The sequence below is a fragment of the Musa acuminata genome, chromosome BXJ3-2, assembly GCF_036884655.1.
Source record: "Musa acuminata AAA Group cultivar baxijiao chromosome BXJ3-2, Cavendish_Baxijiao_AAA, whole genome shotgun sequence".
Taxonomy (NCBI): domain Eukaryota; kingdom Viridiplantae; phylum Streptophyta; class Magnoliopsida; order Zingiberales; family Musaceae; genus Musa; species Musa acuminata.
This window is the reverse complement of record NC_088350.1, coordinates 15,881,952-15,954,040: the sequence shown is the minus strand read 5'-3', so window position 1 is coordinate 15,954,040 and position 72,089 is coordinate 15,881,952. Positions and strand designations below refer to the sequence as shown.

The following is a 72,089-nucleotide window of genomic DNA, read 5'->3' as shown; positions in this document are numbered from 1 at the left end:
AACCTTACTGTTTAGAAAGTTATTAGTACTGCCCGTGTCGATGAGAACAGTGATCGGTTGTTGTTTGAGAAGGCCTCCAACTTTCATCGTTTGCGGGTTTGAGTAGCCGACTAATGCATGTACCGTAACTTCGGTCGGTTGGGGCTCTTCTTCTGCATCTTCTTCTTCATGTTCAAGGCTCTCTTCTGGATATTCAATGACATCTTCTTCAATTGATTCAATCATAAGAAGTCTCCCTTTACTACAGTGATGCTCACGGCTCCACGGCTCATCGCAATGCCAACATAACCCCTTCACATATCGCTCCCGAAGCTCTTCTCTTGTTAACCTCTTTGGTGTAGGGACTCGGTTAACAGTAGGGGGGGCTGAGGGCTTCAATATTGCTGGTTGAGGAGTGACCCTAGTCCTACGAGCTTCATGGTTCAATTGCTCCTCTTGATATCGTGCGAAAGAGATGGCTGCCATAAGCGTGTATGGTTGTCTCGCTTTAACTTCTCCTCGGATCTCTAGCTTCAAGCCCTCAATGAAGGTCCTCAATAGGTGTTTTTGAGACCAATCACGAGTTTGAATAGATAACCTTTCAAACCTGGTTTGGTACTCCTGAATGGTAGAGGTTTATCGGATCTTTGCTAGTTGTCCATCAATATTCTCGTAATCGGTTGGTTTGAAGCGGATCAGCAGTCCTTCTTTGAATTGTCGCCATAAAAGGACTCCATAAGTATGTTCAAACTAGTCAAACCACTGTATAGCATCCCCTTCAAGATGTATAGCTGCAATTTTCACCATAGATGCATCCGTAGTTTTATAGTACCGAAAATATCACTCCGCGCGCGAGATCCAACCAATCGGGTCTCCTTCTTCCCATCTAGGGAAGTCCACTCTCATGCATGGATAGTTGGGGTTGGTCAAAGAGCTTCCCCTCTCTTGGAAGTCATATCTTTGGGCTTGGTGCGATGGGGCAAAGCTCTCTCCTTGATGTGATTTCTTCGGGCTTAGTGGTCGGCCCAATCTGAGTTCGGTAAAGAGTGTCTGAATCTTATCCTCCATTCGCACCTCGAAGGCTTCGATTTAGCATTGATTACCTCCTCAGATGCCATAGTATATGCTGCCAAATCTATGATGTTTCGATTTAGCTTCTACTTATTTCTCAGAGAGGTGATCGTCAAAAGGGTTGGTAGATCGGTAGATGTAGGCTACGATTTAGGCTTGTTTTGTGGCTATTTTGGGTATAGTTTGAGGGTGTGATTTAGTGGAGTTTTAGGGCTGTAGATTAAAGTTTTGGATCTGTGGTAGATGGTAGCAAAGGTTTGATAGAAATAAGTAGAAGTTGCAGTAAGTATGTGCTGTGTTGTAAAAGTAGAATTGTCGTCGAAGAAACAATGGTATTTCAACGTAATTTCCACCAAAAACTTGAGAGAATTGAGGAGATAATTGATAGAAAAATCACAGTTTATATGACAGCAAGGATATCTAATTTAATCAAGAGAATTTCGGTAGTATAACAGCAAGAAAATTGGTGCAAGTTGCGATTGCAGAATTCTCATCGAGAAATTTCAGCGGGTTACGACGAAAATTTGCAGCAACACAAAATCATTTTTAGAGATGAATTTCTTAATAGATCAATCTTAGATGGAAGCCAAGATGATCTATGAAGTGTATAAGAAATTTCATTCAAAAAAGATTGCAAATAGATGGGTTAAGGCAACAATATGCGGTTGAAATTTTCTGCAGCACAGATTTTTAAGTATAGTAGATTGGACGTAAAAGATCAGTGGTTTATATTGAGAATTTTTTTATGAAACTAAAGGGAATTCTACTCTTAGGAAGTGTCAAAGCTATCATAAAAATTTTATATAGATTTGGATAGAAACAACATAGTATCAAGATCAAACAAGTAGTGCTATGCGGTTGAAATTTTACAGTGCAGATTTCCAAGTATAGCAGATTAGACGTAAAATATCAATGGTTTATATTGAGAAATTTTTGACAAAACCAAAGAAAATCTGCTGTTAGGAAATGTCAAAGATGTCATAAAAATTTTATAGAGATTTGGATAGAAAAAATACAGTAGCAAGATCAAATAGACGGTGCTATACGGTTGGAATTCTGCAATGTATCTTTCATCATAGAGATGAAAACTTTATGACGAAAAGTTTATGCAGCAATATAGGAATAATTTTTTTTGGGATTTTTAAATAAGGATAACTAAATTGCAGCAGCAGTAAGGTAGAAAACCAGAACCTATTGTAATTCACGGGGAGATCAAAGGATGATCCATGGTGGTGGAGATGACGGCGGAATTTGGCAACGATCTCTTAAGCAATTGTGGGAATTGCTTTGGGCGATTGTGGAGGGTTGATAGATGGCTGTGGAAGGGCAGCGAGATGCCAAGAACGCTGCTCTGATACCAGGTGTTAGAACCCTTGTAGATTCTAAACTTGGGGTTGATCTCTTTAGGGGATCAGCCTCCTTGGAACTCTATAGGGGTTCCTCCCTCCAAGTTGCTGCTAAAAGGCTGCAGAAAAGATTCATCTATTGCTTATCAAAAGAGGAGGAATACATGGCTATTTATAAGGTTTCTAAACCCTAACTCCTAATATGACTCCTACTTCTAACCAACTCCTAATAGGACTTCTACTCAAGACTTCTATTCCTTTACAACTCCTAATTCATCTCTAAGAAACAACCTCCTAACCCTAGCCGACCTCTTCACCTCTTTAATAGGGGTCGGCTTAGGTAGGCTTTACATGAATGTCCCTCTCAATTAGGACTCTCCTAGCTAGAGTCCTAACAACATCTCATTTACCGTCAATAAATTATCATAATTTATGCAGCGGCCATCTACTATGCATTGGTTTACAATCAAACGAATCCTACGATATCTTAAAGGAACCCTCAATCATGGTCTCTTTCTTCATAAATACTCTCCACTTTATCTCCATGCCTTTGCCGATGCTGATTGGGCAAATAATTTTGATGATAGAACATCCACATCGGGCTATATTATTTTTTTTGGAGCTAATCCAATCAGTTGATGTTCTAAGAAGCAAAAGACAATCGCACGATCTACAACTAAAGTTGAATACCGTGCCATCGCCACTATTGCTGCAGAACTCAATTGAGTTATAAATCTGCTCAAAGAACTCAATATCAATTCCACTCCTATTTCTATAATATATTATGATAATGTCAGAGCTAGCTATCTATGCGTCAATCCGATGTTCCGAAACATATTGCTATCGACTTCCATTTCGTGCGAGATTAAGTTGTCCGACGTCAACTACGTGTTTCTCATGTACATACGGCTGATCAATTAGCAGACTCACTCACGAAGCTTCTCTCTCGTAAACTTTTTACAATGCATTGGTCCAAGATTGACATCCTTGATAGGAGCACCATCTTACGGGGGCATGATAGCAGATAATATTTCCCCAATTGTATAAGGAAATCTCGCTGCTCTATTGAGGGAAATCCTTTCTCCTAACCTGTATAAATAAGGAGAACATCTCATAGTGAAACATAACTTCTAACTTCTATATTCTATATTCTATCTTCTATCTTCTATCACACCCTGCCCTTCCTTGCCACTAGCACTAGCACTGTCACTACCTCGTCCATGACCTTCGGCTCTCCCCGCCACCTTCCAATGATTACCACCACCTTGTCCTCCACCAGCCACCCCCTTTGCCTTCTAGCACCATTAATGCCTCATTCTGCCCTGCCCATCCTCGCCATTGTTGTCCTCCAGGTTACGCGTGGCACCCTCAACCCCACTCGTAGGGTCCCCATCGTTCCAACGCTGATTGCAACCTTAGTATTATCCACCCCACCATTCACCACTCCCCCTTCCAATCCCCTATGCACGTCGCCCTCTGCCACTCTATGATCCTTATAAATCACAAGGAAGAATAATGGTTACATTTGCTCCATTGATTGTTCCTATGGTCCTCTTGCTGTTTGTATGTAGCTCGCCCTTCGCTGCTCCTTGATCCTTGCAAAGAGATCTCTTCGATCGTGAGGAAGATGTAATCGTTCTCATTAAACTTAATAATTCATGATAATGAATTTCTTCATTTATAATAGTTTAATTTTTTTAGTTTTTTATTTATTATAAATAAAACCATTATTTATTTAATATCATTAAAATTCTTCATTATGGTCCAAACGTTATAAATTTGAATTAATTCTTGAACATTATGAGTTAGTGATAATAAATGTTCTTGATGGGAGAACATCTATATAAACGAGGATTTTGGTCCTTGGGCTCAACATCTCTTTGAAGTCAAAAGGATTTCTTATACCATCTAAAGCGAGAGTTCTGAGCCGAGAAGTGCCAAAGTTTAAGAAGAAACCGCTATAGAAATTCTTGATAACAATGGCTGGAGGTATGCTATTTCGTTTCCACATCAGTTTTTATTGTGTTTCTATTATAATGATTTAGAAACACATTTTGGTATAAAAAATTCTTACATTTGGTATTAGAGCCGATTGACCTCTACCTTGATATGAAAGAGTTTTTTTTTTTTAAGACCATGAATATGGCTTTATTTTGGTTTCTTTTTTAAACTTCTTGATATATTTCATATTGAAAATTATGAGGATATATTTTTATTAATTTTTTGTTGGTAAAATGCTCATATTTTGTATGCATATTTGGTTATATTGATGTATGCTTATAAGTCAATTTTATATGTCTAAAATGTCTAGTGATCCATATAATCTTAATTAATTAAGAATTAGCCACAGCATCCTTAATTAATTAAAATTATATATAAAGTTAAAATAAGGATCACATATGAAATAATATTGTTACCTTGGGAATACAACCCTAAACTAAGGATATCAAAAATAGTATTATCCTACCCTATCACATAATTATTCAAAATAGATTCTCCTTTGGGATTATCTAAATCTCCTAATCATGTATGATATTTTGAATATTATTTTTTAATATTATTTACGACTAATTCTTTAATATAATTTTATAGGTTATTGGTCCAAATCACTTTGGTGGCTACATAACCAAATTTAAAATATCATATAAATGATAAGACTTTTACTGTAATTCATATTTCATAAGCCTAATATCCCAGGTTATGAAAGGACATTTGTACCCTCAATGATGTAGTGATTATGCAGTGTCAATGTGTACAACGATTGCAATAGCATTGCTACTACTGATTGTAGTAGCTATGATAGCATCGCTGCTAGAAGCCAACATCAACTGGATGCCGGCAACCGCACAGGTGGCGATTGCACCACGCGCAATGGTTGTGACTGGCAGCTACGACACCTTGCATAGTGGTTGTGGGTGATAGTCATGTCGCGTGCAAACGATGATTCTTGCAATTTACATTGCAACAACGACGCATTACGTAGTGGCTGTAGTGCCTCACCCAGGTGGCGATCGGGTACTACAACGATTATGACCCTCTCAAGTGGCGACCACCCTCAATGACACTATCACCAATAACAAACTATCGATAGTGATCCATCAATCAAACATAAGAAACCTTACATCATCTGCAAGCAGGTGATAAGATAAATTGAATAGAAAAACATATCGACAATACTAACGAATCCTTTATGCATCATAAATAAAAACATCTAACACTGTTTTGCAAGTGAAAGATGTTAACAAATAGATCAAAAGTATCTAATTTTAAAACCATAACTTTGATACCAATTGTAAGCATTAAAACATAATATGCTATTATTAAGTGAAAGAATTTTAATGTCAAAAATCTGAAATCAAATAACAATATATACGATGTGTATCTTTCAATGTTGTTCAAAAAATTAGTTATCGGATCTATAAGCTCACCATCGTTGAATCTGAGATCTATGTGATGTCGATCTGCAAGAAGAACTAAACTCACTTTCTCCTCTCTTCCTATCATTCATAGGACCAATATGATCAATGAATTTAGGGAGAAAAAGAATATTAGAGAAGATCTATAATCCCTTAAATGTCACGTGACTAGGGAAGATAAGAGAAGATATATAATCTCTCAATCATGTCATGTATCTACACATTCTCGTACCTATGTATTTGTATATCCATATATTCAATTAGGCATGTTTTATTATTATGTTAAGTTTCCAAGAGATCTTGTCTATTTATATGCGAGAGTAGAGGATCTAAGATAAGTAATTAGAAGAGTTCCTCCTATCAAAAATATCTCATAAGGAATCCTATCATAATTAGACTTCTTTTCTATTGATTAATAACCGTTATCAAAATTTAATTATATCTAATATATATTACCTAATTAGATAAAGACATAATCTAATAGATATATCACTTAATAAGTCCTCCTTACATAAATCATCAGTATAAGATGATCCACGTTTCAATTACCCGTTGCATAGATACGTGTCATTTGTACAATATCGACTCAGAGTGAAAATACAATCTACGTTCGTCACCAGGTTCCATGACTCACTAGTATATAAAAATAATACTATCTAGCTAATCTTAAGTGCCTAATGATGACAGATGGTTCTAGACCGTTAGCCCTTCTTGAAGCACTTCAGCAAGTAGTGTCAATATTTGTTTCAATAGAGGACTGAGCCCGAGGAAAAATAACTAGTCAGGCTACAAGATGATTTAGCAACTTGAAATGGCTCCTAAAGTAAATTGAAAGTTTCTTTGCCACCGTTTCCCAATCTCTTTATGACTTATGAACATTCTTCACTACCAAGTTGATCATTGTTTCCTTTGTAATATGGATTCTGAAGCTTTCGATCATATCTTTCATGCTTTATTGTTTTGGGACCTACTCCATTTTATGCTCTCTTACCACTTCAAATGGTTTGATACATAACACCAAGGAGCTTGGTTGGAAGAAGGTTCTGATCTTGATAAATCTTCCACCGCCATGCGACATCATTGCTACAGGTTTTTAATTCCATTGAAATAATAGAAATAATACCAAACATTACAATCGTTCGACCAAACCTTCCTCTTTGGTTTTTTGTGTTCTATTCTTTGCTAATGATAGTTGGTAGGTTGCTTCCCTTCCTCATGATTGTTAGAGACAAGATAGCTACCAATCCTTCTAAAGAAAGTTGTGATCAATTGAAACAGATGACTTTGAACTTACCTCTTCTTCCTATTAGATTTTGTGGTCCTTTTATAATTGAATAAGATATACAATATAATAACTAATTGAGTTCGGAAAAGAGGAGAAAGGATCTTCTCCGTGTACTCCTTGCAGATGGTGACGGTGCGTGTAGTAATCTTGGATCGATGACTGCAGCAATCTTGGATCAAAGACAATGCTTAGCAGATCAAACGAGATCTCTGAAGAGATGACATCAAAAGGTACGCATCATAATAATTAGATCGATACACTTGATTTCAATCCTGGCATATAAGTTATTTTCGCATTTCAGATATAGCATAATTATAGATTTTATGCTTACAATTGGTATCAAAGCTCAGTTTTTGAGATCAAATGCATTAGATCTGTAAATTTATTTATGACGCATAAAATTACTTTTATCTTCCAAGAATTGCTAAGCAGCAATGGTCACTGTCGACCTCGTTGTGAATCTGCGACTACGCCGGGTAGCGTGCGCATCACAGAACCCGTCCCGTATGCAGGCATCACAAAACCCGTCCTATACGCGGGCATCACAAAACCCGTCCATGCGACGGCCGGCCACACACGGCTAGAACCCGTGCATGCGACGGTCGGCCACACGTAGGCAGACAACCCAGGTGGCGGCCGTGCGTGAGTAGGCCGTGCACAGGCGGCTGCCGCGCACTGGCAGCAGCCACGTGCGGGCAGGAACCGTCGTAGCGGCAGCGATCGCGCGTGAGTAGTAGCAGCCCCACGGTGGCGGCGTCGTGGTGGCAGCGGCCGCGCGCTAGTTAGAATTGCCGTTGACAACCGCATACAAGCGACAGCCCACAGCCGCATACAGGCGGCAGCCACGCATAGGCGGTCACACCGCAGGCAGCAACGGCAGCGCCACTCGCGCAGGCGACGGCGGCGAAGGCATATTAGGGTTTTTGGCATAATTACGATTTTGTCCTCGAGACTAGGGTTTTGTAAAAATTATAGTTTTACCCTTTAAATTTCGTAATTTCAAATTATGTTCTGTCAACATATTTACAATTTTACCCTCGGGTTTAATTTATGCCAAAATTATAGTTCTGTCATTTGTATATTTCTGATTTATAACATTTTAAATATTTACGGTTTTATCAAAATTGAGAAATTTAGTTTATATTCTCAATTATAAATTGATAAATATGATTTATTATAATTATGATTAATTTTAATCATAATTATATTTTTGATTATTTGATTGGATTTAATTTTTAATTTAAAAAAACTATAAATTATGGTTTACTTTATAGTTTTCTCATATGAATTATTGATTATACATGTGGTAAATAAAATTAAAATCCAATTATTGTTTTTAGAATTTTATTTACTTATTCACATGTATATATATGAAATTGTGAAATAATGTATACCTTTCACATGAATGTATGATTTATATAAATTATTGATTTTACATGTGATAAATAAAATTAAAGTCTAATTATTATTTTTTGGACTTTTATTTATTTATTCATATGTATATATATGAAATTGTGAAATAATATTTACTTTTGACATGAAGGCATGATTTATATGTTATCATAATTATCATATGAGTTTTCTTACTGATTAATGTTCAATAATTATTATTGTTATTTATTATTGAACTGCTTAGCATTAATGTTCAATAATTATTATTGTTATTTATTATTGAACTGCTTAGCATCAATGTTCAATAATTATTATTGTTATTTATTATTGAATTGCTTAGCATTGATGTTCAATAATTATTATTGTTATTTATTATTGAATTGCTTAGCATTAATGTTCAATAATTATTATTGTTATTTATTATTGAACTACTTAGCATTAATATTCAATAATTATTATGATTATTTTATTATTAAACTGTTTAGCAAAAATTAAAGAAATTGATGAATATTATTTGTAATTCATCTCCCTAAGTTTTATTTGACTATAGCTATCAAATTGGCCTGGGATGATAGACTTTTGTGATATTAATTACAATAAAAGTTTTGTTATTTATAGGATATTTTTTTATTTTATATTATTGCATTAGTCTTATAGCCACCAAAGTGACCTGGACTAATGACTTATAAAATAATATTAAGGAATTAGTCCTAAATGATATTAAGGAAATAATATTCATAATGACACATATAATTAGGAGATTTAGATAATCCCAAAGGAGAATATAATTCAAATAATTATATGATGGGATAGGATGATATTGGTTTTGTATATCCTTGCAGTTTAGAGTTGTATACCCAAAGGTAATAATACTATTCCACAAGGATGGTATCAGTCCTCCATAAATATTCTTGAGTGAAAACTAGATATGTAAATATTTCACCCAAAGGTGTAATATAGATGATATCAATAATTCATCAATTTTTGACAAACTCAAAGCATTAATGTTATTCTATATTTTTTTACAGTGGTACTTCCGCATATACATTCTTATACATCTAGTGTCCTTGTACTATCTGGATCAAATTATTCAGAATGGTTAGAGCATGTGCAATTCACATTGAGTGTATTAGATCTTGATTTAGCATTACTTGTTGAAAAGCCTGCAAACTTGATTGATGAAAGTACTGTTGAACAAGTAAATGAAATAAAGGCTTGGAAAAGATATGATAGACTTAGTTTAATGTTCATAAGAATGACAATTGCAAATAACATAAAGACTTCATTACCGATTGCAACTAGCGCAAAGGAATATTTAAAGGTTATTGAAGACATATTTAAATCTGCTGATAAGTCATTGGCTGACACATTAATGAAAGAACTGACTACGGCTCAGTATGATGGCACTCGAGGAATTCAGAATCATATCTTCAATATGGCTGACAAAGCTGCAAAACTTAAAACATTAGGCATGAATGTTGATAAATCTTTCCTCATACAATTTATTCTCAATTCTCTTCCTTCTCAGTTTGGCCCATTCAAGATTCACTACAACACAAATAAGGATAAGTGAGACTTGAATGAGTTGACTAGCATGTGTGTTCAGGAAGAATTGAGATTAAGGCAGGAAAGTTCATATAATGTCATGGCTACTATTCAAGGAGCTGGTAATAAGAAAAGAAAGTTGAAGCATTATTAATCAAAGAAACTTGCTGGGTCTGGAAATATTAAATGGACTAATAAAAAGAAAGCATTTATTGTAAAGTGCTTCTTTTGTGGCAAGAAAGGACACGTGAAGAAGGATTGCATTAAACGCAAGACTTGGTTTGAAAAGAAAGGTATTAACTCGACCTTTGTGTGTTTTGAATCAAACATTACGGAAGTTCCTTCTAACAATTGGTGCTTCAACTCATGTTACAAATAACATGTAGGGATTTCTTTCAATTCGGAAACCAAAAGAACATAAAAGATCCATCATTATGGGAAATCGTCTTAAAGCGAAAGTGATATCAATGGGAACTTATCGTCTACGCTTAGAGATGGGTCACTTGATGGATCTTGTTGACACATGTTATGTCCCTACAATTTCTAGAAATTTAGTTTCTCTTTCTAGAATTGATGAGTTAGGATATTGTCTTTGTTTTTATAGTGGCAAACTCAATATATTTTATGATTCAATAAAAGTTGGTTCTAGAATTCTTTGTGATGGTTTGTACAGAATTAATTTGGATCTTGAGTTTGCAAAGACATTAATGACCCTACAATCAAATGTTGGACTGAAACATAGTTTCAATAATGAAATATCTTATATATTGTGGCATAGACGATTGGGGCATATCTCCAAGGAAAGAATTGAAAGATTAGTGAAGGATAATATTTTGGAACATTTAGACTTCACTGATTTTGATGTTTGTATATATTGCATTAAGGGAAAGCAAACTAAACATATAAAGAAAAATGCCATAAGAAGTAAAGAACTCCTTGAGATTATTCATACTGATATCTACGGACCACTCCATATTCCTTGTTTTAGTAGAGAAAAATATTTCATCACATTTATAAATGATATGTCTAGATATGACTATGTTTATCTAATACATAAAAAGTCTCAAGCCATTAATACTCTTGAAGTATACATAAATGAGGTTGAGAGACAATTAGATAGAAAAGTTAAAATTGTCAGATCTGACAGAGGTGGTGAATTTTATGGTAGATATGATGGATCTAGTCAGAATATTGACCCTTTTGCTAGATTCTTAGAACAACGGGGTATTTGTGCTCAATATGCATTACCAGGTGTGCCACAGCAGAACGGTGTTGCTGAAAAGTGAAATCGTACTCTAATGGATATGGTTAGGAGCATGATGAGTTATTCCTCTATACTTGAGTCGATGTGGGGTGAAGCTCTCAGGACAGCTATGTACATATTGAACAGGGTTCCTAGTAAGTCAGTTTCATCGACTCCATTTGAGTTATGGACTGGTAGGAAGCTCAGTTTAAGACATTTACATATTTGGGGGTGTCCTATAGAGATAAGAGTATTCAATCCACATGAAAAGAAATTAGATCCAAGAACTATTTCATGATATTTTATTCGTTATCTAGAAAAATCCAAGAGATACAGATTTTATTGCCCTAATCATAGTATGAGAATAGTAGAATATGGTAATGCAAAATTCCTAGAAAACGACGAAATTAATGGGAGTGAAAAATCTCGAAAGTTTAATTTTGATATCGAGGAGATTCAAGTTAATTCTCCTATATCATCTCTTATTCGAGAGATTGTTGTTCCTCAAATCAATGAGAGTATTGATGAGGGTGAACAACAAAATAACATCGAAGAACTCTCACATGATGTTGATATCGCCGCTAATGATCTTGTAGAATAATCACAATTGGCAGATTTGAGAATATCTCAAAGGAAAAGAAAACATGTCATTTCTGATGATTATGTGGTATATATACAAGAATCAGATTATGATATAGGAATAAAAAGAGACCCCTTATCATTTTCACAAGCCATAAAAAGTAATGGTTCTGAAAAATGGTATGATGCAATGAAAAAATAGTTAAAATCAATAGTTTAGAATAGTGTTTGGGATCTCGTTGAACTGCCCAATGATTGTAAAAGAGTCGGTTGTAAATGGGTCTTTAAGACAAAACGTGATTCAACGGGCAATATCGAACGATATAAAGCTAGACTTGTAGCCAAAGGTTTTTCTTAGAAGGAAGGCCTATAATGAGACTTTTTCTCCAGTTTCAAGAAAGGACTCATTAAGAATCGTCATGGCATTGGTAGCTCATTATGATCTTGAGTTGCATCAAATGGACGTGAAAATAGCATTTTTGAATGGGGATCTGGATGAGAAAATCTATATGGAACAACTTGAAGGATTCATTAAAAAGGGAAAAGAAAATTGGGCTTGTAAACTTAAGAAATCCATTTATGGCCTTAAACAAGCTTCTAGACAATGGTATATAAAATTTCATAATACCATTACTTCCTTCGGATTTAAGAAAAACACTATTGATCAGTGTATATATATCTAAAGGTAAGTGGGAGCAAGTTTATTATATTGATCTTATATATGGATGATATTTTACTTGCTAGTAGTGATCTTGGTTTATTGCACGAAACTAAGATATTTCTCAATAAGAACTTTAAGATGGTTGATATGAATGAGGCAGCCTATGTTATTGGCATTGAGATATTCAGGGATATATCTCAAGGATTATTAGGATTGTCTCAGAAAGGATATGTTGATCGTATCTTGGAAAGATTTAATATGCAGCTTTACTCAGCCAATGATATACCTATTACTAGAGGTGAAAAATTCAGTCAAAACTAGTGCCCAAGAAATGACTTAGAAAATAATCAAATGAAGAATATTCCTTATGGGTGCGTCGTTAGAAGTCTGTTATATGCTCAAACCAGTACATGACCAGATATCAGTTTTGCAGTTGTAATGTTGGGAATATACCAAAGTAACCCAGGAATGGAGCATTGGAAAGCTGCAAAGAAAGTAATGAGATATCTGTAAGGGACGAAAGATTATATGCTCACATACAGGAGATCAGATCAGCTTAAAGTGATAGGATATTCAGATGCTGATTTTGCAAATTGCCTCAATAGTAGGAAGTCCACTTCAGGATTTGTATTTATGTTAGCTGGTGGGGTAATTTCTTGAAAAAGTGCAAAGCAATCGCTTATTGCATCATCAACAATGGAAGCTGAATTTGTGGCATGCTTTGAGGCCACAAATCAAGCTTTATGGCTGTAAAATTTTATCTCGGGACTTAGTGTGGTCGATTCAATTGCCAGGCCGCTGAAGATATTTTGTGATAACACTGTAGCAATTTTCTTCTCTAAGAATGGCAAGTACTCTAGTGGTTCCAAGCACATTGAGATAAAGTACTTTGTGGTTAGAGAAAGAGTCCAGAAACAGCAAGTGTCAATTGAGAACTTGAGCACCACTATGATGATTGCTGATCCACTGACAAAAACCTTACAGTGTAAAATATTCAAAGAACATGTTCTTAGAATGGGGCTTGTGAGCAAGTCATAAAGGATATGGTGATGCATGTTTATGTGGATGCTATTATTGACATTCTTCTTGCTTAATTAAAGTTATATGTTTCTGCTATCATGTTTACATTTATGTTTATGCATATTATGGTTGAATGTAATAACAGGATTATCTTGACAAGACAAATTACAGGGGTCATTATGGACTATATTAGGAAAGATTAACAATGTTGTGATACATAGAAGGGAGTATGACATTAATGAAATACAATCGCTATAACTCGCATTGATAGTTGGACTTAGTATAGTATTATTGTATTTATTAGACTTATTAGCTTATTTTAAAACATGGTCATGTATAAAATGCTTTTCAAAAAAAATTTCTTGGAATCCAATTAGGTAAAATTATTTTTAAACAAATTTTGTTTTGTTTATTTTGGATCTACTCCTTGCGGTGCCGGCAGCAATCTTGGATCAAAGACGTTGCTTAGCAGATCAAACAAGATCTCTGAAGAGATGACATCAAAAGGTACGCATCGTAATAATTAGATCTATATACTTGATTTTAATCCTAACATATAAGTTATTTTCGTATTTAAGATATAACATAATTATAGATTTTATGCTTACACTTCCTGCATATAATCTTCGTCTTTAAGGTTGGAGGGTCGTTATTCTAGCAAAGGCCCACATGATACTTCGAAAACTCTTGATGATGATAAAACCGACTCTATCCAATATTTATATCAAATTTAATTTTTTTCATCTTACATATTTTGTATATTTTGTTAAAGACTCCCTGAAATAACTTTGGTTCTTAAGCGCTCTTCTTTACGATCATATATATATATATATATATATATATTTATAAATAAGTGTAATTAATTTTTATTTACATTCTTAATTTATCGAACGGTATATATAATACACTGGTTATAACATAAGTTTCTTTTTACCAACGAACAGTTTGTAACCCAATTTAGATTCAGCACATTTTCCTTTTTAGAACAAATAACGCTCGCCAATGATCATGATAGGCTTCTAGTATTTATTTATTTTAAATTTTATAAAATTTGTCTATTAATTAAACACTATTGATCTCTTTGTCTACCATTTCCGGTTGGTGGTCAGCTTGGGTTCCGATTGTATCCTCTTTTTTATTTTTTATTTTTAGTTTTTTAAGACGGAGTTCGCAAAGTTCTGATGAAACTTGACCACCTTGTCCGGAGGTCAAAGTTTGGAGCTACGTTTCCGGTCAACATAACACACCGCACCACGTGACGAACGGTAGCTTTATCCACCGCTATCTCGTTTCCACAGAAGAATTCTGATATTTATTTATTTATTTATTATATTATTATTGTTATTATTTCTTATGGCAAGCAGCGTTTCGCGTCACGAAATCGAAATCAACGGAGTGCCTCGAGGATGCGTCGGGGACTCGGGAACCTTCGTCCACCTTCGGCGTAGGCAATTGTCGGCCACAACTAAGAAGGATCCATCTCAGCCGTTGCTTCTTTCTTTTATTCTCTGATCTAGATCGTTGGCTGCCTCACCGCAACCCTATAAATGACGGGCTCCCTGCCCTCTTGCATTGTTGTTTTGGTTGTTGCCGGTCGTGGTTGCGCGTCTGCGGTGTCCTTAAAGTGGATCCTCAGCCATCCGTAATCGATGATTTCGTTTTCGGATTGGACGATCGATCGATCGTTGATTTCGTTTTCGGATTGGATGATCTGTTTCCGATAGGTGGTGCATCCAAATCCCCAGCCATCCCTTAATCGTTGATTTCGTTTACGAATTGGATGTTCTGTTCTCGGCACTTGAAACTGATCTACTTTATGCGGGGTGTATCAAAAGCCTTTTGTTCATGTGGCTTTCGTTTTCGGGGACTTGGACATTGGTCTTGAACGAATCGGGTGATCTATTTTCAATCGCTGCGGATCGGAAGCGTTTGATATCTGTTGTTTTCGTTTTCTGAACGAATTGGATGATCTATTTTTTTCCCATAGGAATATTGAGAGACTAGGAGTTCCGATTATTGGAATCCGACTAGTGGATTATTTTTTAACCGCTCTTTTTTTTTTTTTCTTGCGATCTATCAGAGGGCTTCACAATTTTGCCGGATTAAGGCTATTTGCGACAGATTTTATATGTACTTTCGAAGCGGTAGGTGAGGCTGTGGTGTTTGTGTGGGTATTATCTTAATGGAACCCTCGCGGAGTCTGTGAGGCAATTTGTGAAGGTTGCTCTGGTATGCGTTGCACGATTAAATATTTTTTCCATTAGATAGTGTTCTATTTAAGGGGTTTCCTTACTGTAATGAACGCTGCTTATTATCATGGATGCAGGTTTTCCGAAATGATCTAAACAAGGGATGTGTCCTTTTTGATCTGGTTTAGTTGGCCTTCGTTACTTTCAACTTTTATTTGTTGCATTTATGTCCACCAGTTGGTTATGTTTGTTTGTTTTTATTTTTTGTGTGCAAGGGAAAGCTTCTGGATATGATATTTGAAAGAGAGATGTGTGTGTTTTGCTACCATGCTATGATATTTGGTTTGAGATATACGCTAACGGTATCAGCATCAATGCTGTGTCTTTTGGATACTCTAGTTGGATTTAGACGGGTATCAGGGAAGAGTTCCATCATCTTCTCATTTTTTGAGGTTGCCTGTTAAATTGTTGATTATTTTTCCTGTCCTCCTTCTGTCAGCATTTTATATATATTGAAGTTAAGTCTATCTCTTTGTTTTCTGAATGTTTTATTCCTAGTGTTTTTGTGGGTAGTTGCCGAAGCATCATCGTTAGGCATGATTCTATTAAATAGAGATGGTAACTCACCTTTATTGGATTGTTTTTGGTATGAGACCTAGGATTTTACATTTTTGATAAGGTTAGTTTCTGTGGCAGATTCTATATGTGTCATCGACCCCGTTGGTGGGGCTCTGGTGTTTTTGTGGTTATTATCTGTATGGAGCCACACGTAGCTGTGATGCAGTTTGTAAAGGATGCTCCAATTAAGGATGCTCTGGTTTTTGTTGAATGATTTAAATAGGTTTTCCATTAGATAGTGTTATATTTAAGGGGTTTCATTGTTGTGACATACTGTCACGACCTTAGCTGGAATTGCCTAAGGCGTGAGGCACCTTTGCGGCCAACGACGCGAACTTAGCTTGCGTTGCCTAAGTCGCGAGTCACCCTTGTGGCAAAGACGCGAACTTAGCTTGCGTTGCCTAAGTCGCGCTCCGCCCTTGCGATCTTGCTCCGCAAGGATCAGCCCACTTTGTAACCTCTCGCAGGTCCCGAAGGACTTGTAAAAGAGAAAGAAGTAACGGACAAGTCCCGAAGTCTCGCCAAAAGGGAAGCTTTACAAGCAATTCGTCGAACACCTTGTGTACACAAGAGAAAAGAGGGAGAGGGAGAAAAACAAGGCTTTCAAGGATGAACGAACAGCTGCAAGCCCACAAACAGCCGCTCACCTGGTCCCGGGCGCAAAACCAAGTTCCCGTAAAGGTCACGTGCGAACTTGCGAAAGAGTGTTCAACGCCCGGTATATAACCGAAGCCCCATCTAGCCATGTGCCACCCGGGGGGTTCCTGGGGTCTGAGATGGCTGACATTTTGGTGAGCGGAGGCAGCGCTGCCTCCGCTCACCTCCCGCGGCACGAGAAAACAGAGCTGTTTTGGGCTGTTTTGGGGCTGTTTTGCTCGGTTCGGTGAACGGTCGCTTTGCAACGCTGCAGCTTGTTTGAACTTACATATTTACAAGCAAAATGACCCAAAACCATGAGAAAACATGTTGTCAAGCAGCTGTACATTCGGGTGTGAGCGACGAACTGTCACGACCTTAGCTGGAATTGCCTAAGGCGTGAGGCACCCTTGCGGCCAAAGACGCGAACTTAGCTTGCCTTGCCTAAGTCGCGGGTCGCCCTCGTTGCAAAGACGCGAACTTAGCTTGCGTTGCCTAAGTCGCGCTTTGCCCTTGCGATCTTGCTCCGCAAGGATCAGCCACTTTGTAACCTCTCGCAGGTCCCGAAGGACCTGTAAAAGAGAAAGAAAGTTAGATCGAAAGAACGAGCAACGGACAAGTCCCGAAGTCTCGCGAAAAGGGAAGCTTTACAAGCAAATCGTCGAACACCTTGTGTGCACAAGAGAAAAGAGGGAGAGGGAGAAAAACAAGGCTTTCAAGGATGAACGAACAGCTGCAAGCCCACAAACAGCCGCTCACCTGGTCCCGGACGCAACACCAAGTTCCCGTAAAGGTCACGTGCGAACTTGCGAAAGAGTGTTCAACGCCCGGTATATAACCGAAGCCCCATCCAGCCATGTGCCACCCGGGGGGTTCCTGGGGTCTGAGCTGGCTGACATTTTGGTGAGCGGAGGCAGCACTCCGCTCACCTCCCGCGGCACGCGAAAACGGCTCCGTTTTGGGCTGTTTTGGGGCTGTTTTGCTCGGTTTGGTGAACGGTCGCTTTGCAACGCTGCAGCTTGTTCGAACTTACATATTTACAAGCAAAATGACCCAAAACCATAAGAAAACATGCTGTCAAGCAGCTGTACATGCGGGTGTGAGCGACGAACGGTTCGTTGAACGGAGTTGTTGCGGGTGCGCGACGACCGTTCGTGACATTCTCCCCCACTTAAACTGTCGACGCCCTCGTCGACGCTTGTTGGTAGTTGTTGATGACTTCTTCTTCATGTCGCAGGGCGTCTTCAGGCTCCCAACTGGCTTCAGTTCGGGGAAGCTTTCGCCACTTCACCAAGTACTCTGTCTGCTCCGCTCCGTTGGGTAGCTTTATCTTGCGATCCGCCAGAATGGTTTCCACTCGCTTCTCGTAGGAGGCTGTGATGGGAGGTAGCCGAGTTGGAATACTTCGAGAAGCATCTTGCGGATCCGAATGGTAGGCCTTCAGGTTGCTGGCGTGAAGAACGTTGTGAATTTTGAACCACGCCGGCAGCTGCAACTTGTAAGAAACATTGCCTACTCTGCTGATAATTGGGAAGGGCCCTTCATACTTACGCACCAATCCTTTGTGGACTCTTTTCCTGAAGAATTGGAGTGATGCTGGTTGGAGCTTTACCAACACCAAATCGCCAACTTTGAACTCTTGTGGTCGCCTTCCCAAGTCTGCCCACTTCTTCATCCGTTTTGCCGCCTTCTCCAAGTAAGCCCGCGCAATATCGGCATTTCGATGCCACTCCTTTGCGAAATGGTAGGCTGATGGACTACTCCCAGTATAACCAATTGCCATAGTGTGCGGAGTCGACGGTTGTTGTCCTGTGATAATTTCGAAGGGGCTCTTGTTGGAGGCAGAGCTCCGCTGCAAGTTGTAGGAGAATTGGGCGATGTCCAACAGCTTCACCCAATCTCGTTGATTGGCACTCACGTAGTGCCGGAGATACTGCTCTAAGAGCGAATTTATTCTTTCAGTTTGACCATCCGTCTGGGGGTGGAGGCTTGTAGAGAAGTATAACTTTGACCCCAACAATTTGAATAGCTCGGTCCAGAATCGTCCCAGGAACCGAGCGTCTCGATCACTAACAATATTGTGTGGGACTTCCCAATACTTCACTACACCCTTCATCATCAGTCTGGCCGCCTCTTCAGCTGAACAGTGTAGGGGAGCAGCAATGAAAGTTGCATACTTTGAAAACCGATCGACCACCACAAGTATCGATCCAAGTCCCCCTACAGGCGGCAAGCTAGATATGAAGTCTAAGGAAATGCTCTCCCATGGCCTTTCTGGTACAGGCAACGGCTCCAAAAGTCCCACCGGCTTCCGTTGCTCCACCTTGTCTTGTTGGCAAGTAAGGCATGTTCGAACATACTCCTCCACATCAATCCCCATCTTTGGCCAGTAGAAGGCCCTCTCCACGAGAGCCAATGTTCTGTGAATGCCGGGATGTCCAGCCCAAAGGGAATCGTGACACTCTTTCAAGAGTTCACGCCTTAAATTGTCCACTCGTGGAACATAAACTCTATTCCCTTTTGTGTAAACAAGTCCCTCCTGGACCCAAAATCGTCGTGCCTTGCCTTCTTTGATGAGCTGCATCAGGATAACTGCCTGGGGATCACTATACAGTCCATCTCTGATTCGAGAAAGGAAGTTGGAATGTAACTGACTTGTTTGGCCTCTGCCCTCCAGTTGTGCAGCATTCACGCACTCCACCTTCCGACTCAGCGCATCGGCCACGACATTCGCCTTCCCGGGCTTGTATTCCATTGCCATATCAAATTCAGCCAGGAAGTCCTGCCACCGTGCTTGCTTTGGGGAGAGCTTCTTCTGAGTTTGGAAATAGCTCAGGGCAATGTTGTCTGTCCTCAGCAAAAATCGCGACCCGAGGAGGTAGTGTCGCCAAACTCGTAGGCAGTGGATCACCGCTGTCATCTCCTTCTCATGCACTGGATACCGCCTCTCGGTCTCGTTGAGTTTGCGGCTCTCGTAGGCCACCGGATGACCTTCTTGCATGAGTACTCCACCAATAGCAAAGTCCGAAGCATCGGTATGGACTTCAAAGGGCTCTCCATAGTTTGGCAATTTGAGCACTGGTTCTTCCAGAACAGCAGCCTTCAGATCTTGGAATGCTATCTCACATTTGTCAGACCACTTCCAAGGCTGCTCCTTCTTCAGCAACTCCGTCAGTGGGGTTGCCCGCTTCGAATATCCTGAAATGAAGCGTCGATAGTAGTTGACGAATCCAAGGAAGGATCTCAACTCTGGCACCTTCTTTGGTGTTCGCCATTCCGCAACTGCTTGCACCTTCGACTTGTCCATCCGAATGGAGCCACCACCGATTCGATGCCCTAAGAATAGGATCTCAGTTTGAGCAAAGTAGCATTTCTCCCTTTTTACGAACAAAGTGTTCTCCCTGAGAACCTTGAAAATCGTCCGAAGGTGCTTGACGTGCTCCTCGAGCGTTTGGCTGTAGACGACGATATCGTCCAAGTAGACGACCACGAACTTATCCAAATACTCCTTGAATAGTTGGTTCATGAGAGTACAGAATGTGGCCGGAGCGTTGGTTAAGCCGAAAGGCATCACCAAGAACTCAAACGCTCCATACCTGGTCACACAGGTAGTCTTCGCCTCGTCGCCTTCAGCAATGCGCACCTGCCAATACCCCGACCGAAGGTCGAGTTTTGAGAAATACTTGGCCTTGCCCAGTTGGTCGAACAAGTCCGCGATGAGCGGGATGGGATACTTGTTCTTCACTGTTACTTTGTTGAGGGCTCGATAGTCGACGCATAATCGGAGGCTCCCATCTTGTTTCTTCTGGAAGAGAACTGGAGCTCCGAAAGGTGCTTTTGAGCTGCGGATGAGACCACCGCTTAGCAGTTCACCTAACTGCTTCCTGAGTTCGGCCAACTCTGGTGGAGGCATGCGGTAGGGTGGTCTTGCTGGAGGCTTCACTCCTGGCTCCAGCTCGATACTGTGATCCACGCCTCTGCGTGGAGGGAGAGTCTTCGGCAACTCGGGTGGCATAACATCTTTGAACTCTTTTAGGACATTCGCCACCACGGCAGGTTCTTGAATGGCCTCCTCGTTGAGTGGCTCTAGCTTCATAGCAGCCACGAATGTCAACTCGCCTTTTCGCACCCCTTTCTTCAATTGTAATGCCGAGATGTGTTGGGGTTCCTTGGTTCCTCTCCGAGAGACGGGAACCACGCAGGGATCATCGCCTCCCATCATACATAGGGAATTCAAGAATGGCATCGGCACCAACTTCGCCGCGTGCATAAACTCCATTCCAAGAATCACTTGGAAGTCGTCTAGTGGCACGGCCATCATGTTGGTGTTTCCGCTCCAAGTCCCGATTCTGATGGGAACTCCCTTCGCCAACCCGGAGATTCGCCTGGCCTCCGAGTTCACTGCTTTCATTCGGCTTGGGCTCTTCTCCAAGGTCAACCCAAGTCGCTGTGCTTCACGATCGGCTATGAAGTTGTGGGTAGCGCCCGTGTCCACCATTGCACGGGTTGTTTGGCCATTCAGCTTAATGTCCACATACATTAGCTCGCTGCTTCCTGCTTTTTGTGCCTTCGTCTTCATGTTCTCCCCCACTTGACCCCGCATAGCGTTCAACAGACGCATTGCTCCCATTCGGGGTCCTTGCGACTCCTCATCGTCGCTGCTGGATTCTGAACTGCTCGAACTAAGAGCAACAGCTTTGCCCTTGTCCGATCGGGGAGGGTGGATGGAAGCTGTCAAAGCGTTGAGTGCCTGCTTCTGTGGGCACTCCCTTACCATGTGCGGTCCTCCGCACAAGAAGCATCCTCCAGGTTTTGAGGCCTTGCCTTTCGGGTTCGGCCCTTTGTGGGAGCTCTTCTTCTTTTGTTCGCCCCCGAGCTCCTTCCCTCGAGAATGTTTTGGAGGGCGATTGCTTGAAGATTGTTTCCTTCTCGCTGGGTCTTCAGAGGAAACGAAGTCGGTGAGCCTTTCTGCAGCTGCAATTGCCCCGACCACGTCGGTAACATTCCTTCGATTCAGCTCCTGCTGAGCCCATGGTTTCAAACCATCAAGGAAGCTGAACAACTTGTCCTTCTCGGACATGTCCTGTATGTCCAGCATCAGTGCAGAAAACTGCTTTACATAGTCTCGGATGGTGGTACTTTGGCGGAGTTGTCTCAACTTCCTTCTTGCGACGAACTCTGTGTTCTCCGGTAGGAACTGAGTTCTCAACTCCCGCTTCAAGTCTTCCCATGTGTCGACTCGACACCGACCTTGTTGGATCTCCTCCCAACGAGTTCGCCACCAAAGTTTCGCATCTCCGTTCAGATACATTGTTGCTATTGAAACTTTGGTATCTTCAGAATCGGGCCTCGTAGCTCGGAAGTATTGCTCCATGTCGAACAGAAAGTTCTCGAGCTCCTTGGCATCTCTGGCCCCTCCGTATCCATGGGGCTCAGGTGCCCTCAAGTTTTGTGGCGGTGCAACGCGGGTGTTGCCTCCTCCCGCATTTAGCGTTCTTGTGAGCATAGCCACCTTCGCCGTGAGTTCCGCCACAACATCTTGTAAGTGCTGCACGGAGTCCTTGGTGTCATCGGACAGTCGGTCGACTAGGGCCTCGACCTTGTCGATCCTGGACTCCGCTTCCTCTTGCGAGCTCTCTACCCCAACAAGTCTTTGTTGGCCATGGTAGAGTTCCTCCATGCTCGCTTCCAGAACATCCAGGCGGGTTTCCGCCGTCGTGAGTCTCTCCTTATGACTCTTTTTCCCAGTTAGCGCACCAGATTGCGCTTCTTCCGCTCGCGGAGAGTTGCCAACTTCTCGCTCATCCTGTTCGCTGCCGCGATCCTCGTGAGCGGCTCCAACAGCATGAGAGCGAGTGTGCACATGCAGCCCACCTGCGGCTGCTTGGGGCAAGGTTCCGGCTTGCCCCGTCTTGCTTGATTCGCCACGATGCTTTGCCATGGCGAAGTTGCGAAGTTCGTTCGCTGTTCGATCGAAGAGCTTGCCCGCTCTGATACCACAATGTCACGACCTTAGCTGGAATTGCCTAAGGCGTGAGGCACCCTTGCGGCCAAAGACGCGAACTTAGCTTGCCTTGCCTAAGTCGCGGGTCGCCCTCGTTGCAAAGACGCGAACTTAGCTTGCGTTGCCTAAGTCGCGCTTTGCCCTTGCGATCTTGCTCCGCAAGGATCAGCCACTTTGTAACCTCTCGCAGGTCCCGAAGGACCTGTAAAAGAGAAAGAAAGTTAGATCGAAAGAACGAGCAACGGACAAGTCCCGAAGTCTCGCGAAAAGGGAAGCTTTACAAGCAAATCGTCGAACACCTTGTGTGCACAAGAGAAAAGAGGGAGAGGGAGAAAAACAAGGCTTTCAAGGATGAACGAACAGCTGCAAGCCCACAAACAGCCGCTCACCTGGTCCCGGACGCAACACCAAGTTCCCGTAAAGGTCACGTGCGAACTTGCGAAAGAGTGTTCAACGCCCGGTATATAACCGAAGCCCCATCCAGCCATGTGCCACCCGGGGGGTTCCTGGGGTCTGAGCTGGCTGACATTTTGGTGAGCGGAGGCAGCACTCCGCTCACCTCCCGCGGCACGCGAAAACGGCTCCGTTTTGGGCTGTTTTGGGGCTGTTTTGCTCGGTTTGGTGAACGGTCGCTTTGCAACGCTGCAGCTTGTTCGAACTTACATATTTACAAGCAAAATGACCCAAAACCATAAGAAAACATGCTGTCAAGCAGCTGTACATGCGGGTGTGAGCGACGAACGGTTCGTTGAACGGAGTTGTTGCGGGTGCGCGACGACCGTTCGTGACAGAACGGTTCGTTGAACGGAGTTGTTGCGGGAGCGCGACGACCGTTCTTGACATTCTCCCCCACTTAAACTGTCGACGCCCTCGTCGACGCTTGTTGGTAGTTGTTGATGACTTCTTCTTCATGTCGTAGGGCGTCTTCAGGCTCCCAACTGGCTTCAGTTCGGGGAAGTTTTCGCCACTTCACCAAGTACTCTGTCTGCTCCGCTCCGTTGGGTAGCTTTATCTTGCGATCCGCCAGAATGGTTTCCACTCGCTTCTCGTAGGAGGCTGTGATGGGAGGTAGCCGAGTTGGAACACTTCGAGAAGCATCTTGCGGATCCGAATGGTAGGCCTTCAGGTTGCTGGCGTGAAGAACGTTGTGAATTTTGAACCACGCCAGCAGCTGCAACTTGTAAGAAACATTGCCTACCTTACTGATAATTGGGAAGGGCCCTTCATACTTACGCACCAATCCTCTATGGACTCTTTTCCTGAAGAATTGGAGTGATGCTGGTTGGAGCTTTACCAACACCAAATCGCCAACTTTGAACTCTTGTGGTCGCCTTCCCAAGTCTGCCTACTTCTTCATCCGTTTTGCCGCCTTCTCCAAGTAAGCCCGCGCAATATCTGCATTTTGATGCCACTCCTTTGCGAAATGATAGGCTGATGGACTACTCCCAGTATACCCAATTGCCATAGTGTGCGGAGTCGACGGTTGTTGTCCTGTGATAATTTCGAAGGGGCTTTTGTTGGATGCAGAGCTCTGCTGCAAGTTGTAGGAGAATTGGGCGATGTCCAACAGCTTCACCCAATCTCGTTGATTGGCACTCACGTAGTGCCGGAGATACTGCTCTAAGAGCGAATTTATTCTTTCAGTCTGGCCATCCGTCTGGGGGTGGAGGCTTGTAGAGAAGTATAACTTTGACCCCAACAATTTGAATAGCTCGGTCCAGAATCGTCCCAGGAACCGAGCGTCTCGATCACTAACGATATTGTGTGGGACTCCCCAATACTTCACTACACCCTTCATCATCAGTCTGGCCGCCTCTTCAGCTGAACAGTGTAGGGGAGCAGCAATGAAAGTTGCATACTTTGAAAACCGATCGACCACCACGAGTATCGATCCAAGTCCCCCTACAGGCGGCAAGCTTGATATGAAGTCTAAGGAAATGCTCTCCCATGGCCTTTCTGGTACGGGCAACGGCTCCAAAAGTCCCACCGGCTTCCGCTGCTCCACCTTGTCTTGTTGGCAAGTAAGGCATGTTCGAACATACTCCTCCACATCAATCCCCATCTTTGGCCAGTAGAAGGCCCTCTCCACGAGAGCCAACGTTCTGTGAATGCCGGGATGTCCAGCCCAAAGGGAATCGTGACACTCTTTTAAGAGTTCACGCCTTAAATTGTCCACTCGGGGAACATAAACCCTATTCCCTTTTGTGTAAACAAGTCCCTCCTGGACCCAAAATCGTCGTGCCTTGCCTTCTTTGATGAGTTGCATCAGGATAATTGCCTGGGGATCACTATACAGTCCATCTCTGATTCGGGAAAGGAAGTTGGAGTGTAACTGACTTGCTTGGCCTCTGCCCTCCAGTTGTGCAGCATTTACGCATTCCACTTTCCGACTCAGCGCATCGGCCACGACATTCGCCTTCCCGGGCTTGTATTCCATTGCCATATCAAATTCAGCCAGGAAGTCCTGCCATTGTGCCTGCTTTGGGGAGAGCTTCTTCTGAGTTTGGAAATAGCTCAGGGCGATGTTGTCTGTCCTCAGCACAAATCGCGACCCGAGGAGGTAGTGTCGCCAAACTCATAGGCAGTGGATCACCGCTGTCATCTCCTTCTCATGCACTGGATACCGCCTCTCGGTCTCGTTGAGTTTGCGGCTCTCGTAGGCCACCGGATGACCTTCTTGCATGAGTACTCCACCAATAGGAAAGTCCGAAGCATCTGTATGGACTTTAAAGGGCTCTTCATAGTTTGGCAATTTGAGCACTGGTTCTTCCAGAACAGCAGCCTTCAGATCTTGGAATGCTATCTCACATTTGTCAGACCACTTCCAAGGCTGCTCCTTCTTCAGCAACTCCGTCAGTGGGGTTGCCCGCTTCAAATATCCCGCAATGAAGCGTCGATAGTAGTTGACGAAACCAAGGAAGGATCTCAACTCTGGCACCTTCTTTGGAGTTCGCCATTCCGCAACTGCTTGCACCTTCGACTTATCCATCCGAATGGAGCCATCACCGATTCGATGCCCCAAGAATAGGATCTCAGTTTGAGCAAAGTAGCATTTCTCCCTTTTTACGAACAAAGTGTTCTCCCTGAGAACCTTGAAAATCGTCCGAAGGTGCTTGACGTGCTCCTCGAGCGTTTGGCTGTAGACGACGATATCGTCCAAGTAGACGACCACGAACTTATCCAAATACTCCTTGAATAGCTGGTTCATGAGAGTACAGAATGTGGCCGGAGCGTTGGTTAAGCCGAAAGGCATCACCAAGAACTCAAACGCTCCATATCTGGTCACACAAGTAGTCTTTGCTTCGTCGCCTTCAGCAATGCGCACCTGCCAATATCCCGACCGAAGGTCGAGTTTTGAGAAATACTTCGCCTTGCCTAATTGATCGAACAAGTCCGCAATGAGCGGGATGGGATACTTGTTCTTCACTGTTACTTTGTTGAGGGCTCGGTAGTCGACGCATAATCGGAGGCTCCCATCTTGTTTCTTCTGGAAGAGAACTGGAGCTCCGAAAGGTGCTTTTGAGCTGCGGATGAGACCACCGCTTAGCAGTTCACCTAACTGTTTCCTGAGTTCTGCCAACTCTGGCGGGGGCATGCGGTAGGGTGGTCTCGCTGGAGGCTTCACTCCTGGCTCCAGCTCGATACTGTGATCCACGCCTCTGCGTGGTGGAAGAGTCTTCGGCAACTCGGGTGGCATAACGTCTTTGAACTCCTTCAGGACGTTCGCCACCACAGCAGGTTCTTGAATGGCCTCTTCGTTGAGTGGCTCTAGCTTCATAGCAACCACGAATGTCAGTTCGCCCTTTCGCACCCCTTTCTTCAATTGTAATGCCGAAATGTGTTGGGGCTCCTTGGTTCCTCTCCGAGAGACGGGAACCACGCAGGGGTCATCGCCTCCCATCATACATAGGGAATTCAAGAACGGCATCGGCACCAACTTCGCCGCGTGCATAAACTCCATTCCAAGAATCACTTGGAAGTCGTCCAGTGGCACGGCCATCATGTTGGTGTTCCCGCTCCATGTTCCGATTTTGATGGGAACTCCCTTCGCCAACCCGGAGATTCGCCTGGCCTCCGAGTTCACCGCTTTCATTCGGCTTGGGCTCTTCTCCAATGTCAACCCAAGTCGCTGTGCTTCACGATCGGCTATGAAGTTGTGGGTAGCGCCCGTGTCCACCATTGCACGGGTCGTTTGGCTATTCAGCTTGATGTCCACGTACATCAGTTCACTACTTCCTGCTTTTTGTGCCTTTGTCTTCATGTTCTCCCCCACTTGACGTCGCATAGCGTTCAACAAACGCATTGCTCCCATTCGGGGTCCTTGCGACTCCTCGTCGTCGCTGCTGGATTCTGAACTACTCGAACTAAGAGCAACAGCTTTGCCCTTGTCCGATCGAGGGGGGTGTATGGAAGCCGTTAAAGCATTGAGTGCCTGTTTTTGTGGGCATTCCCTGACCATGTGCGGTCCTCCGCACAAGAAGCATCCTCCAGGTTTTGAGGCCTTGCCTTTCGGGTTCGGCCCTTTGTGGGAGCTCTTCTTCTTCTATTCGCCCCCGAGCTCCTTCCCTCGAGAATGTTTTGGAGGGCGATTGCTTGAAGATTGTTTCCTTCTCGTTGGGTCTTCAGAGGAAACAAAGTCGGTGAGCCTTTCTGCAGCTGCAATTGCCCCGACTACATCGGTAACATTCCTTCGATTCAGCTCCTGTTGAGCCCATGGTTTCAAACCATCAAGGAAGCTGAACAACTTGTCCTTCTCGGACATGTCCTGTATGTCCAGCATTAGTGCAGAAAACTGCTTCACATAGTCTCGGATGGTGGTACTTTGGCGGAGTTGTCTCAACTTCTTGCGACGAACTCTGTGTTCTCCGGTAGGAACTGAGTTCTCAATTCCCGCTTCAAGTCTTCCCATGTGTCGACTCGACACCGACCCTGTTGGATCTCCTCCCAGCGAGTTCGCCACCAAAGTTTCGCATCCCCGTTCAGATACATTGTTGCTATAGAAACTTTGGTATCTTCAGAATCGGGCCTCGTAGCTCGGAAGTATTGCTCCATGTCAAACAGAAAGTTCTCGAGCTCTTTGGCATCTCTGGCCCCTCCATATCCATGAGGCTCAGGTGCCCTCAAATTTTGTGGCGGTGCGGCGCGGGTGTTGCCTCCTCCCGCATTTAGCGTTCTTGTGAGCATGGCCACCTTTGTAGTGAGTTCCGCCACAACATCCTGTAAGTGCTGCACGGAGTCCTTGGTGTCATCAGACAGTCGGTCGACTAAGGCCTCGACCTTGTCGATCCTGGACTCCGCTTCCTCTTGCGAGCTCTCTACCCCAACAAGTCTTTGTTGGCCATGGTAGAGTTCCTCCATGCTCGCTTCCAGAACATCCAGGCGGGTTTCCGCCGTCGTGAGTCTCTCCTTATGACTCTTTTTCCCAGTTAGCGCACCAGATTGCGCTTCCTCCGCTCGCGGAGAGTTGCCAACTTCTCGCTCATCCTGTTCGCTGCCGCGATCCTCGTGAGCGGCCCCAACAGCATGAGAGCGAGTGTGCACATGCAGCCCACCTGCGGCTGCTTGGGGCAAAGGTCCGGCTTGCCCAATCTTGCTCGATTCGCCACGATGCTTTGCCATGGCGAAGTTGCGAAGTTCGTTCGCTGTTCGATCAAAGAGCTTGCCCGCTCTGATACCACAATGTCACGACCTTAGTTGGAATTGCCTAAGGCGTGAGGCACCCTTGCGGCCAACGACGCGAACTTAGCTTGCGTTGCTTAAGTCGCGAGTCGCCCTTGTGGCAAAGACGCGAACTTAGCTTGCGTTGCCTAAGTCGCGCTCCGCCCTTGCGATCTTGCTCCGCAAGGATCAGCCCACTTTGTAACCTCTCGTAGGTCCCGAAGGACCTGTAAAAGAGAAAGAAGTTAGTTCGAAAGAACGAGCAACGGACAAGTCCCGAAGTCTCGCGAAAAGGGAAGCTTTACAAGCAATTCGTCGAACACCTTGTGTGCACAAGAGAAAAGAGGGAGAGGGAGAAAAACAAGGCTTTCAAGGATGAACGAACAGTTGCAAGCCCACAAACAGCCGCTCACCTGGTCCCGGGCGCAAAACCAAGTTCCCGTAAAGGTCACGTGCGAACTTGCGAAAGAGTGTTCAACGCCTGGTATATAACCGAAGCCCCATCCAACCATGTGCCACCCGAGGGGTTCCTGGGGTCTGAGATGGCTGACATTTTGGTGAGCGGAGGCAGCTCTCCGCTCACCTCCCGCGTCACGCGAAAACGGAGCTGTTTTGGGCTGTTTTGGGGCTGTTTTGCTCGGTTCGGTGAACGGTCGCTTTGCAACGCTGCAGCTTGTTCGAACTTACATATTTACAAGCAAAATGACCCAAAACCATGAGAAAACATGCTGTCAAGCAGCTGTACATGCGGGTGTGAGCGACGAACGGTTCGTTGAACGGAGTTGTTGCGGGTGCGCGACGACCGTTCGTGACAATACGTCGCTTATTATGATGGATCCAGGGCTTCCGAAATTATCTGAACAGTGGATATGTCTGGTTTGTGCTGGTTTAGTCAGCCCTTGTTACTTTCAAACATTAATTGTTGCCCTTACGTGCACAAGTTGGTCATTTGATACGGTTCTCATCAAAGTATGGTTGGTTGTTTTTATTTGTTGTCTGCTAGGGGAAGCTGATGGACATCTAGTTTTGCATGAGCATGGGACATTTTTTTGAAAGTGAGATGTGAGTTTTCTGCTACCTTCCTATGGTATTTGGTTTCATATGTTCTACTCTATCATCATTCATGGAAGAGGTTCCTTTCACTTTTCATTGGCTATCTAATTGTTGATTGTCTGTCTACTTATTCCATTGGCATGCTTGGTACATTTTATAAATTTGTACTTTTGAAGTCAGTCTTTCTCTTTGTTTTCTGAATGTTCTATTTGTAGGGTTTTTGTGTGCAGTTGCAGAAGCATCAGTATCAGCATTAGCCATAAGCCTGGTTATTAGGATTATGACCTTTCTTGAATAGAATTTTTGGTATGAGACATACGTTTTACCTGTTTTAAAAGGATAGTTTAGATTTAGGTGTTTAATTTATGCATGTTTGTGATATTAAGTTTTTGTCCAATTGTTAATTGTTCTTGTTGTTGTGAATTTTTAGCTGTTACTTGCTTGGCAAGTCTTTTTGGTCATACGTCTCATTTGTCTCTTCTTGGATTCTTTGTTAGATTTCTATTTTGCAGCTTAATTATCTTTTTGTTTTAACCTGCCTCTGGTCATCTGATGTTTGGTTTCAGTTAGCTTGTAGACGTTTTTTTAGTATGACATTTAATCATTTTTTGCTTTGAGTAAATAACTTTGATTGGTCTTTACTTTGATTGGCTCATGTTCTATTGTTTTTTATTCTACTTTAACTCTTATTTGTTGGCATTTTTTAAGTTCTCTGTACAATTTATAGTTTTTTGTTCCATGTAACTTTTGTCCTAGTGTGTTTCTAGTGTAACTTTTGACTGGTGTCTTTTATGTTGCCCTATAATTCTGATGTGGCCTCATATAAGAGATTATTTTACCTTAAACAATTCATCATGTTGTTTGTTTGCAGGATTTAAATTGGGTATATGGAAGGTTATTTTGTTTGCCTATTTGGTTTATTACATCCAGTTGTATTCTTGGCTGCTCTTTCCAGATGAAATTTGGATTTTCTGTCCTGGTTTTCTACAATTAGTTATGACGTTTGGTAGCAGGATTTTATTTTGGAGTTAATACATTTCTAAATTGGGTTAATTACATCCTTTGGTGTTCTTGGCTGGTTGTATTAGAGGAAGTCAGATAATTTTGTTGAATAACTTGAATTCTGTGATCATTATTTCCATTGGCGTCATTGCTGTTCATTTATTGCCAAAATGCAGTCCAACAGTGCAAAGTTGTTACATTTGAAAGGTCATTATTTTCACCGACTTTTTGATCCTTTGGCTTATAAAAGTTCTCTGCTGCGTTTCTCTTCCTTTTAATTAACTTACATTTCTCTTTTGAATCATGTTTCCTTTATCTTGTGTGGAAGCTAGGACTTGGTAATGATTTTAGGTACAGGTACTTGTGCTATTAAGGTGTCTTTGTTGGTGATCTTGGGTTATGATAATTGTACTTGATTGTTATATCGATTTTTGAATCAATTCAATAGCACAATTGATGGCTTCAAAAACAAGTGGGTTTTAAGATGCATTGTTACTTTTTTCTTGTATAAAGTTGGAGGGAGGTACAGACATGCTGTGTTCTCTTATGCTGTGTTCTCTTGTTTTTCCTTGAAATTCATTTTATATTGCTGATTTTTATGAGAAGTTATCTTCTCAGGCTGATGTACTTTTTGCTGCTTATTTTATGTGATGTTTGTCTACTTGAAGCTTTTTTTGGGAGCTGGATTTCATGTTAAGAAAGTTGGGTTTCTCTTCAGTATGGAGCCTTCATATTGTAAACAAAGGAGTCCAATTTTCATCAAGGAATATTCTTGTGGGAACCCAATTGCTAATTGAATATATTTCCTTTATGAAGATTCTTCAACCATAGCTGATACAAACAAGTTTACAAGATTGTTGTTTTGGTTTGCATGATGAAGAGAATAGAAGTTCTACCTGTACTCCTGGTAATTTTCGTCAGCTTGTCATGCTGAACGGAGATATCTTCTAGAATGGGCCCAAAAAAATTTATTATTTGCATGTTGTTTTTGATAGTATGTGTAGACAATATACTTAGTTCTATTGTGATCAACATTAGGTCTTTGGGAGTTTATGATATCACAATGTCACGGACTTAGCTAGAATTGCCTAAGTCATGAGGCACCATTGCAGCAATTGTCACGGACTTAGCTGGAGTTGCCTAAGTCGTGAAGCACCCTTACGTCAACTTCCCAAATTTAGTTGGGATTTCCTAAGTCATGAGGCGCCATTACGATATATGCATCCATAAAGGGTCAGCCTAGTTGTAACCTTGTGCAGGTCTCGAAAGACCTGTAAAACAACAAGTTAATTAGTTTGAAAGCGGAGGGAAGCTTTACAAGCAATTCAGTGAGCACCTTGAGTGCAAGAGAGAAAAGAGAGGAAGGAGGAAACAAGGACTTTAGAAGGTTGATTGAACAATTGCAAGTCCGCAAACAATTGCTCACCAGGTATCGGGCGCGAAGGCAAGTTCCTATCAAGTTATAATGATTATAACTGAGATTCTTTATTGTGAGAGCTTAAGAATTTTGTTGCCAATTAACCTTCAAAGATGGATAAGCTACGACTCGCAGCTCCACCTTTTCACTTCAATCATTGATGTTCTAGCTTTGTTTTTTTATTAGTTACTGGTCATTGCATGTTGACATGTTGGTGGATTTTTTCTTCTGATGGATTTTGACTTGTCATTTGATTAATCCAGTGATGGGGTTGGATGTCTCTTTAGTTCTCCCGGTGTACTTTCTTTTGTTTGGGTAGATAAAATAATTTGCTTACTCTTATTTTGGTGTATATTTTGGTTTTAATAACCATACAATGTCAAGAACTACTGTTGTTTCCTGTGTTTGTTGTATTATGGGCTTATATGGCTTTGAATGAGTATGTAAGTTTATAATTTCTTTGTTTATATGTGTTGTATTTCAAATGTGTTTGGGAAAAAGAAGATTTTTGAGGGCGAGGTGCATCTTTTCTCTTTTATCAACAGAATAAACAATTTTGGTTGGTTCTTTTATTTCAGTATTCTGAATTTAGAGACTTGAATGAGTTCTATGATGAAGCAAAGACGTACGATGCCAGGAACCAAGATTGCAAAATGTTTGTAAGCTAACTATTGATTTCTTCATTGTATAATAGTCATTGTTTTCTTTGTTGGATTACAGACATGAAAAGATCGACTATCTTTTGCAAAGCTAATTATTGTTTGAAAGTTAATTATTAATTTCTTCACTGTAGTTGGAACCAAGGTAGGCAATACCGAATGATACCGTCCGGTATGGGCGGTACGTACCGGTCTGATGGCATACCGGTACGTGGACCGCTCGCTATCGGGCGGAACGAAAAATAATAATAAAATAATATATATTTATATTTATATATAAATATTTTAGAAAAAGGCGAGGGGAAGGAAAAGGCGACGTCGCCGAGGCGATCCGACGTCGCCTTTTAAATAAATAAATAAATAAATAAATAAATAAATAAATAAATAAATATATATATATATATATCAGTGATTTGAAAAGGCGTTCGGTCGCTCGCCTCGCTTCATTTCCAGGCAGTGTGCTTTAAAAGAGGCGTCGCTTGGGCGCTCGCCCAAGCCCAAGCATTGGGCGCTTCGGGTTAGCGCTTGGGTTAAACCAGGTGATCGAACCAAGATTTTAGCGCCTTTTGTATACTGTTCTTCTTCTTTCTTCTCCTTCTGTATACTGTTAACAGTATACAATATACTGTTAACAGTATACTAATAATAGTATTTATATTTATTAGATTAATAATATATTATTTTGATTTTAATACTGTTAATTTTCTTAATTTAAAAGTATATTTTTATTTAAAATGTTAAATAATTATATCTATTAATTATATTATATATTTTTATATTTTAGTGTTTCGCTTTGCTCGGGCGAGCGCTTGGGCGAGCGCCTAGTGCCTCAGGTGTTTTTGGACCTTAGCGCCTTTTGGCGCCTAGCACTTTTTAAATCACTAATATATATATATATACCGCTCGGCATATCGTTTCGTACTGTACCGAGCGAACGGCGAAATGTCGGTACGGTATAGTATTGCGAACCTTGGTTGGAACATCTACATAAAGCCTAGCATAATCAATGTTAATGGAAATTCATGGGAAAGACCCATGATTAAGTAGATTGAAAAGCTTGGAACTGACTTTTGAGTTGATCCGCTAGTCCCCATTGCTGTTGCCCATGTTGTTGGCAAGTTTTGATTTTGTAGTAATTTCCTGTTTGTACATTTTTATATGATTCAAAGAAATGTGGAAGGTTCGATTAGGACACTGAAAAGGTTGGAAAATGACTTTTGAGTTGATTCGCTTGTGTCTGTTGCTATTGCCTGTGATGTTTTGCAATTCATTGTTGGATTTTGTTTTATTTTGCTGTGCCGACATTGAATGATTTGCTTATGTTTTGTTACAGGTGATGTGAACAATGTAGTTGGAACATCTACGGAAAGCCTAGCATGATTAAACAGAAATTCATGGGAAAGATTTTATTGGCTTTAACTGGTTTTCCCAGGATTAACATTAGATTGAAAAGCTTGGAACTGACATTTGAATTGATCCACTAGTACCTGTTGCTATTCCCCATGATGTTTGCAAGTTTTGGTTCGATTTTGTTCTTTTCCTGTGTGTACATGTTTATATGGTTCAAAGAACTCTGGAAGGTTGTGTTTGGTTGAAAGGGGGCGGTGCATTTGGATTGAGATTAGCAAATTGAAAAGATTGGAAAATGACTTTTGATTGAGATTAGGGCATTGAGAAGGTTGGAAAATGATTCTTTAGTTGATTCGCAAGTCTCAGTAGCTATTACCGGTGATGTTCTGCAATTTATGGATGGATTTTGTTTTATTTTCCTGTGCCTACATATTTGTATGTTCCAAAGAACTTTGGAAGTTCTGTTTTTGGTTGAAAACATGGTGCAATGGGATGTTGTATCTATTACGCAAATTGGTTGTACCAAAAATTATTGTGGACTAGTACTCAGATTTTGTCATAAGGTATCAGATCAAGGTTTTTGATATGGTTGTGTATGAATCATGTAGGTGGTAAGTTGCATGTTTTGAGCTTCCAATGGTGATGGTGTCTGGCGTTGGTAAGCTGGCCAGATACATTGTTCTTTCAAGTTGGTTCATCCATGAATTGACATTGTATCCATTGATTTAATTCATGATTGTTTGTAAGAAAAATTTTAATGTTCGATGTGTTGGTAATTATACTTATACTAATAAGTTTATATAATATTATTTGGTAGCTTACAAGCTTTATTTTTTGTCTGATTCTGGTAGTGTTTTGTCAGTTATTGGGTAGCATGATGTTGGTTGGGGGTGACTCTATTTTGTGTCTTAGATTTGTATGTCTTGGGTTTTCTCTTGAACAGGAGTCTTTGACAAGGCATATCTTTGATGAGGCATATCTGCCATGTTCATGTAGTTTTGTTTGCTCAAAACTTGCTTTTTTGCGACTTGCAATTGTATGACCCTTTTTCTGATATTGTTATGCTTCCATGCTTTAACATTAATGTTTTTTAGTTGGCATCTGTGTGTATTCTTGGATTTTTCATGACTAAATGACTGTTCATCACCAATTTTTGAGTGTTCGTCATGAGGGGAATTTGTCCTCAGTTTTCTTCGTTGGTGAGGTGTTTATGGATCTTAATTTTGTTTATTAGGAATTTCGGAGTATCTAATTTTGGTTGTATTTATTTATTGAATTGTGAATTTTTGTATTACATTATTGTTTCATGATTATCTTCTATATTGTTTGTTGATATTTCAAAACTATTCCAGTAGTCTATATTTTTTTAGTAATTTGCTAGGTTTAGATAGTAAGCTGAGTTGGAAAATGATAAGTGGAAGGTGTTCATAATTGTCTTCAGGTAACAATAAAATATTATTTAGTAAAAAATATAACTATTGGGAAATAAGCATATGAGATTGTTTGCAAGCATGTTTGGAAACATGTGAAGACAAAATTTGAAGCTTGAAGAATATGAGAAAAGGGTTATATAGCTATCTTGAAATTAAAGAGCATGTGTTTATTTATCCCTTGTGAATTTGCTTGGTCTGTTTATGAGGATGTTATGATACTTGTGAGACTTTTTACTTGGTGTTGCATCTTTGAATTATTTTAGAGCTTATTCAGTATGGTGACAATTCCTGTTCAATTATGTTTGTTTTTTTTAATTATTACATTTTCCATGCTTTTACGACTAATTTACTGTGTTGAATGTATTTCCTGTTCAATCATGTTTGGTATTTTCTTTGACTACATTTTCCAAGCTACTATGATTATTAGATTACATTGTCTTTGACTACATTTTCTTTGTCGATATATTTAGCTACTATGCAATTTGGTTATTAGTAATTTGATTTTGTTGTTCGTATAGGTTGTAGCATATTTTGCAATTAGTATGAGATTTGCATTGATTATCGTTTATCAAACAGATGGGTTTGCTGTTTAGAATTTAAAATTAAATACAAAAACGAACAAGAATAGAAGTAAGACTGGTAAATTGGACATTGCAATAACCACTTTACTATCATTGTTGTTTTCCAAGCTTAGCTAAGAAGACTATAAAGTTGGATATTATGTTATTTGTAGTTGCATTGGATGTTTTTTATGTTCAGAAGTTCATTGCTGGATAGGTATTCTCCAGGGAGGTTGATCAACTTCTCCTTTTGTCAACATTTGGTGATTGCATTGGACTTCTACTTTACTGCTTGATTGTTTTATCTAATTCTATTTATGTATTCACATTTTTCTTCTTCTCTTTTTTCCCTAATTGTCTTTATTTTTTCTGGTGGTTGGTAAATTTTCTATTGTTAATCATAAATTCTATAATGGTATTCAATTGGCAAATATGTTGGGCATATGATAGCTGTTGGCTTGAGAATTATGGGCATTATCTTTTTCCATGTGATAGCTGTTGGCTTTGTAGTTATCTATTGGTTCATTTTGTGAGAAGTCTGCTTCTTGTTTTGCTGTTCTGTTGTGACATTCCAGAAGCATTGTTCCATCACCTGGTGCAGTCTGGTTTTGCATATATAAGAGATATGATGACATCTATCTTGACTCTCTCCAGATAGATTATAAAGCATGGTGACTGATACATCTGCTTATTTTCTACAATAATACACCTGGTCTCTTTATGTATTCATTTGTTGTCTTTCAGATCTTCTGAACATTGATCTCCTCCTTGATTTTTTTTTGTGTGGCATCCAATAGCTTTTTTGTTTCTGAAATTTTGGGGTATCTTAGCTTCTGAACCTTAATTTTGGGTTTTTAATGTGATCTTTCATGATCATGGGGTCATCAAAATGTCTGTTTTTGTTGGAACTTTCTGTGATATACTGATAATGAAATTGGTACATTCTCTGTTCTAATGAGTTCATTACATCCATTGTTATTTTTCACTTGGCTATTGAAGAGCCTATAGTTTTTATGTCCTGGTTTTGGTGTTTCAGTTTTGGTTAATTTTTCATAATTTCCTTTTTTTTTCCTCTTGACATTGCATTCGGTGGTACAAATTATTTTGTGCTTCATCTTTGTGAACCATTGGTATCAGAATTTCTGTGGTCTCTTTCCCTTTATTCAGCTTTTGCTTTTCTTTTCTTTGAGACACATGCCTGTTTCTCTTATTCTATGCTTCATTTATTGTTCAAGAAGCTAGGATGGGGCTAACAGTGAATGCAGTGAACCTTTGGTTGGTGATCTCGAGCAATAATGGTATGTAATTTTGACAGTCTGTTAAATATTCACCAATAGGGTCACTCAGCGAACTGGGTTTTCAATTCTATTATATTTTGTAGTTGCAGCAATCTGTAAGTCATTATATTTTGGTTTCTGAAATTTTGGGATGTCTTAGTTTCTGAATCTTGATTATGGGGTTTAATGCCATCCATCATGATGAGCATGGGCATTTTTATATACAAACTAGGTCATCAAAATGTCTGATTGTAGGAATAGATCATAAAAGTGTCAAAGAACCTATAGATTATTTTTCACAATATCCTTTTTTTTTTCTTTGAAATAGATTTTAGTTGTACATTGCCTTCAATTCTATATCACAATTTTTGTTGTTACTTTATGGACATTGTATTGGGTGGTACAAATTATGTTGCACTTCATCATTGTGAACCATTGGTACTAAATCTCTCTGTTGCTCTCTTTCCACTTATTCAGCTTTTGCTCGCCTCTTTTTCTAAACATGTGCTTGATTCTCTCCTATGCTTTATCTATTGTTCAGAAGTTAGGATGAGGCTAACAGTGAATGTGGTAAACCTTTGGTTGGTGATCTTGACTAATAATGGTATGTAATTTTCACTTGTTTGGATGGTCTGTTAAATATTCATTAATTGGGTCATTTGGCAAACAGGTTTTTGATTTCTGTAATATTTTGAAGTGGCAGCATTCTGCTAGTCATGTTCGGTTGTTTAGATGTACTCTATATATGAAGTTTTTTCTTTTGCATTATTTCTGAATTTTTTTTTTATTCCTATATGCATCTATCTCATGTTACTTCTTTTGGTTTTTTATCTTGATCAAGGTTTGTGATTTTGTACCGCACCAGAGTTTCGACGTTCGCTCGGTACGGTATGATACTGTATAACGAGCGATATATCGTTCGGTATATCGTTTGGCATATATATTTATATTTATATTTATATATAATTCGGTGATGTCATCGAAGCAACGTCGTCTCGTTTATATATATGTATATATATATTTTATATATAAAGTTTATATATATTTATATATAAATATTCGTCGAAAAAGGCGATGTCGTCGAAAAAGACGATGTGACGTCGCCTATATATATATATATATATATATATATATAATCGTTTCGTCTGGTAACGGGCGGTTCGTGTATCAATCAACTGATGGACCAGTATATATTACCCGTACCGGACAGTATTATTCGAAATTGCATACATTGATCTTGATTATGTTATGAACTATTTCAATATGGTTAAAGAGATCTTACCGGTCCATATCGAGTTGACTAGTTGTTGGTATTGTACGTATCGAGCTGTATTGAATGTATCGAAACATGGTACATTAGGACATATTGATATACTACCCATATCGGTTCCTTGTTGGACTGGTATGTACCGCTCATACCGGTACGCTATGGTACAACGAACCTTGAGTGTAAGAGTTATAAATGAGTTCAATATCTCCTACTGACATCCACATAGTTATAGTTGCCTTGTTTTTTGTTTTGTGTTTTTTGTATGTTCGGTGAATTAATAATTTGTTTGTTTAATGTTTTTTGTTTGACATTTGTATTGTCACAAAAGTTGCTTCCTCTCGAGTGACTATGTTACCTTTGCTTATGGTATTAAGCCCATCAAAGATGAAAATAGAATTCCTCGGAGCAATATTAGGGAATTCAAAAATCAAACTACAACCCCATATCATTAAGAAAATCACTGAGTATCAAGAGGAAGATCTCATTACCAAAAAGGGGCTCAGGTCCTGGTTAGGGATACTCAACTACGCCCGAAACTATATACCTAACTTGGGCAGACTGCTTGGCCCACTCTACGCTAAGACCAGCCCAACTGGAGAAAGGAGGCTTAATGAGCAAGATTGGAAGCTCATCAGAAACATCAAAAATCTTGTTAAAAACCTCCTAGATCTAGAGGTACCTCCTGGAAGTTTTATCATCCTCGAAACTGACAGATGTATGGAAGGATGGGGCGGGGTATGCAAATGGAAAAAACATGAAAATGACCCCCGAAACACTGAGAAGGTCTGTGCATATGCCAGCGGAAAATTCAGTCCCATCAAGTCCACTATTGATGCAGAAATGCATGCGGTCATGAAGACCCTAGAATCATTAAAAATATATTTTCTGGATAAAAGGGAGATCATTATCAGGACAGACTGTCAAGCAATTATCAGCTTCTTCAACAAGTCTGCCCAGAACAAACCTTCTAGGGTACGGTGGATGGCTTTCGTAGATTATATAACAGGGAGCGGCGTAGAGATAAAATTCGAGCACATCGAAAGAGCAAGTAACGTCCTCGTCGATTCTTTATCCAGACTAATAAATATTTTAGTTTCAGGATGGCCAAACGAGCAAGTGTTTTCACTACTGGAAGCCACTCAGGAAGTTCAAATAAATCCGAACCCGAAGGCAACGGCATGTCTCAACCGACTATTGAAGACCCTGTCCAACAGTACCAACAGAAACTGGATGAGCTCTGATCAGGGGTGCAGAGAGGAACCCCTCTCAGCCAGATCCAGGCCACCGAAGGAGAGCTCAGAGCGATTCAGAAGGAGGCCGCCCGACAAGTCTGTAAAGCACTACGCTGCCTCCACGACATTCACTCAGCAAAAGCAAGAGAGTACCAAAGGAGGAGTGGGGGAAGGGATAATTGGTACAGAGACTGGCTGCCAACTATCCTCCAACAATAACAACAGCTGGAAAGGGCGCTAGCACTCACCGAAGATTCCGCCCAAAGGATAAATAGTTTCTACCTTTGAGAAAAGGCGAGTATCTCTCTTTGCACTGAGCCTCGGGGAGCCGTGCATAGATTGGAACCTAGTGTCGGCGCCTTTTTGCACCCCTGGTTTTAATAAAAACCACCGGCGTTTTGCGCCCCTGGTTTTAAGTAGAGGCAAAATAGAAAACTAGGAAAAGGATATCGATGGGGGCCAATGACCACCCAATCCTCTTTCTGTTTCTCTATATAAGCCTTAGACCAGCTCATTGCAGAACACACGGAAGACATCCGAAGTTCTACTTTGAGTCCCAAGTGCAAGATCAGAGTCTGTAAGTTTCTTTCTAGTTCAAACTTATCTCTGAAATTGTGTTTGGAAGCACGCTTTCTGTTAAATATAATGGTATCATTATATTTGGAAGTGCAAATATAATAGAAGATAGGTAAGGGAGTAAGAAGATTTAAAACTATGCAGTTTTAGCATGTCTAAACTTTGGGAAGAAGCTATTCAAAAGTGGTATACAGATTCTCACACCTCTCATCTTGACTATTTGAATCTAGCCGAAACCACAAAACCCACCTGGAAAGAACTAGCCCACAATATCTCTGTCATTTATGACAGAACTTGTTTATCAAGCCGAGTAAATTTGAGAAATTTTAAACTCTTGCTTGAAGAAAACCATAACCTTGAACAGAGGATTAAGAAACTTGAATCTTCTGTAAAAATATTATCCTCCTTATTTTCTGAGAACAAGCCTCTCACCCAATCTGAGATTCAAAAATTGATCCTAGAAATATCCAAACAGCCCAAGCTTATTGAAGAGGAAGCTTTAAGGTTGTCGCAGGACCTTAATCAAAAACTCCAAAGAATCGAAATCCTCTTGTCCAAAATATAAAGACAGATCTTTGGATGAATCACATATCCTCTAGGAACACAGAATCCTACAAAGAAGCTCTTAAGGCTACTGAGTCCATTGACCCCTCATCACTTGGATTCCTCAAAACAAGTGACTTTCCGGGAACTCTTAGCCATCAAGTTGCTGTAATCAAGCAGCACAACGTACATATACAACTCCTGATACAAATAGCCGAAGACATAAAGGGAATACGAACAAAACTACAAACAATACGGGAGTTACAACAAACAAGATCAACACAATCTCAGGTGGTGCCTGACGATCTGATCACCAAATTAGCGAATCTTAACCTAGGCCCCTCAGAAAGGCCTAAGGAAACAAAAGGCAAAATTCTGGTTTTCAAGGATCCTATAAAAATCCTTCAAGAAGTAAAAAGATAACCTCCAGAACGCAAACCCAGGAAGTATCCACATCAACTCCTCTTATAGAAGATCAGATCAGAAGCAATAGGAGAAACCAGAGGAGAATATTTAACGCCAGACGGCGACTTGGGCAATTCATTCTCAGGAGCCCAGACCTAAGCATACAAGTTCTAGAACATCAAATAGACCCTCAAGCACAACTACAGCGATCCATGAGGGAAAGAGTGGCAATAGCACCAGCTGAAATACTGTATCACTCAAGAAGAGACGATGCGCATCACAGGGTCTACACGCATCGATCAGAAGAGGCCATGCTAGTCACCAGTAACCAGGAAGACAGGGCCTTCATACAGGAGCAAAGCTTTGACCAACTGGTCAGAAGCGGAATGAGATATATTCATCTCGGGATCCTACAAACTAGAATCCAAACGCTCCACAGACAGGAAGAAGGAATACTAGCACTATTAGTATTCCGAGACAATAGGTGGGCCGATGACAGGTCCATCATTGCAACCATGGAAGTAGACCTGACCAGAGGAAGTCAACTGGTCTATGTCATACCAGATACCAAGGTTTGCCATACCGATGTGTACCGCCCGGTACGGGCGGTACGTACCGGTCCGAGAGGCGACCGGTACGCGGACCGCCCTCTACCGGGCGGTACACCAAAAAAAGTATATATCGGGCGGTAACGGTTGAAATTTCGACCGTTACCGCCCGGTACCATTCGGTAACGGTCGATTTCGACCGTTACCGCCCGATACCACTCGGTAACGGTCGAAATCGACCGGTACCACTCGGTAACGGTCGAAATCGATCGTTACCACACTGTAGCAGTGCTACAGTGCTCCAACGGTCAAATTGACCGTTGGAGCCCTTTCTCCTCCTATTTAAACTAATCTTCTCTCCCCTATTTCATTATACTCTCTTAAACTCTCTCTCAAACATTTCTTTTCTCTCATAAACTCTATAAAACAACGATTTGTGAATTCAATCGAGGTAAATTTGGGAAGATTAAGAGGAAGAACTTTCTAATCAAGAGGTATGTATTCGTTTTCTTTAATTAGAGAGTAATTAAGTTATTTAATGCTGCGATTAGTTATTTTAATGATGATTTAATCGAAATTTATTTGATTTTATATCAATTTAATGTCTTTAATACCTATTAGGGTATTTGTCATGTTTATAGTGGTGAAAGAGAAGTAAATGATTAGTGTAGATAAATGATAAGTTTATCATAATTTGAATTTTGAATCATATTGGATTAAAATTACATATTTAATGTTTCTTTTATGTGTTTAACATATATATGATGGTAAAATAAGTTTAATTATGTTTTATTAAAGTTATTTAATACTGTAATTAGTTATTTTTACGATGATTTAATCAAAATTTATTCGATTTTATGTGAATCCAATATCTTTAATATCTATTAGAGTATTTGCCATGTTTATAATGTTGAAAGAGAAATAATTAGTGAAAAATTAACTATATTAATCACATAATTAGTGTATCTAATGATTTTAATACTTCTTTTATGCACGTAACATATTTATGATAATAAAATATGATTAGTTATGTTTTAATAAAATTACTTAATATTGTGATTAGTGATTTATGATCGATATTTGGTCAATTTAATATGTTTATACTTTATAGTTTATTTGATTTAAATTTGATAGGATCATGACACCAAAGGAACAGTCACACGATGATGCATGGGTTCATGCCCGAAAGCTAGATGGAAACCGTCATCATTGGCAATGTATTTATTGTGACTACATTGGTAAAGGTGGAGGAATAACTCGAGTAAAAATGCATTTGGCTGGTGGGTATCTTGATGTTGCAAAATGCAAGAAGGTTCCAACGGAGATCCGTAAATTATTTCAAAGCAAGATGAAACAAGCAAAGGAAGATGCATTAAAAAAGAAGGCAAGAGTTGAGGAAGAATATCATAGGGCTACACAGGAACCAGTTTATGATCAGTATGAGGGTTGCGGCGATGAAGTCGACCCGGATCTCACAGTTGGGATTCGTGCATCATTGGAGCATCAGCATACGGTCGATGAAGCAATGAGGCATCGACGACCTGACTCACAATTAGAGCATGGTAGTGGTAGTGGAATCCAGAGGTCAACCAGCATGAGGCAACCAACTGCTCCTTCTCAGTTAGGCCGAACTAGTAGCATGAGGTATGGTGGACTCCGTGGTTTTATGAGAGGTCTTGGCAGGAGGTCCGCACCAGATATTGTTGATATTGATCCGCAAGCCTATCCCCCACAAACAGCGAAACAGACACGGATTGACGATGCATATACAAAAGAAAAAAAACGGGATATTGGGAAGGCAATCTCAAAATGGTTCAACTTTCATAGGATTCCAGCCAACACAGCCCAAGGTCCATATTATCAGAGCATGATCTCCTCTATTCAAAAGTCTGGCACGGGGATCCAACCTCCAACACCGAAGGAGATTCACGGCGTGTACTTAGATGAGGAGGTGGCAGAACTAAAGGATTGGATCAAATCCTTCAAGAGGCAATGGGATGAATATGGGGTGACATTGATGTGTGACAGTTGGACAGGACCAACAAGAATGAGTATCATCAACTTTCTTGTTTATTGCAATAGAAGAGTGGTGTTTCATAAGTCCGTTAATGTTTCTGAAAAGATCCAAGATGCAAACTACATTGAGAGCTTGATGGACACTATGGTAGAGGAGATTGGACCACAGTATGTTGTCCAAATAATAACCGACAATGGAGCGAATTTCAAAAAAGCCGGTTTGCAATTGATGGAAAAAAGAAAAACTTTGTTTTGGATTCCATGTGCAGCTCATTGCATAGATCTAATGCTAAAGGATATTGGTGAGTTGGATACGGTCAAGAAATGTGTAGCTCGAGCACAATCAATTACAAAGTTTATATATAATCATCATTGGGTCCACGCATTAATGCAAAAGTATGTAAATGGTGAGATACTTCGACCTGGAATTACTCGGTTTGCTACAAATTTTATTGCATTAAAATCATTACAGCAAAAAAGACATTGCTTGAAGGCAATGGCTAGCTCACAAGAGTGGTCTGAATCCAGATATTCGAAATTGAGTGATGGAAAGAAGATAGAAAAGGCCATTCTTTCATCTAGATTTTGGGAGACTATAGCAGAAATCATAAAAGGTGTGGAACCACTTTATATTGTCCTCCGTAAGGTCGATATGGACAAGCGTCCACAAATGCTGTATCTTAAATATATGCTGATTTCAGCAAGAGAGGAGGTCAGGAAAGCATTCAAAGATGATTTTAAGGCCGACCAATACGTACGAATCATTGATCGTCGGACCGAAGTTCATATGGATCAAGATATCCATAATGCAGGTAAATTCATATTCAAAAATACTTAATTTATTATTATTTAGATAATAAATTATCATACTAACAAAATTATGTTTTGCAACGTATTATCTAAACCCGGCAATTCAATATCGATATGCTCTCGGAACGCAAAATAATTTCCTAACGACACTACGAAATGTTATATATCGACTCTTGCCAAACACTACCGAGGCAGCCGATGCTCTTATGGAGGGTCGATTATTTCGAGAAACAGTTGGTTCATTCTCCGACGTTGTAGCTATATCATGCCGTTACACTATGGATCCTGGTGAGGAAAAGTTATGCATATTGATTATCAATTATATTTAATGTTAATTATTTGTTATGCTAATAAAATCTTATTTATATCTTTTTGCAGTCGAGTGGTGGTTACAATTTGGAGGCGATGCACCACATTTAAGGAAGGTTGCCGTTCGTGTACTTTCACAGACAACAACATCTAGTGGTTGCGAACGTAATTGGTCAACGTTTGCGTTGATTCATACGAAAGTCCGCAACAGACTCTCCTACAGACGGTTAGAGAAACTAGTATATGTCCATTATAATATGCGGCTAAAATTGCGATGTGCTGAGTTGGATAAGGAGCCAGAGGAACCAGATATTGATCCCATTGACCTCCAATTCTACAACGAAGATTCAGAGCCAATGTTAGATTGGGTTGAAGCAGCAGAGAACCAAGAGGATCCTCTACTTGATGAGGCGGGAGATCCTCAGCGTCCTTCACGTTTTATCACCGAGGCAATAGAAGAAGAAGAAGCACAACCCCAACGGGTAGAAAATCCCCCTCGATTACAACATGGTATGAGTCAAACTGCTCGAGGAACTACCGATACCCAACGGTCACACTCGTCCGCCCAACGTGCAAAGGCAAAGGGGAAGGCAATAGCATCAGTTGCATCGTTGGAAAGAATCGAGTCGGGCGACGAGACACCTTCACAATCACATTCTCTTTCTCGTTCGGTCCAGAGACATGACAGCAACACGGACAGCAGTGCCTCAACAGATGATGGCGGTGATACCGGGCAGTCGTTGGTCTCGTCTGCACAACTTGAGGGTGGTGAATGGACTGAGGAGCAATATTTTACACATGCCACTCAAGATTCAGATCATGGAACTCGACAAGGTACTGGTCAAGTTTATGCGCGGAAGGGAAAGGAGAAGGGGAAGGGGAAGGCAGTGGATGAATATGAACAAATGCGACAGAGCATACATGATATAGACACAGAAAGAGACTCATCGTATTCACAGCCATCGTATTATGAAGAATCATATGGGCAACAACAGTATGGTGATAGTTGGTCATCCTTCTCTGAGCAACAACATGATACAGAACAACACCAATATATGCCTCAAGAGCTGCCTCGGACAAATATGATTTATGACGATCAATCTACGATCAGTACCACATTGATGCATCAATGGCATACGGTGTATCAATACACTATGTCATGGGATCAATTTCATGATTGAGTCCAACAAACGTATCATATTGATATGTATCGGATCGAGGACCCCGATCCACCACCCGTGGAGGCTCGTCGTTCGTTTTGGTGGTAGAATTAACAATCAGGTATATCTAGATATATGATTATTTAATTCATTTGAATTTTAGAGTTTATATTGTAACAAAATAGTCTAACAATTCAACTGATTTTTCTATAGATATTTCAATCTATAACGAGCTGAAATACGAACCTCGAACAAGACTACCTCAAAGCCCGAAAAAGATATGTGATGCTATTTTTATCTAATTTACATTGATTTTGCTAAACTTATACTATTACTATATTTATTTGTAACTTGAAAACTCTATCCTAACTTTTTTTTTAATTTTCAGGTATTTTCGGAGGGATAAATCGGTGAAATTAAGTGTACCGAGCGGTACACCTCGGTATACCGCTCGGTACGCCGTACCGTACCGTACCGAGCCGGCGTCGAAACGCCGGTACGGTACGGTTCGGCGAACCTTGCCAGATACTATGATGACGGTGGGAGATTTTTATCGCAATATACAAATCTCCATACTAACCCGTGGATATGATACATGGCAGAATGGAGAAGCAAATTTGTTGATCACTAGGGGAATGGTGGGGCGACTTTCAAACACCCCGAATGTCGCATTTGCTTATGAAATTTCTGGGGTGGTGGATTACCTGACAAGCCATAGCGTAAGAGCTCTACCGGGCAGAAGGTATTCCACAACAGAAATCAGAGGAAGGGACTGGATGATTAGGCCGACTCAGGTCTCAATCCCAATGCAGCCTGCCGAACTCAGAAGTCGAAACCTAATTGATGGAAGGATCTCCATTAGTTTCGATAATTACAAAGCCGCATCAACATCCAGCCGGATCAACTACAATGCCGCGGACAACGAAGCATTCAGCGATACCATATTTAGAGGAAAGCGTGCTTCAAGATTTAAAAGCAGAGATATGTATTAAGAACTAGTAAGAAACTTATAGACTCTGGATTAAAACCTTGGAAAGACTTCTCAAAGTAGAACTTCAGATGTTTTCTGTGTGTTCTGCAATGAGAGATGCAGTTGTTATTATATAGAGAACTGAAGGCATAGGGTCGGGTGATCTCTGGTCCCCGTCGACACCCTTTGTCCAGCCGTTCCCCTTAAAAACCAAGGGCGCCCTTCTGTGGGCGCCGACGCTAGACTCCAGATTTCTTAAAAGGCGAAGAACGCCGACGCTAGACTCCAAACTTTGCACGGCTCCCCGGGGCTCAGTGCGATAGCTAGTGACCTAAAAAATAAAATGCCATAACTATAAAAAGTTGAAGCTTTCCAGCCTGTGGGCAGCATCTTGTGTTAGTGTGAGGGCCCTCTCTAATTGCTGCTGCTGTTGAAGGACAGCTGGTAGCCAGTCTTTGTACCAGTTGTCTTTTCCTCCACTCCTCCTTTGGTATTCTTCCGTCTTTGCTGAGTGGATGCTGAGGAGGCACCGTAGTGTGACGCAGGCTTGTCGGGCGGCCTCCCTTTGAATAATTTTGAGCTCCTTTTCAACTGTTTCGAGATCTCGAAGGGAGATTCCTGTTCGGGATCCTGCCCTGAGCTTGGCGATCCCTTGTAGGTATTGTTCTGCCAGGTCGTCAGGAATTGGTTGAGGTAGGCTGCAGCTCTTGGGCCTGGTCTCGCTTGGACCTCCTTGGTAGCCTCCAACATTAGGATTGCTTGCTCATCCGGCCATCTTGCGACTAGAATATTTATTAGTCTAGATAGGGAATCGACGAGAATGTTACTGGTTCCTTCGATGTGCTCGAATTTCACTTCAACGCCGCATTCGGTTATATAGTCGACGAAGGCCATCCATCGGACCCTAGAAGGTTTGTTCTGGGCAGACTTGTTGAAGAAGCTTATGATGGCTTGACAGTCTGTTCTGATTATGACTTCCTCCTTATCCAGAAAGTAGATCTTCAGGCTTTCCAAAGTTTTCATTACTGCATGCATTTCTGCATCAATAGTGGACTTGATGGGGTTGAATTTTCCACTTGCGTAGGCACAGATTTTCTCAGTATTTCGGGGGCCGTTCTTCATTTTCTTCCACTTGCAGATCCCCCCCCATCCTTCCATGCAGCCATCCATCTCTAGAATGATAAAACATTCCTCTAGTGGTACTTCCAAGTTTGGAAGATTTTTAACCAAACTTTTGATCTTTCGGATCAACTCCCAGTCTTGCTCGTTAAACCTCTTCTCACCAGTCGGGCTTGTTTTGGCATAGAGTGGTCCCAGGAGTTTTCCCAGATTAGGGATATAATTACGGGCGTAATTTAGTATGCCTAGCCATGATCTTAGACCTTTCTTTGTGGTGAGATTTTCCTCTTGGTACTTTGTGATTCTTTTGATGATGTGGGGCTGTAGCTTAATTTTTGAGTTTCCCAAGATTGCCCCGAGGAATTCTATCTCTTTGACCGCCACCTTCATCTTTGATGGGCTTAGTACCAGGCCATGTTTCTGACAGATTTCCAACATTTGGGCCAGGTGCCTAGCGTGGTCTTTCTCGTTTTTCGAGAATACTAGAATATCGTCAATGTATATTGCGATAAATTCTCCCGTACCTTTGAAACATTCGTCCATTTTTCTCTGAAATACTGCGGGTGCGTTTTTTAATCCGAATGGCATTGCTAGCCATTCATATAGTCCGTCGGGAACCCAAAAGGCGGTCCACTCAATTAAGTCAGGATGCATTGCTACCTGGTGAAATCCTGATTTGAGGTCAAATTTTGAGTAAATTTTGCTATTACTGACCTTTCATAGGATGGTGTTTATCCCTGGTAGGCTATACTGGTCCTTTTCCGTGATGTCATTCAGCCTTTTGTAATTGAATACCATCCTTTCCTTGCCCTTTTTCTCTACTCCGGTGTCCGGGTCTACTGTTGTTCCGGAGTTGACTATTATGGCAGTTGTGCGATGTCTGCTCTTGCTTGGCCTTATTACTCCAATCTTTAGAAGGGCGCCTATGTGTTTAGAGAAAGCCTCCTTTGCTCGTGGTGTAAGATGCTTAAGGGGCTTGTCTTCTACTACGAAGTCTGGGTTTTTAATCTCTAGTTTGCATATAATTTTGTTCTTTTCCCAGTGTTTTAGGGGGTCTTCCCCTATGTATCCCTGGGCCTTTAGCTGATTCAGTAGGCCTCCGAACCTTTCTTTGATCGGGTTACTGCCTTACTGAGCTACGGAGAAGAGGACAGACTCCTGGATCTGGATATACTCATCCTCTTCAAGATCCAGTTCTTCTATTGCTGTTGATACTGGGACATAGGGTAGCGTATTGATTGTAGTAAGATTTTTGTAGAAAGTAACGGTGTTACCTTCTATCCTTACTCCTCCTTGCATGGCCCGTATGAAGTTGCACCCTATTATCATTTGGATATCGTCTCCCAGCTTCGTTGTGAAAGCATATGTATAGGAGATCCTGAATGTGTTATCCCCTATAGTCATCTTGCCACCTTTTAGTTTTTTGTTGGCCGTTGTCTTGGATGTTATCCCGCTGAAATGTACAATGTAGGGATTTTCCTCCATTGCTGCTTTTGGTATGGAATTTTCATCTATGCAGCAGGTCGTGGCTCCTGTGTCTAATATGGCATTTATCTTAAAGGAGGGGATACTTGGGATTTCAATTCGTACCTCTAGGTTGAAGAGCATGTTTTTGGCTTTTCTGGATCCTCCTGTTTCCTTTGTTTCTATAGATAAAGCCTTCTGTGTTTCTTCGGCCAGAAGGACGAACATTTCTTCATTTTCCTCCGCTTCTTTTGTCCTAAGCTTTTGCATTTCTTTTAGTAAATCAGCTTTCTCTAACCTTAGTCGATCAATTTCCATTGCCTCTCCTTCCAACTGATCATACTTTTTCTTCCATTCGCATATCTCATGCTGTAACCGGAGGTTTTCTTGGGCAGTTGCTATGGCTTTTACTTGTATTTCTTCTAACTCCTTTGCCTTCTGTTGTTCAGATTCTACAGCCATCTTCAGTTTTCTGATTTCTGCTTCACAATAGTTAATGTAATCTTGCTATTGTTGAAGCAAATTTTTGGGCTCATACCTTGGTGGTTCCTCGGTCATTACTGGGGTTCTTTTGTTGAAATAATAGATGCTGCACATTCCGCATGAAGTAATTTCACATAGAGGGCAGTGCCTCCTATGCCTCCTTTGGGATGTCCTTTTGCAGCAATTACATATTTCCATGTTTGCTGGTAGTTCCGTGTTAATTTCCCATATATGTTTGCATTCGGCTTGTATTTGGGAGACTTGCACCCGGGCCCTATATCCTGTGTCAGGCCTGATCCACCAGGTTCTACTATCTTCAATGAGGGCAAATATTCTATGAGTAAAGGAATGGATACCCTACTGTAGACTTTCCACGTCTTCTCCCTCAGAAATGGAGTAAATTGCATCACTTTGATTCTCTCCTTCTTGTACTGATAGGATTTCATAATCATCTGGGAGGTCAAGCTGTTCGAACATGGCTACCCTTTTAATATTTTTGCGATCATTGGGGCATTCCCTTGCAAAGTGCCCTTCTTCCCCGCATAGGTAGCATTTGCACTTCTTGTTTCTAATCAAGTGCTTCCTTTTCTCAATTCTAGCATGGGAGGAGTGTGGTTTTCCTTTGTAGGTTGTTGATCTCCTTACACCATACCTTCTTTCTGGTTTATTGTAGTATCCTGGAATGGGAATTTCGCTGCAAAAGGATAGATCCTTAAGGAGGCTTAGGAGGCACTGCCCTCTATGTGAAATTACTTCATGCGGAATGTGCAGCATCTATTATTTCAACAAAAGAACCCCAGTAATGACCGAGGAACCACCAAGGTATGAGCCCAAAAATTTGCTTCAACAACAGCAAGATTACATTAACCATTGTGAAGCAGAAATCAGAAGACTGAAGATGGCTGTAGAATCTGAACAACAGAAGGCAAAGGAGTTAGAAGAAATACAAGTACAAGCCATAGCAACTGCCCAAGAAAACCTCCGGTTACAGCACGAGATATGCGAATGGAAGAAAAAGTATGATCAGCTGGAAGAAGAGGCAATGGAAATTGATCGACTAAGGTTAGCGAAAGCTGATTTACTAAAAGAAATGCAAAAGCTTAGGACAAAAGAAGTGGAGGAAAATGAAGAAATGTTCGTCCTACTGGCCGAAGAAACACAGAAGGCTTTATCTATAGAAACAAAGGAAACAGGAGGATCCAGAAAAGCCAAAAACATGCTCTTCAACCTAGAGGTACGAATTGAAATCCCAAGTATCCCCTCCTTTAAGATAAATGCCAAATCTTACAGACTGTTCTGAAATGTACAATGTAATTGAGAAAGTCTAAATTACAGTCTTTGTACTAGTAAGAAACTTATAGACTCTGGATTAAAACCTTGGAAAGACTTCCCAAAGTAGAACTTCAGATGTTTTCTGTGTGTTCTGCAATGAGAGATGCAGTTGTTATTATATAGAGAACTGAAGGCATAGGGTCGGGTGATCTCTGGTCCCCGTCGACACCCTTTGTCCAGCCGTTCCCCTTAAAAACCAAGGGCGCCCTTCTGTGGGCGCCGACGCTAGACTCCAGATTTCTTAAAAGGCAAAGAACGCCGACGCTAGACTCCAAACTTTGCACGGCTCCCCGGGGCTCAGTGCGATAGCTAGTGACCTAAAAAATAAAATGCCATAACTATAAAAAGTTGAAGCTTTCCAGCCTGTGGGCAGCATCTTGTGTTAGTGTGAGGGCCCTCTCTAATTGCTGCTGCTGCTGAAGGACAACTGGTAGCCAGTCTTTGTACCAGTTGTCTTTTCCTCCACTCCTCCTTTGGTATTCTTCCGTCTTTGCTGAGTGGATGCTGAGGAGGCACCGTAGTGTGACGCAGGCTTGTCGGGCGGCCTCCCTTTGAATAATTTTGAGCTCCTTTTCAACTGTTTCGAGATCTCGAAGGGAGATTCCTGTTCGGGATCCTGCCCTGAGCTTGGCGATCCCTTGTAGGTATTGTTCTGCCAGGTCGTTAGGAATTGGTTGAGGTAGACTGTAGCTCTTGGGCTTGGTCTCGCTTGGACCTCCTTGGTAGCCTCCAACATTAGGATTGCTTGCTCGTCCGGCCATCCTGCGACTAGAATATTTATTAGTCTAGATAGGGAATCGGCGAGAATGTTACTGGTTCCTTCGATGTGCTCGAATTTCACTTCAACGCCGCATCCGGTTATATAGTCGACGAAGGCCATCCATCGGACCCTAGAAGGTTTGTTCTGGGCAGACTTGTTGAAGAAGCTTATGATGGCTTGACAGTCTGTTCTGATTATGACTTCCTCCTTATCCAGAAAGTAGATCTTCAGGCTTTCCAAAGTTTTCATTACTGCATGCATTTCTGCATCAATAGTGGACTTGATGGGGTTGAATTTTCCACTTGCGTAGGCACAGATTTTCTCAGTATTTCGGGGGTCGTTCTTCATTTTCTTCCACTTGCAGATCCCCCCCCCATCCTTCCATGCAGCCATCCGTCTCTAGAATGATAAAACATTCCTCTGGTGGTACTTCCAGGTCTGGAAGATTTTTAACCAAATTTTTTATCTTTCGGATCAGCTCCCAGCTCGTTAAACCTCTTCTCACCAGTCGGGCTTGTTTTGGCATAGAGTGGTCCCAGGAGTTTTCCCAGATTAGGGATATAATTACGGGCGTAATTTAGTATGCCTAGCCACGATCTTAGACCTTTCTTTGTGGTGAGATTTTCCTTTTGGTACTCTGTGATTCTTTTGATGATGTGGGGCTGTAGCTTAATTTTTGAGTTTCCCAAGATTGCCCCGAGGAATTCTATCTTTTGGTATTTTTGAGGGTATGGTAATTCCCCTTCATCTTCAGAAACGTCAACTTCCTGATAAGAATTTAGATATTGACGTAATTCATTAGCTTCATCTTCGCTGTCGTCAGATAGTTGAATGCTGACGGCTATGGTGTGGTTCCGAATCTCTTCTTCATCACTGAGTACCTCGTCGTCTGCGTTATTATAGTTGATTCGGCTGGATGTTGATGTAGCCTTGTAGGTGTCGAAGCTTATGGATATCCTTCCATCAATAAGGTTGCGACTCCTTATTTCTGCAGGCTGCATTGGTACCATAATCTGGGTTGGTCGAATAACCCAGTCTCTGCCACGTAGCTCAGCTGTGGAGTACCTTCTTCCGGGGAGTGCCCGGACATCGTGGCTAGTTAGGTAGTCCACCACCCCTGATATTTCGTGCGCGAAGGTGACATTCGGGGTATTTGAAAGTCGCCCCACCATGCCTCGTGTGATTAGCATATTTGCTTCACCATCCCGCCATGTGTCGTAGCCTCTGGCGAGGATTGATAGTTGGATATTGTGAAAAAAATCCCTAATTGTCATCATTATATCTGGGATCACGTAGACCAGTTGGCTGCCTCGAGTTAAGTCTACTTCCATGGTGGCTATGATGGATCTGTCATCTGTCCATCTATTGTCCCTGAACACCAGTAGTGCTAGTGTCCCTTCCTCTTGTCTGTGAAGGGTTTGCACCCTGACTTGTAGTATTCCCAAGTGGATGTATTGCATATGGCTTCTCTGCAATTGATCGTAGCTTTCTTCCATAATGAAAGCTCTATCTTCCTGGTTGTTGGTAACCAGCATGGCTTCTTCCGATCGGTGTGTGTACACGCGATGGTGGGCATCATCACGTCTGGAGTGGTATAACACCTCTGCAGGTGCTATTGTTGCCCTTTCCCTCATGGAGAGCCTCAGTTGTACTTGGGGGTTTATCTGTTGCTCAAGTACTTGCTGGGAAATGGTTGGTCCTCCCAGCAGTCTTTGCCCAATTCGCCTTGTCGCTTGTTGCGCGTTGAATAGCCTTCTATGGCTCCTCCTGTAATCGCGAATCTGATCCTCGACGAGAGGGGCAGATGTTGACGCTTCTTGCCTAGAGGTTCGGGTCGTCATTGTTGAACTTGCTTGAGGATTTGAATAGGATCCTTGAACACAAGGATTCTTCCTTGAGCTTCTTTAGGTCTTTCTGAAGATCCTAGGCTTAGATTTGATAATTTGGTGATCAAGTCTTCTGGAAGACTCTGAGTAGGTCCAGTCTTTTGCTGCTGGATTTCTCGTATTGTTTGTAACTCTGTTCGTATCCCCTTTATATCTTCAGCGATTTGTACTAGTAGCTGTATTTGGGTATTATGCTGTTTGATTATGGCTGCCTGATGTCTTTGGGTTCCTGGGTAATCGTTAGATTTCAGGAATCCAAGGGATGGAGAATCAATAGATTCTATGGCTTTGAGTGCTTCTCTGTAGGACTCGGTACTCCTAGTGAATAACTGGCTCATCCGCAGATTTGCCTCTCTATTTTTGTTAGGAGAGTTTCTATTTTTGAGAGTTTCTGGTTGAGTCCTCTTTCTTGAGATTCCTTTGATAGTTCTATTATTAGGCCTTTTATCTCCTGTCTTGATATTGGGTTGTTTTCGGAGAGCAAGGCTGAAAGTGTCTCGACTGAGGATTTTAGTGCTTTGATTTCTTTTTCGAGAGACTGGTTCTTTTCTATCAGAATTTTGAAGTTTTTCAGATGAACTCTACTGGACAGGCAGGTTCGGTCATAAATTACAGCAAGGTTCTGGGCTAGTTCTTTCCGAGTTGGGTTCTTGCTTTCGGCAAGGTCAAGGTAATCTAACTTAGAGGTGTGAGAGTTAATATACCATTGTTGTATAGACTCTTCCCATTTTTCAGACATCAACCTTAGGCCTTTCTAACCATCAGATTTCCCCTTGCTTATTTCTTTCTTAGATTGTCTCACCTTTTCAGTGTTTCTTTAGGGACTTCTTGTCCAATTACACCTTACGTCTGTTGACAATCGTAGTCCGGTTATAAGCAAAGATATTTTGACAGCTATTTAGGCTTTCTCAATTGATTCTAAGTTGTGGGTAGGATCTAGCAACTAGATAGACTTAAACACACAAGATTGATAAAATAAAGCTCTGATACCATATTTAGAGGAAAGCGTGCTTCAAGATTTAAAAGCAGAGATATGTATTAAGAACTAGTAAGAAACTTACAAACTCTGGATTAAAACCTTGGAAAGACTTCTCAAAGTAGAACTTCAGATGTTTTCTGTGTGTTCTGCAATGAGAGATGCAGTTGTTATTATATAGAGAACTGAAGGCATAGGGTCGGGTGATCTCTGGTCCCCGTCAACACCCTTTGTCCAGCCCCACATCTAAATTCTTATGATGAAGGTGGCGATGTTCATAATTTATTTAAGAGATCAAAGCACTAAAATCCTCAGTCGAGACACTTTCAGCCTTGCTCTTCGAAAACAACCCAATATCAAGACAGGAGATAAAAGGCCTGATAATAGAACTATCAAAGGAATCTCAAGAAAGAGGACTCAACCAGAAACTCTCAAAAATAGAAACTCTCCTAACAAAAATAGAGAGGCAAATCTGCGGATGAGCCACTTATTCACTAGGAGTACCGAGTCCTATAGAGAAGCACTCAAAGCCACAGAATCTATTGATTCTCCATCCCTTGGATTCCTGAAATCTAACGATTACCCAGGAACCCAAAGCCATCAGGCAGCCATAATCAAACAACATAATACCCAAATACAGCTACTAGTACAAATCGCTGAAGATATAAAGGGGATACGAACAGAGTTACAAACAATACGAGAAATCCAGCAGCAAAAGACTGGACCTACTCAGAGTCTTCCGGAAGACTTGATCACCAAATTATCAAATCTAAGCCTAGGATCTTCAGAAAGACCTAAAGAAGCTCAAGGAAGAATCCTTGTGTTCAAGGATCCTATTCAAATCCTCAAGCAAGTTCAACAATGACGACCCGAACCTCTAGGCAAGAAGCGTCAACATCTGCCCCTCTCGTCGAGGATCAGATTCGCGATTACAGGAGGAGCCATAGAAGGCTATTCAACGCGCAACAAGCGACAAGGCGAATCGGGCAAAGACTGCTGGGAGGACCAACCATTTCCCAGCAAGTACTTGAGCAACAGATAAACCCCCAAGTACAACTGAGGCTCTCCATGAGGGAAAGGGCAACAATAGCACCTGCAGAGGTGTTATACCACTCCAGACGTGATGATGCCCACCATCGCGTGTACACACACCGATCGGAAGAAGCCATGCTGGTTACCAACAACCAGGAAGATAGAGCTTTCATTATGGAAGAAAGCTACGATCAATTGCAGAGAAGCCATATGCAATACATCCACTTGGGAATACTACAAGTCAGGGTGCAAACCCTTCACAGACAAGAGGAAGGGACACTAGCACTACTGGTGTTCAGGGACAATAGATGGACAGATGACAGATCCATCATAGCCACCATGGAAGTAGACTTAACTCGAGGCAGCCAACTGGTCTACGTGATCCCAGATATAATGATGACAATTAGGGATTTTTTTCACAATATCCAACTATCAATCCTCGCAAGAGGCTACGACACATGGCGGGATGGTGAAGCAAATCTGCTAATCACACGAGGCATGGTGGGGCGACTTTCAAATACCCCGAATGTCGCCTTCGCGCACGAAATATCAGGGGTGGTGGACTACCTAACTAGCCACGGTGTCCGGGCACTCCCCGGAAGAAGGTACTCCACAGCTGAGCTACGTGGCAGAGACTAGGTTATTCGACCAACCCAGATTATGGTACCAATGTAGCCTGCAGAAATAAGGAGTCGCAACCTTATTGATGGAAGGATATCCATAAGCTTTGACACCTACAAGGCTGCATCAACATCCAGCCGAATCAACTATAATAACGCAGACGACGAGGCACTCAGTGATGAAGAAGAGATTCGGAACCACACCATAGCCGTCAGCATTCAACTATCTGACGACAGCGAAGATGAAGCTAATGAATTACGTCAATATCTAAATTCTTATCAGGAAGTTGACGTTTCTGAAGATGAAGGGGAATTGCCATACCCTCAAAAATACCAAAAGGAAGTGGTTGCAGCCGGATTGGAAGAAGATCTAGAGATGGAATACCCCCACCGGGCTAGATTATCTCAACGGGTATATGCATTGTCGGCAGTATCAAATTACAGACCACCCACCGACTCAACAATGGGACCAGCCAACTACCCCCCAGCAGTAAACATAGAATCAACAAGCCAGAAGCCTGCGTACGAAGGCTACTCCAGGCAGCCAAGGTTTAAATCAAAAGACCTGTCTGAAGCATGGAATCTCCCGTCAGCATTTCAACAACAAGGGGCGATGTTCATAATCCCATCCCAACTTGGGATGTTTGAGGAAGTATTTATGAGATGGGAGTCAATAACAAAGAATTTGGTCTCCCTACAAGGATTCACCGATCCCCAAGCCAAAATGGAGTTTATCGAAAATCTGCTTGGTGAAGCAGAAAAACTAGCATGGATCCAATGGCGGATGGCGTACCCTGAAGAATACCAGTTATTAATGGCCAACGCGGATGGTTCAGGAGGAACACAAAACATCCTCTCACAACTGAGGACAATTTTTATTTTAGAAGACCCCTTCCAAGGATCCACCACAGCACAAGAAGAGGCCTACCGGGACCTTGAAAGGTTATCATGCACAAACCTAAAACATATTATCCAATTCCTGAATGACTATATGAGGCTTGCATCAAAAACAGGAAGGCTATTCACAAGCCCAGAACTCTCAGAGAAATTATGGTCTAAAATGCCTGGAGAACTAAGCAAAAGGATCAAGGAGGCATTCGAAACAAAATACAGGGGAAACACAATAGGGGTAATCCCAAGAGTATTATTCTCCTACAAATACCTAGAGGCAGAATGCAAGGATGCGGCTTTCAGAAGGGCCCTTAAGGATCTATCCTTTTGCAGCGAAATTCCCATTCCAGGATACTACAATAAACCAGAAAGAAGGTATGGCGTAAGGAGATCAACAACCTACAAAGGAAAACCACACTCCTCCCATGCTAGAATTGAGAAAAGGAAGCACTTGATTAGAAACAAGAAGTGCAAATGCTACTTATGCAGGGAAGAAGGGCACTTTGCAAGGGAATGCCCCAATGATCGCAAAAATATTAAAAGGGTAGCCATGTTCGAACAGCTTGACCTCCCAGATGATTATGAAATCCTATCAGTACAAGAAGGAGAGAATCAAAGTGATGCAATTTACTCCATCTCTGAGGGAGAAGACGTGGAAAGTCTACAGCAGGGTATCCATTCCTTTACTCATAGAATATTTGCCCTCATTGAAGATAGTAGAACCTGGTGGATCGGGCCTGACACAGGATACAGGGCCCGGGTGCAAGTCTCCCAAACACAAGCCGAATGCAAACATATATGGCAAATTAACACGGAACTACCAGCAAACATGGAAATATGTAATTGCTACAAAAGGACATCCCAAAGGAGGCATAGGAGGCACTGCCCTCTATGTGAAATTACTTCATGCGGAATGTGCAGCATCTATTATTTCAACAAAAGAACCCCAGTAATGACTAAGGAACCACCAAGGTATGAGCCCAAAAATTTGCTTCAACAACAGCAAGATTACATTAACCATTGTGAAGCAGAAATCAGAAGACTGAAGATGGCTGTAGAATCTGAACAACAGAAGGCAAAGGAGTTAGAAGAAATACAAGTACAAGCCATAGCAACTGCCCAAGAAAACCTCCGGTTACAGCATGAGATATGCGAATGGAAGAAAAAGTATGATCAGTTGGAAGGAGAGGCAATGGAAATTGATCGACTAAGGTTAGAGAAAGCTGATTTACTAAAAGAAATGCAAAAGCTTAGGACAAAAGAAGCGGAGGAAAATGAAGAAATGTTCGTCCTACTGGCCGAAGAAACACAGAAGGCTTTATCTATAGAAACAAAGGAAACAGGAGGATCCAGAAAAGCCAAAAACATGCTCTTCAACCTAGAGGTACGAATTGAAATCCCAAGTATCCCCTCCTTTAAGATAAATGCCATATTAGACACAGGAGCCACGACCTGCTGCATAGATGAAAATTCCATACCAAAAGCAGCAATGGAGGAAAATCCCTACATTGTACATTTCAGCGGGATAACATCCAAGACAACGGCCAACAAAAAACTAAAAGGTGGCAAGATGACTATAGGGGATAACACATTCAGGATCCCCTATACATATGCTTTCACAATGAAGCTGGGAGACGATATCCAAATGATAATAGGGTGCAACTTCATACGGGCCATGCAAAGAGGAGTAAGGATAGAAGGTAACACCGTTACTTTCTACAAAAATCTTACTACAATCAATACGCTACCCTATGTCCCAGTATCAGCAGCAATAGAAGAACTGGATCTTGAAGAGGATGAGTATATCCAGATCCAGGAGTCTGTCCTCTTCTCCGCAGCTCAGCAAGGCAGTAACCCGATCAAAGAAAGGTTCGGAGGCCTACTGAATCAGCTAAAGGCCCAGGGATACATAGGGGAAGACCCCCTAAAACACTGGGAAAAGAACAAAATTATATGCAAACTAGAGATTAAAAACCCAGACTTCGTAGTAGAAGACAAGCCCCTTAAGCATCTTACACCACGAGCAAAGGAGGCTTTCTCTAAACACATAGGCGCCCTTCTAAAGATTGGAGTAATAAGGCCAAGCAAGAGCAGACATCGCACAACTGCTATAATAGTAAACTCCGGAACAACAGTAGACCCGGACACCGGAGTAGAGAAAAAGGGCAAGGAAAGGATGGTATTCAATTACAAAAGGCTGAATGACATCACGGAAAAGGACCAGTATAGCCTACCAGGGATAAACACCATCCTACGAAAGGTCAGTAATAGCAAAATTTACTCAAAATTTGACCTCAAATCAGGATTTCACCAGGTAGCAATGCATCCTGACTCAATTGAGTGGACCGCCTTTTGGGTTCCCGACGGACTATATGAATGGCTAGTAATGTCATTCGGATTAAAAAACGCACCCGCAGTATTTCAGAGAAAAATGGACGAATGTTTCAAAGGTACGGGAGAATTTATCGCAATATACATTGACGATATTCTAGTATTCTCGAAAAACGAGAAAGACCACGCCAGGCACCTGGCCCAAATGTTGGAAATCTGTCAGAAACATGGCCTGGTACTAAGCCCATCAAAGATGAAGGTGGCGGTCAAAGAGATAGAATTCCTCGGGGCAATCTTGGGAAACTCAAAAATTAAGCTACAGCCCCACATCATCAAAAGAATCACAGAGTACCAAGAGGAAAATCTCACCACAAAGAAAGGTCTAAGATCGTGGCTAGGCATACTAAATTACGCCCGTAATTATATCCCTAATCTGGGAAAACTCCTGGGACCACTCTATGCCAAAACAAGCCCGACTGGTGAGAAGAGGTTTAACGAGCAAGACTGGGAGCTGATCCGAAAGATCAAAAGTTTGGTTAAAAATCTTCCAGACCTGGAAGTACCACCAGAGGAATGTTTTATCATTCTAGAGACGGATGGCTGCATGGAAGGATGGGGGGGGATCTGCAAGTGGAAGAAAATGAAGAACGACCCCCGAAATACTGAGAAAATCTGTGCCTACGCAAGTGGAAAATTCAACCCCATCAAGTCCACTATTGATGCAGAAATGCATGCAGTAATGAAAACTTTGGAAAGCCTGAAGATCTACTTTCTGGATAAGGTGGAAGTCATAATCAGAACAGACTGTCAAGCCATCATAAGCTTCTTCAACAAGTCTGCCCAGAACAAACCTTCTAGGGTCCGATGGATGGCCTTCGTCGACTATATAACCGGATGCGGCGTTGAAGTGAAATTCGAGCACATCGAAGGAACCAGTAACATTCTCGTTGATTCCCTATCTAGACTAATAAATATTCTAGTCGCAGGATGGCCGGACGAGCAAGCAATCCTAATGTTGGAGGCTACCAAGGAGGTCCAAGCGAGACCAAGCCCAAGAGCTGTAGCCTACCTCAACCAATTCCTGACGACCTGGCAGAACAATACCTACAAGGGATCGCCAAGCTCAGGGCAGGATCCCGAACAGGAATCTCCCTTCGAGATCTCGAAACAGTTGAAAAGGAGCTCAAAATTATTCAAAGGGAGGCCGCCCGACAAGCCTGTGTCACACTACGGTGCCTCCTCAGCATCCACTCAGCAAAGACGGAAGAATATCAAAGGAGGAGTGGTGAACCCATATATATAATATCGTCAACATAGAGGCAAACCATTAGAATATTATGTTCACCTTCCTTCTTTAGATAAAGAGTAGGTTCATTATTTCTCATTTTAAATCCATTTTGAAGAAAATAATAATCAATTTTTCTATACCATGCCCTTGGAGCTTGTTTAAGCCCACAAAGAGTTTTTCTTACTTTATACACCTTTTCTTCATGTCTTTTAACCAAAAAACCTTCAGGTTGAGCAACAAAAATCTCTTCGTGTAAATTTTCATTTAAAAACGTAGATTTCACATTAAATTGATAAACAAGCCAACTCAAGTGAGCAGCTAAAGCCAAGAAATTTCTCACGGTTTCGAATTTAGCAACTGGAGAAAAAGTATCATCAAAATCAATACCTTGTTGCTATGAATATCCTTTTGCTACAAGCCATGCCTTATGCTTTTGGATACTTCCATCTATATTAAACTTTGTTTTGAACACCCATTTTAATCCAATAGTTTTCTTTTCTTTCGGTAGATCCATTAGCTCTCAAGTTTCATTCTTCTCAATTGACTTGATTTCCTCCTTCATTGCTTTTTTTCATTCTTCTTTTTTAACTGCTTCCTCAAAAGTTATTGGATATGAAATAAACAAAGCAAATATTGAGTCAAAAATTTCTGTTAGTGATCTGAAATTTCTTAGAGGGGTTTCATCTGAGGAATCAGAATTTGAACTACTACTTGGTGAGGTTGACAATGAATTTGTTGGAGCAGGATCTGTCATTTGATTCTATGGAGTGTCTAGTTCTGTTGGAATCTGTATTTGTGTTCTATCTTTATTGGTCTCCCAATTCCAACTTGCCCTTTCATCAAACATAACATTTCTGTTAATAATAACTTTGTCACTAATAGGGTTATATAATCGATATGCTTTCGATTGTAAGGAATAACCAATTAATATGTATTTTTTAGATTTTTCATCAAGGTTATGATGATTTTGTGAATTCACCAAAGCATAAGCAATACAACAAAAAATTCTTAGATGTCGAACACTTAGTTTTATACCATGCCAAGCTTCAAAAAGAGTTTGATTTATAACAGCCTTTATTGGTGAAATATTCAACAAATAAACTACTGTTGCAACTACTTCTACCCAAAACTGATAGTATTTGTTCAAATACAAAAATTAAATCACCACAACCCTGCTCTAATACTCGTTGATTAGATATAAAGAGAAATAACTTTTGTATATGAACAAATACTAGTAGGCATAACATATAGTGAAATTAAATAGAATCACAATCAAATATAACACCAAGATATATGTGGAAAATCACTCCAATGTGAAGGATAAAAACCACGTGGCAAACTAGAGATAATCCACTATAATAATAATAAATATACAAATATCAATCTGTTGCCCAAAACCCTAACAACAATCACAAGAGGATAACTGGGATACAAGGATCATGTCATTGTGCACAATATCTAAATCCTCCCTAATTCTCCCTAAGTAATCACAGTAAGAGTCTACTGTAGATCTGATCTAACCTGAGATGAAGGCATTGCTAGATGATTGAGAATAGTCTCTCTGTGTTGTCCTTGTCTTCTTCCCTTTCTTTCTCTTCCTTTTCTACCTTGTTCTCCTCCTTTTCTTTGGAATTCCATGGCTATCAAAAACTACCTTGTTGTTGCTTTTTTTTATCGCTTTTTATAGTCACCACACCCCCCCCAATATAAATTAGGGTTAGGTTAAGAGAGGGTGAGCTGTTGGATGATAAAGCCCACCTTGGGCTGAATATGGGCTGTTAGCCCAACAGCACCACCCCTACAGGTGGGCACCCTATGGATGGGAGCCCATGCAGGTGTCGTCGCCTCGGCAAGCGGTTCTACCCGCGGGGCAGCACCCACAAGCAGTGCTGCCCTACCGGGCGGCCGCCCCTACGGGGGGTTTTGCTCGCCGGAGCAAGGGCCACAGGCAACGCTGCCCTATAGCGCCTCACCCAGCAAGAGAAGCGACCACGGGCATCGCTGCCCCATGGCGCCTCTGCCCTTCGGGCTGCTAGCCCCGCCGGTCACAAGCCTGCTGCAAGCAGGTTACCGGTTGGCTGCTGCAAGCACAGTGCTTGCGCATGCACCTGCTGCTACAAGCACAGCACTTGCACATGCACCGACGCTATGCTGCCTGGCTGCTGCTGTCGCTGTAGGTGGCTACACACACGTAGATCGAGGGCAGCAACTTTTGCTACCCTTCCTCGCTTTTGCGTTAATGATTTTGATATCAAAAGTTTTTCCAAAACACAATACACGTAGTTCAAAACCAATCTATCATACGAACAAACTAGCTCTGATACTACTGTTGGGAAATCTTTGGGGTGACATCACATGCATAGCGGAAGAACAGAAAACAAAATCCTCTATTCCCAAAGTGATGTTTGTCATCGTGCAAAGATTGATGTACAAAATTCGCGAAACTTAAAACTGCGTATAGAATATATTGTGTTACCTAGGGAGATCATATATCCCTGAATCCTTACATATATCTAAGAGAGGGTAAAGGATGTCAAGCACCCTCCTCTCTAGCGATGATCTACACAGTAGAGCTGCGACGATGCTCCTTAAAACTCCATGCTTGCTTTGAGGTGGAGAGGGGGGGAGAATATGAGAGGCAAGCAAAAGCTCTAGCCTATGAACTACTTAATCCCTCCTATTTATAGAGGTCCCCTATCAAACCCTAATCCCCTATTTGGGTATTGGATCTGCATCCAACTACCCAAGCCTCTTAGATTAGATCTCTATCCAATAATCTCTCATGGGCTCTTATTGGACCTCATCTATATGATCCAATAATTTAGGGGTTTATTGGATATCTAATAAGACAAGGGCTCCAACAGATATCTCATGTCTGTACCTCTACTCATCGTAGTGTCTACTATATGTATGTGACACTCTAAGCCCAATATCGAGCTAGCGGTGAGTCATACCTGTCAGAACTCCTTTTGGCTTAGTGAATTATTATCTTCATAATAATTCACTCGACTCATCGACTACGAATGTACTAGGCCACTACGCCGCAACCCCCAAACGATATAAGGGAATCCAATCCATTGGACATATCTGTCCTCAATTATCGTGTACCTATAGTCTCTTATCCATCTAATATCCTAAAGATCGTATATCGGGCATGGTGCTGTCAGACCCAAACATTTTTTACTCGAGTATCGCTTTAATCAGATTCTCCCGGAGAACTCTTTCTCTCTCAATCCGAATTACCCTGGCCAGGGATTTGTCTAAGCAAAAATACATGAGATATTCCTCTCATGACACCGAGAGTGCATGATCCTCTATCAACACTCAATAGCTCTCGTAAGATTGACTACCACTCCCAATGACCGACTGTACAAGATATGGGACATCCAAACCTATAAGTCCGATATCAAAGAATGAAGCACTCATATAGGACATCCTTGGTGTCTCAAGTCTAAGGACCAAATACCCCATTGGGATTACGGAATCGTTGTCTAACAATAAGGTATCATCAACCATCCAGCATTCCATAAGCAGATCAATCAGTGAACTCATTCTCCAATAAGCATATATACTGTATCCCTAGTGTCCCCACATGAGCAGCTATGAGACCAGCTGCATCCATCATATGAACGGGTATACAGTACACCAGTCTATCCAGTTATCTCGATGTCCCTCTCGAGTAACCTATGATCGGGATTATTTAGGATATGTGTTTAAATGTGAATCAGTCTCATTATCGTGATCTCATCACGATCCGATTCCCATTGCACAGATCCAAGGACATCACAATATATACATATATATATATGCAATAGTCAATATAAAGTGATAAATACTAAAATATAATAAGCAAAAAGATTCTGTGTCAAGTCACACATGCCATCACTCATGTGATTGGCTTATTGGGCACCTATGACTAGCAGAACCCACCACCTTCACTCAAGCCCAAAAGTCTTCGCATTAGCATACCACCATGTGCGAGGAATATAATGCCCTCCTTCATAACTTAACATGGGATCTAATACTCTTTCATCATTCACAAAACATCATAGGGTGTAAGTGGGTCTTTCGAATTAAGCGGAACCCAGATGGCTCTATTGCCCGATATAAGGCACGTCTCGTCGCCAAAAGGTTTTATCAACGTCCTGGAGTTGATTTCACTAAGACGTTTAGTCCCATTGTTAAGCCCACTACAATCTAGCTTATCTTGAGTCTGGCCACCACTAAAGACCGGCAATTGCAACAATTGAATGTTAATAATGCCTTTTTATAGGGGTCTCTAACCGAAGATGTTTTTATGCAACAACCTCCTGGTTTCACTCATCCTCAGTATCCAAAGCATGTTTACAAACTTTGGAAAGCTATTTATGGACTTCGTTAGGCTCCAAGAGCTTGGTACACTGAACTTAGCTCCTTTTTTTACTTTCATTGGCTTTCTGAACTCCAAATCTGACACCTCGTTATTTTTACAACACCACTATGGAGACATAATATATATTCTGGTATATGTGGATGACATTATTGTCATAGGAAACAATCCTGTCAAAATCCAAGCATTCATCAAACAATTGGCAGATCGATTCTCGCTTAAAGATCTAGGACCCTTGAACTTTTTTTTGGGCGTTGAAGCTATATTCACATCTTTAGGTCTCTTTTTATCACAATGAAAGTACATTCAAGATTTGTTATTAAAGACAAACATGCAGGATGCAAATGCGGTTACAACCCCTCTCTTTGTTAGTAGTTCTCTCAAATTATCTAATGGAAGTCCTACTATGGAACCCACTTAATATAGCCAAGTTGTTGGTTCTTTACAGTACTTAGCTCTCACCCATCTAGGTATCTCTTTTTTAGTCGATAAATTATTATAGTTTATGCAGAGGTCGTCTACTGTACATTGGTTTGCGGTCGAACGAATTCTGCGATATCTTAAAGGGACCCTCAATCATGGTCTCTTTCTTCGTAAACACTCTTCACTTCATCTTCATGCCTTTGCCGATGCTGAGTAGGCAGACAATTTTGATGATAGAACATCCACATCGGGGTATATTATCTTCCTTGGTACTAATCCAATCAATTGGAGTTCTAAGAAGCAAAAGACAATCGTACGGTCTACAACTGAAGTTGAATATCGTGTCATTGCCACTACTACTGCAGAACTCAATTGGATCACAAATCTACTCTAGGAACTCAACATCAATTCCACTGCTACAATATATTATGATAATGTCAGAGCTACCTATCTATGTGCTAATTCGGTGTTCCACTCTTGCATGAAACATATTGCTATTGACTTCCAATTTGTGCGTGATCAAGTTATCCACTGTCAACTTCGTGTTTCTCATGTCCAAACGACTGATCAATTAGCCGACTCACTCACGACGCCTCTTGCTCGTAAACTTTTTACATTACATCGATCTAAGATTGGTCTCTTTGATAGTGTTAGGATCAGGGATTGACACTAAGAGGGGGGGTGAATTAGTGTAGCGGTAAAATCAGGCTTCAAAAACCTTCGTACGTTGAAAATCGATTCTTTGAAAACTTAACTTGAAACACGTTTGTAAATGAATTGAAGATAGTAATCAATTAAAGAGGTTTGCAGTAAGTAAATTACAGGAAGTAAATGCAAACCAAAGAACACGCCAATTTTATAGTGGTTCGCTCATCGTGTCCTACATCCACTCCGTCGATTCCTCTTCCATCGAGGCCACCGGCATCCACTATCGGTCTTCCTTCAATAGGTGAAGACCAACCACCTTTTACACCCCTCTTCTCCTTTTCACGGGTTTAGGAGACAACCCTTATAAGCACTCACTCTCCTCTTATAGAATTCTAAACTTAGAATGGAGGAGAGAATTTCTAAAGAGATTGTAGTAGCGTTTCTTCTCTTTTAAACTCTTTTGTGCTTGTATCTTTTAACCAGGGATGAGAGAGGTATTTATAGGCTTCAAGTTAATTGAAACTTAGAGCCTAAAAATATCTTATCCCGGGTATCTCGGGCACGGGCGGTACCACTGCTAGTGTTAGTCTGACACTGATACTGCGTTGGGCGGTACCATCGCCCAGTCTGGCGGTACTACCGCCCGGGGTCTGTGCTGGGCGGTGCCACCACCCAAACTAGTGATACCACTACCTGACACCTTGCTAGAGGTGGTACAACCACTTAGACTGGCGGTACCACCGCCTGACACAGTCTCAAAGATTGTGCCACGATGGTGCCACTTCTTGGGGCACTATTTGGGCCTCTCATTGGGCCCAACATAGTCTTTACATGGGCCTAGCTGGCCCCTAATTGGGTTGGCCCAAATCCAAATCCAATTACGTGCTAACTATGATTCCTAAGACATTTGCTAAGCTAAATAAGTCCCTATGTCTTGGTTTCTTCCGGCGAGCTTCCGGCGATCTTCTGACGATATTCCGGTAGACTCCCGGCAAGCTCCTAGACTTCACAATGATCTTCTTGGCGAGTTCCGACGAGCTTCTCTGGCAAGCTCCGAGACTTCTCGACTGGTTCCGATAGAACTTCTAACGAACATCCAGACTTCCGACGAACTCTCGAACTCCCAACAAAATCGCATCCTTGACTCCGGGACTTTATTTTGCTACATATCTTGCTATCGTAGTTAATCCTGTACATATAAAATATACTTCGATCAAGACAATTAATACTAAGCATTAATCATGTTATCCGACATGTCATTGGTCCCTCGACGCTTCGTCCGATTCTTCGGCGTATCGTCCTCTCTTGCGGCCTATTGCCCAATCGACCAGTTGACTCCGCAACTCCGATATCCTTGGTGCAATATCCACTCTTCTTAGCCCGATGCTCGAATCCATGGCCCGAAGCCTTCTGTCGATATGTCGATCGATCTTTTGGCCCGACGTCCAATCTTCTGACATGTTTTTCTCCGGCATAATATGATTCTTCCTGTTTTAATTGTCTCATCCTGATCGAAGCATCCTACGTCACTCAAAATGTAGATTAAAATTATAAACAATTATCAATTGGTTTCATCATCAAAATACGAGATTCAACAATCTTCCCCTTTTTGATAATGACAACCAATTGATGATGGAGTTAACCTTAACTCTCGGAGTTTAAACAAACTTCCCCTATCAATATGTCATATTGATAGAACTCTTGGATTCAAAAATCCAAGCAAACATATCATGATCAAATCATACATAACATCAACATACTTCTCCCTCTTTATCATCAACAAAAAGAAGAAGTACCACTATCAAGTGTTTAAACATACAAGTTCAAATCGTTGCATGAAAAACATAATATCAAGTTTTATCATCATACAATTTGTAGTTAGAACATTTAGCAAGTGTTACATCATACTTAGAACATTCATGCTATCAAGTTGTAGATATGCAAGGTAGTACAACATACAAGCTAGCAAATTTAAAGACGTGCAAGTTGGCATATTTGCTTTTCTTTGCGATGTGCAAGATAGTATTTATTTGCATCTTCTTAAGATTTCAAGCTAGCAATTCTTGGTGATGTTAAAGATAGCAAGCTTTTTCTTCTCTTTTGAGAGATGCCATTTTTTTTTTTTGCTTCCTTTGCAAAGTGCATGCTAGCAAATTTGCTTTCTAGCAAGTTTTGCTCCCCCTTTATCATTGTCAAAAAGAAGGGATTAATACAATTTTGTATCTCTCTTTCCCTTTACAACAATTTCTAAATTACGACAAAGATAAAGTGTCATTCTTATTTCAATATGTTTGTGCATCATTATGGTTTCAACTTGAAATATGCACAATTTTAAAATCTTATATTTCATTTTTCATGCATATACCAAAAATAAATCAATCATCACTATAACTCATCATGCACATTATTAAAATATAAAATCATCAAACATGAAACAAATATTTATTTTTAAAATATTCATCATTATTTTGAGCACATCATACATGATACTAAGACATTCATAATACATCATTTTAGCAACAAATCATAGTATTTCAAATCATGATGATATCTAAATGTCATTATATTCTATCATGCATGATCATAACTTCTCATTTGTATAATATCATGAGTATTGTATGATTTTATATCATCACATGAAAATTAACAATAAAAATTGGTGATGAGATATACAAATCATGAAGACAAAGTGTGAATAACAAGAGACATATTATGATTCTTTTTAGATAACTCAAATAACGAAAAGAACGAATCATAGTAAATAATTTTGATTTATAAAAAGAATTTTCAAGTTATAATTCTAAAAAATCAAGAGAAACTATAATTCATTTTAACAAATCTCCTCTTAAACAAAATGACAAAAAGAATTCTTAGGAGATTGATTAATGAAAAAATCTTGATTCATAATGAATCTTAATTTGTAAATATCAAGGAATCAAGATTATGATTTGGATAAAACTCATTCAAATTTAAATCATCAAAATCATCAATATCTTTTCAAGAAAACTTAATGAAGACAACGTAAATAGATTCTTATGAGAACTCGATTTATGCATAATGTCTCAATTTTTCATGAATGTCATAAGTCATGATTTATTTCAATAAATCTCTTTTTATAAGTGGATAAAAGAAATATAGGAGATCTTGATTCGTGCATAAGAAATCTCAAGTTATAAATTTCAAAAAATCAATATAAAGCTCATTTAAATTTAAATCATCAAATCAAAATCATTTTCAAGAGATTCACAAAAGTGATATAAATAGATTCATTAATCTCCTTTTTGGAAAACTCGATAAAGAAATCTTTTCAAGGAGAAACCTATCCTCTTTTTAATTGTTTCAATTCATGTGATTTATTTCATTTTTGCCAGGTAAATACATGCATCAACATTTAAAACCGAAAAAGAACTTTCATTATGGCAAAGATCGATAATTCATAAATCATAAAAATTTTTATGTATAATTTTGAAAAATAAATTTATTAGGCATGATATCATCAAACATGATTTCAAAATGTATTTTTAATCAAAATCATTTTGTTTGTTGTAGTCATGCATTTTTCTTTTTAGGTGAATCAACTTTTCATGCTTAGTTTTCCATACAAAAGCCATACATCATCATTAAGCGTGATATCAAACTTTTTAATATTTTCATTAAGACATCAAGCATGGTTTCAATCAAAATCAGAAATCATCAAGATACACATTATTTATTCTTGAAAAAATATATATAGGATCATTAGATTTAAATCTAACATTTTATTCCATTAACATAAAACATATAATTTTCATGATCATTTTCAAAATTACTAGAATGATAAGCATGATCCTAATTTTTTAGTATTTTTATTATATTTTTAAACATATAATTTTAAGAAAAATAATTAAACTAAATTAAAAATAACTCATTAAAAGCATCATGTAATTTTAAAATAAATTAAGAGCATTTTGATTACCTCATCGTCGAAAGTCGTTAAGGCATAGTTTGCCACCTCGCCTTTATTGATTTTCTTCTCGTCTTCGGAGGAGCTCAATTCGTCTTTTGGAAACTACTTCTTGCGTTCATAGCAAGTAGTTCCATTCTTTTTGTTCTTTAATTTTTGTTTAATGAACTTTTTAAATTTCATAATGATAAGTTCAAGTTCGCCATCACTTGAGCTTATGCTCGAGTGGTCTTCGATTGTTCTAAGTCCAAAATCCTTCCTATTCTTTGGAAGGTGGTTCTCAAGTTCTTTACGTGCATTGTACGTCATTTCATAGGTTATTAGAGACCTGATAAGTTCTTCGATCAAAAAAGTATTCAAATTTTTTTATTCTTGTATAGCCATTATTTTCGAATTCCAACTCTTATTAAGAGAACGTAAAATTTTGTTTACAAGTTCAAAATCTGAAAAACGTCTACTAAGTGTTTTTAAACCATTGACGACATCCGTAAAATGGGTGTACATGTCAACAATGGTTTCACTTGGCTTCATTTGAAAAAGTTCAAAATCATGCATTAAAGAGTTGATTTTCAAATCTTTAACTTTGCTAGTGCCTTCATGTGTGATTTTGAGAGTATGCCAAATTTCGAAAGCCGTTTTGCATATAGAAATTCGATTAAACTCGTTTTTGTCTAAGGCGCAAAATAAGTCATTCATAGCCTTTGCATTTAAAGAAAAAGTCTTCTTCTCCAAATTATTCCAATGGTTCATTGGAAGAGAAGACTTTTTAAAACCAAATTCGACTATATGTCATAAATCGAGATTCAATGAAAGCGAGAAAACTCTCATTCGAGTTTTCCAATAAGTGTAGTCTGTCCCATTGAAAAAGGAGGAAATATGAGAGAGTGACTCTCTTGAAAGCCAAAAAGAGTCATTTCTCTTGGGTGTTAAACCAACTGAGAAATCATGAGGCTCTGATACCAATTATTAGGATCAAGGGTCGACACTAAGAGGGGGGGTGAATTAGTGCAATGGTAAAATCACATCTTTAAAAACCTTCATATGTTGAAAACTGATTCTTTAGAAACTTAACTTAAACACGTTCGTAAATGAATTGAAGGCAGTAAGCAATTAAAGAGGTTTGCAGTAAGTAAATGGTAGGAAGTAAATGCAAACCAGAGAACACGCCAATTTTATAGTGGTTCGATCGTCGTGACCTACATCCACTCCACTGATTCCTCTTCCGTCGAGGCCATCGACATCCACTATCGGTCTTCGTTCAATAAGCGAAGACCAACCACCTTTTACACCCC

General features: G+C 40.7%; 2 long non-coding RNA genes across 8 annotated transcripts; both read left to right on the top strand.

Moving 5' to 3' along the window:
• Positions 1–15,102: 15,102 nt before the first annotated feature.
• LOC135631128 (uncharacterized) lies at positions 15,103–34,707 on the top strand. Of its 7 annotated transcripts, none has more exons than XR_010494289.1 (7): positions 15,103–15,261; positions 15,618–15,766; positions 15,864–16,178; positions 29,646–29,704; positions 30,567–30,904; positions 31,366–31,604; positions 34,107–34,707. It is a non-coding gene; the product is annotated as an uncharacterized LOC135631128 (long non-coding RNA). The 7 variants fall into 7 exon arrangements; XR_010494284.1 differs by adding an exon at positions 29,911–30,001 and having other exon boundaries at positions 15,618–16,178; XR_010494283.1 differs by having other exon boundaries at positions 15,618–16,178.
• On the top strand, positions 16,185–16,615 carry LOC135631130 (uncharacterized). Its single transcript, XR_010494290.1, has 2 exons — positions 16,185–16,344; positions 16,423–16,615. It is a non-coding gene; the product is annotated as an uncharacterized LOC135631130 (long non-coding RNA).
• Positions 34,708–72,089: the final 37,382 nt, after the last annotated feature.